The following is a 72089-nucleotide window of genomic DNA, read 5'->3' as shown; positions in this document are numbered from 1 at the left end:
CGTACGGCCCAGTGCATCACTGCTCTCAATGGTGCAGCTGTAGAACTTTTGGAGGAGCTGAGGGCCCATGAAAAATCCAGTACCTCTATACCAGGTGGTGTCAGAGGAAGGCCCAAAAATTGTCAAACACTTCAGCCACGTCATAGACTGTTCTCTATGCTACCACACGCCAAATGGTACCGATGCAAGTCTTGAATCAACAGGACCCTGAACAGCTTCTACCCCCAAGCCATTATACTGCTAAATAGTTAACCAAATAGCTACTATCTGCATTGATCCTTTTGGCACAAACTCTTTTGACACGTCACATACGCTGCTGCTGCTGTTTATTGTCTATCCTGTTGCCTAGTCACTTTACCCCTACCTACAGTGCCTTCAGAGAGTATTCATACCCCTTGACTTATTCCACATTTTGTTGTTTCAGACTGAATTCAAAATGTATTAAATATCGTTATTTCCTCACCTGTCACACACAATACCCCATACTGACAAAGTAAAAATATGTTTTTTGAAATGTTTGCAAATGTATTGAAAATTAAATACAAAAATATCTCAATGATATATTTAACATTTTCACAACCCTGAGTCAATGTTAGAATCCCATTTGGCAACGATTACAGCTGTGAGTCTCTAAGAGTTTTGCACACCTGGATTGTACAATCTTTGGACATTATTCTTTCAAAAATTCTTCAAGGTCTGTCAAGTTGGTTGTTGATCATTGCTAGACAGCCATTTTCAAGCCGATTTAAATCAAAACTGTAACTAGGCCACTCAGGAATGTCGTCTTACTTGGTAAGCAACTCCAATGTATATTTGGCCTTGTATTTTAGGTTATTGTCCTGCTGAAAGGTGAATTTGTCTCCCAGTGTCTATTGGAAAGCAGACTGAACAAGGTTTTCCTCTAGGATTTTGCCTGTGCTTAGTTCTATTCCATTTCTTTTTATCCCAAAAACTCCTTAGTATATGCCGATGACAAGCATGCACATAATATGATGCAGCCACCACCATGTGTGAAAATCTGAACAGTGGTACTCAGTGATGTGTTGCGTTGGATTTGCCCCAAACATAACGCTTTGTATTCAGGACATAAAGTTCCTTTCTTTGCCACATTTTTTGCAGTATTACTTTAGTGCCTTATTGCAAACAGGATGCATGTTTTGGAATATTGTTTATTCTGTACAAGCTTCTTTCTTTTCACTCTGTCATTCGGGTTAGTATTGTGGAGTAACTACAATGTTGTTGATCCATTCTCAGTTCTCTTATCACAGCCATTAAACACTGTAACTGTTTTAAAGTCACCATTGGCCTCATTGTGTAATCCTTGAGCGGTTTCCTACCTCTCCGGCAACTAAGTTAGGAAGGATACAACTAAGTTGTAATGACTCGGTGTATTGATACACCATCCAGTGTAATTAATAACTTCACCATGCTCAAAGGGATATTCAATGTCAGCTTTTTTATTTGTACCCATCTACTGATAGGTGCTTTTCTTTGCGAGGCATTGGAAAACCTCCCTGGACTTTGTAGTTGAATCTGTGTTTGAAATTCATTGCTTGACTGAGGGACCTTGCAGATAATTATATCTGTGGGGTACAAAGATTAGGTCATCATTAAAAAATCATGTTAACACTATTGTTAAACTATTGTTTAACACTTTTATTGAGTCCATGCAACTTATTATGTGACTTGTTAAGCAAAGTGTTAGTCCTGAACCTATTTAGGGTTGCCATAAAGGGGTTGAATACTTATTGACTGAAGACATTTCAGATTTAAATTTTTAAAGGGGAATTTCACCCTGGCTCTGCCACGGCATATAGTAATTTCTATATTAACAACATTACATTTTTGTCATAAACATCAACATTATCCAAACCACAAGCTAAAACAAGCGCATTTTCATTTTACTGGTAGAATCAGGAAGTTTTGACTTCCTGTCTATTTGTCTGCTCATAGTGAACCACAAAGTCCAGCATTCATAGCGAATACAGATACCGCCTAGCTAGGTAGATGGGGCATGCCCACAGACTTGGTTCATGGCGTTGTTTACTTCAAACGTCCAACACACAGTAATCTCAGAACTTCTCTAGGCAACTTTTTTTGAAAAAGCTTGTGTTTCACTAACATTTGTCATCAGGCCCATGTGGTGTTCTGTCTTGCTGTGCTAATTACAAACAAGTGCGAAAATAAGTTATTTTTCACTGTTCTACCTTCCAGAGAGTTACCCAAATTCTGCCAGTGTTTTCTAGCTATCAATAATGATGCTTACGGTGACCGAAGATGATCAGAGGGACTTTCAAGCTGAATCCATTTAGACGACAGCTTGATTTTATTTTATTAGGATTTTATTAGGATCTCTTTTAGTCCTCATTTGGACTAATCTTCCAAGAGCCCTAAAGATTAAAATTCAATTTATAATACGATCACATTTTCACATATGTGTTACAAACAAAAAACATAATACACTGCCAAATTGACCAGATAAATACTCTAGCAGTCTGAAAAGATAGATTGATTCCTTCATCTACCATAGTCCTGCACAACCTTCCAATTTATTTGTATTTATTTATTTTTTATTTAAACTTTATTTAACTCGGCAAGTCAGTTAAGAATGCATTCTTATTTACAATGACGGCCTACCCTGGCCAAACCCGGTTGACGCTGGGCCAATTGTGCGCCGCCCTATGGGGCTCCCGATTACAGCCGGTTGTGAAACAGCCCAGGATCGAACCCGGATCTGTATTGACGCCGCTGCGCCACCATTTATTTTTAAATGGTTCTCAAGTATTGTTTGAATTTATTTATTGAAAGGTTTCTGGTTTGCTCAGATAAATTATTACATTTCTTTATTACTCTGAATCTCAATGTTATTTAGCCTATTTCTCTTTTCTGTCGGGATAACACATAGGTTGTGGACAATCTGTTCTTAGTATTGACTGAACGTCTGTCTCTTACCAACTGAATACTGTTGTTAATGGATTTCGGCCATGTTAAATGGTGTACATTGTGAAATAAAATAAGCATGTTTTTTTTCTCAATTATCTTATTGATTAATGACCACCCAAGAGCATTGAGCATGACTACAACAGAAGGACCATGTCTCCACCTTAATTAAAACAATCCTTGCTGTATTGCTCTGTTCAATCTGCAGCCTCCTAATTTGACTTACTGATGCATCTCCCCAGACCACAGAACAGTAGTTCACCTGACGTCCAATTAATGCTTGTGTTGTTTGCTTAAGAATCTTTCCCGGGTAAATATTCTGATCATGCATGCAGTTAATATATATTTTTGTACATAGATCTGTTATTTGAGACAACTATGATAAGCAGTTGTCTAGCTGCACCCCTAGTAGTTTGGTTTCTCCCACCTCCTCAATTTGTACTTCCTCAATACTTATTTGCATCCTATATTGTGTTGGCCTTTTCCTGGTGGAACAGACCAACATAACCTTGGTTTTCTTGGCGTTCAAAACTAGTTTGTTATGGCAAACCCACTCCCTGATATTTCCCAGATCTACGTGTAGAGCTTGCTGTACTTGTTGAACCGATTGTCTTGCTGTATAAATTGTAGTATCATCAGCAAATATAGTAGCTTGAGTTTCAGATAACACATAAGGAAGGTCGCTGGAATATATGAAGTAAAGAAGTCGCCCAAGGCAGCTGCCCTGCGGTATTCCACAGTTTAACATGAGGGGAAGAAAACAACACATTGATATATATATTTTTTTTTATTTTTTTTTTATTTCACCTTTATTTAACCAGGTAGGCAAGTTGAGAACACGTTCTCATTTACAATTGTGACCTGGCCAAGATAAAGCAAAGCAGTTCTACACATACAACAACACATAATTACACATGGAGTAAAACAAACATACAGTCAATAATACAGTGAAAAATAAGTCTATATACAATGTGAGCAAGTGAGGTGAGATAAGGGAGGTGAAGGCAAACAAAATATATATATATAAATAAATAAAAATATAAAAAAGGCCATGGTGGCGAAGTAAATACAATATCGCAAGTAAAAACACTGGAATGGTTGGTTTGCAGTGGAAGAATGTGCAAAGTAGAGATAGAAATAATGGGGTGCAAAGGAACAAAATAAATAAATACAGTAGGTAAAGAGGTAGTTGTTTGGGCTAAATTATAGATGGGCTATGTACAGGTGCAGTAATCTATGAGCTGCTCTGACAGATGGTGCTTAAAGCTAGTGAGGGAGATAAGTGTTTCCAGTTTCATAGATTTTTGTAATTCATTCCAGTCATTGGCAGCAGAGAACTGGAAGGAGAGGCGGCCAAAGGAAGAATTGGTTTTGGGGGTGACCAGAGAGATATACCTGCTGGAGCGCGTACTACAGGTAGGTGCTGCTATGATGACCAGCGAGCTGAGATACGGGGGGACTTTACCTAGTAGGGTCTTGTAGATGACCTGGAGCCAGTGGGTTTGGCGACGAGTATGAAGCGAGGGCCAGCCAACGAGAGTGTACAGGTCGCAGTGGTGGGTAGTATATGGGGCTTTGGTGACAAAACGGATGTCACTGTGATAGACTGCATCCAATTTATTGAGTAGAGTTTGGGAGGCTATTTTGTAAATGACCTCACCGAAGTCGAGGATTGGTAGGATAGTCAGTTTTACAAGGGTATGTTTGGCAGCATGAGTGAAGGATGCTTTGTTGCGGAATAGGAAGCCAATTCTAGATTTAACTTTGGATTGGAGATGTTTGATGTGAGTCTGGAAGGAGAGTTTACAGTCTAACCAGACACCTAGGTATTTGTAGTTGTCCACATATTCTAAGTCAGAGCCGTCCAGAGTAGTGATGTTGGACAGGCGGGCAGGTGCAGGCAGCGATCGGTTGAAGAGCATGCATTTAGTTTTACTTGTATTTAAGAGCAATTGGAGGCCACAGAAGGAGAGTTGTATGGCATTGAAGCTCGCCTGGAGGGTTGTTAACACAGTGTCAAGAGAAGGGCCAGAAGTATACAGAATAGTGTCGTCTGCGTAGAGGTGGATCAGAGACTCACCAGCAGCAAGAGCAACATCATTGATGTATACAGAGAAGAGAGTTGGTCCAAGAATTGAACCCTGTGGCACCCTCATAGAGACTGCCAGAGGCCCGGACAACAGGCCCTCCGATTTGACACACTGAACTCGATCAGAGAAGTAGTTGTGGAACCAGGCGGGGCAATCATTAGAGAAACCAAGGCTGTCGAGTCTGCCGATGAGGATGTGGTGATTGACAGAGTCAAAAGTCTTGGCCAGGTCAATGAATACGGCTGCACAGTATTGTTTCTTATCGATGGCGGTTAAGATATCGTTTATGACCTTGAGCGTGGCTGAGGTGCACTCATGACCAGCTCTGAAACCAGATTGCATAGCGGAGAAGGTATGGTGGGATTCGAAATGGTCGGTAATCTGTTTGTTGACTTGGCTTTCGAAGACCTTAAAATGGCAGGGTAGGATAGATATAAGTCTGTAGCTGTTTGGGTCAAGAGTGTCCCCCCCCTTTGAAGAGGGGGATGACCGCAGTTGCTTTCCAATCTTTGGGAATCTCAGACAACACGAGAGAGGTTGAAAAGGCTAATAATAGGGGTGGCAACAATTTCAGCAGATAGTTTTAGAAAGAAAGGGTCCAGATTATCTAGCCCGGCTGATTTGTAAGGGTCCAGATTTTGCAGCTCTTTCAGAACATCAGCTGACTGTATTTGGGAAAAAGAAAATGGGGAAGGCTTGGGCGAGTAGCTGAGGGGAGGGCAGTGCTGTTGACCGGGGTAGGGGTAGCCAGGTGGAAAGCATGGCCAGCCGTAGAAAAATGCTTATTGAAATTTTCAATTATAGTGGATTTGTTGGTGGTGACAGTGTTTCCTATCTTCAGTGCAGTGGGCAGCTGAGAGGAAGTGTTCTTATTCTCCATGGACTTTACAGTGTCCCAGAACTTTTTTGAGTTTGTGTTGCAGGAAGCAAATTTCTGCTTGAAAAAGCTAGCTTTGGCTTTTCTAACTGCCTGTGTATATTGGTTTCTAGCTTCCCTGAAAAGTTGCATATCACGGGGGCTGTTCGATGCTAAGGCAGAACGCCATAGGATGTTTTTGTGTTGGTTAAGGGCAGTCAGGTCTGGAGAGAACCAAGGGCTATATCTGTTCCTGGTTCTAAATTTCTTGAATGGGGCATGCTTATTTAAGATGGTGAGGAAGGCATTTAAAAAAAAATAACCAGGCATCCTCTACTGACGGGATGAGATCAATATCCTTCCAGGATACCCCGGCCAGGTCGATTAGAAAGCCCTGCTCGCTGAAGTGTTTCAGGGAGCGTTTGACAGTGATGAGTGGAGGTCGTTTGACCGCTGACCCATTACGGATGCAGGCAATGTGGCAGTGATCGTTGAGATCTTGGTTGAAAACAGCAGAGGTGTATTTGGAGGGCAACGTGGTTCGGATGATATCTATGAGGGTACCCATGTTTACGGATTTGGGTTGGTAACTGGTAGGTTCATTGATAATTTTGTGAGATTGAGGGCATCAAGCTTAGATTGTAGGATAGCTGGGGTGTTAAGCATGTTCCAATTTAGGTCGCCTAGCAGCACGAGCTCTGAAGATAGATGGGGGGTAATCAGTTCACATATGGTGTCCAGAGCACAGCTGGGGGCAGAGGGTGGTCTATAGCCGGCGGCAACGGTGAGAGACTTTTTTTTAGAGAGGTGGATTTTTAAAAGTAGAAATTCAAATTGTTTGGGAACAGACCTGGATAGTAAAACAGAACTCTGCAGGCAATCTCTGCAGTAGATTGCAACACCGCCCCCTTTGGCCGTTCTATCTTGTCTGAAAATCTTGTAGTTAGGGATGAAAATGTCAGAATTTTTGGTGGTCTTCCTAAGCCAGGATTCAGACACGGCTAAAACATCCGGGTTGGCAGAGTGTGCTAAAGCAGTGAACAAAACAAACTTAGGGAGGAGGCTTCTAATGTTAACATGCATGAAACCAAGGCTATTACAGTTACAGAAGTCATCAAAAGAGAGTGCCTGGGGAATAGGAGTGGAGCTAGGTACTGCAGGACCTGGATTCACCTCTACATCACCAGAGGAACAGAGGAGGAGTAGGATAAGGGTACGGCTAAAAGCTATGAGAATTGGCCGTCTAGAGCATCTAGAACAGAGAGTAAAAGGACGTTTCTGGGGGCGATAAAATAGCTTCAAGGAATAATGTACAGACAAAGGTATGGTAGGATGTGAATACAGTGGAGGTAAACCTAGGTATTGAGTGATGATGAGAGAGATATTGTCTCTAGAAACATCATTGAAACCAGGTGATGTCATCGCATATGTGGGTGGTGGAACTGAAAGGTTGGATATGGTATAGTGAGCAGGGCTAGAGGCTCTACAGTGAAATAAGCCAATAAACACTAACCAGAACAGCAATGGACAAGGCATATTGACATTAAGGAGAGGCATGCTTAATCGAGTGATCATAAGGGTCCAGTGAGTAGAGGTTGGTTGGGGTCACGGCGATCCAGACAGCTGGCCGGGTAGCTGGCTATCGGTAGCAAGATAGCATAGGATGGAGGTCTATTTTTAGTCACCTCGTGCGTTTCCGTCGGTAGATTAGTGGGGTTCCGTGTGGTAGAGGGGATCAATCCAATTGGCAAAATAGATATAGTTATAGTGACCCAAGAAAGACAGATAACGATTAGCGGGCCCCAGATGAGCGTTCAGGTAACGTCGCGACGGAGGTGCCAGTTGGATAACTCCCTCGGGCAGATAACGTTGGTAGTCAGTCGTGAAGGCCCGGTGGGGCTCCGCATTTGTAGTAAAACGGGTCCGGATAGGTGATTGTAGGCCAGGAATGGCTGATGGAACTCTTCGGCTGGCTTGCTCCGGAATAATTTAAGTTTGCTCCGGGATCGATGTAAGCCAATAGGCACACGATTAGCAGCTAGCTAGCTGCAAAATCAAGGTGTAAATGTCCAGAGCTTGCGGTTAAAATCCGGAGATATTGAGAAAAATAGGTATGTTCTGGTCTGAGTCGCGTTGTACAAAGGTGCCGATAGATTATCGAGCTAAAGGAATAGCTGATGACCACAAAACGTGGTTAGCTGAAATACTAACGTTAGCCAGTAAACCGGCAAACTTCTGGGTAGCTTCTGGCTAGCTTCTGGTTAGCTTCTGGCTAGCTTCTGGCTAGTTTCTGGCTAGCTTCTGGCTAGCTTCCATTGTGGATCTTCAGATCTGAGGCAAACAATACCTTTTTTTTCTGTAATTGGTGAGGCGGGTTGCAGGAAAGCTCCTTGTAGCTGAGTTCTTGGATAATAAAATATATAAAAGATATGCGAAGAAAGGTGTAAATATATATATATATATATATATACAGAACACGACACATATAGGTGGACTTTTTCCTGTCAGTTAGATATGACTGTACCAAATTCAATGCTGCCTCTTTAAACCCATAATGCAATCATTTTATCAACATTATTTCATGATCCACTAAATCAAATGCTGCACTGAAATCTAAAAATATTACACCCACAAACCTGGCATTATCCATAGCATTGAGCCACTGGTCTGTCATGTCAACCAATGCAGTGGTAGTGGAATGTTTTTGTGATAAGCATGATGATTGGCTGTGATCAGATCATTATTTTCCGTGTACTCCCATATTTGTCTACTCACAATACCCTCCAATATCTTACTGAGTGAACGGAGTAGACTGATTGGTCAACTATTGGCAAGAGTAATGGGTTCTTTGCTGTCTTTTGGGATTGGACACAGTTTAGCATGCTTCCATACATTTCCCCTTTTCCAGTGACCAATTAAATATGTATTTCAGTGGAGTTGCAATCTGGGGAGCACCATAGCAAAGTAAAAAATAGTTCATAATATCATAACCTGCAGATTTACCATTGGGTAATGACTTCAATAGGTTTAACACCTTCTCCACCCGTACCAATGGTAGACTAAAAGAGCATTTTCTTTTGCTCATAACTTGATCATCAATCCATTGGACAATAGCTTGTTGGGAGGAATGGGTATTTACATTATCTCTCAATTCATTTGTTTTCTTTGTAAAATAAAAATCTATAAATGATTGGCAGGTTTTGTTATTGTTCTCTCGTCAACCTCCACACTGGATGGGCATGATGAGATAGATGTACCAAGTAAGCCATTAACTGTATTCCAAACCTATTTAAAATCATTTTTACAATCAATAAAAGCATTTTAGTAAAATAAAGTTTATTTTATTGCGATTTAATTTCACTGCATAATTACGTAGTGTTCAATACTTCTGTTCATCAATTAACGCTCATGATCTCCCTTCACAACAAGACGGAAGGTTCTCGATTAGAGATAACGTAACGTTAGCTGGACTAGCTATATTTGCTAAGTCAGCTGACATTACAGTCCTGTATTGAACTCTGAAAGCCATCAGCTAAATCATATAGATAGATATCTTTTGGCTACACACTGTCATTCAATTTAGCCTATGCCATTGTAGTCACTGCTAGACTGGTAGCTACTTCAGCAGAGTAAACATGTTTTTCTATTCGTTCTTTGACTAACGTTAGCTAATGTAAGCTAGCTAAGAGTAACTCAATCTGGTAGCCATCTATTCCAAAAACTCTGTTACTAAAAATAGAATTGTCGATATAGCTACAGTAACTCCCTCTCGGTGTGTTGGTAGTAATGATGAATGTGTGTAAATTGTCTATGGTTGGTTAGTTGGTTCTCAGCTGGATAGACATTTTGTCATGCTAATTAGCTAACAGCAAGCTGACAATATTCAAATGTCCATGTTAGGTCTGCTAAGCTAGCCAGTCTATCAGAGATCAATACAATTAGTGGGGTGGTAAAATTGTGTATTGTTGTGTGTTTTGTTATAGGTGGTTCATACTCTGATTCCACCAGCATGTGTTCCCAACCCCAAGCTCTACACAAGGTGAAGGTAAGTTGGCAAAAAAACGTACAAGCTGATGGCTAAGATACTACATTTACAGTAAGCATGGCATGAACATGAATTGGGTAGTGCTTACATAGGTTTGTGTGATAGGATAACTCAGGTCATCCTATCACAGGCCCTGCTGGAAAATACGCCATAGCAGCGGCTTTTCGGGTACTCGATCATGAGGGATGGGACACGCCTCGCTGTTAGGGAGCACAACAAGATTGTGCGACAAAAATGAGCAAGGGACACTGAAAGGTATCAAATCAAGACAACAGTAATGACACAACCACCTCAAGCAGCTCCCAATGTCACTCATTGCCCCTAAACAATACACTAGTCTGTGTCTAAACACTTAGGTCCCAAACGGTTGACAACTTTACCAACAAATGTGTGTTGCCCTAGGTCCCTTCCACAAAAAGTCTAAAATGGTAACACCAAAACCATGTCTTTCTAGGAGACGTCCAGTACCAGCCAATCTTCTCCAATTGTCCAAACAGTTGGTGGTTAAGGTCTACGAGCCCTACACCACTTCCGGCAGTCTTATCCAGCTGACCGTTCACCGCAGACGGGACAAGACCATTCGCCACAAACACTGTGCTTCCACAGCACACCATTGCCAGCGTACCGAAGCCGGATAAAGGGCCATAAAATAAATATGGATATTTTCGATCAAACCTCAAATCAATCCTCAAAATGTGTCTGCCTTTATATATTCACAGAATATTTACAGGGCATCAAACATATGTTAGATATTCTGATAATGCATATCCAAATAATGTTTATTTGTCTAAATCTCAAATACGGTGGAGTGTACAATATTTAACGCTAATTAAAAAATAACCGAATATTTAACAAGAATGTTTAATGGTTAAAAATATACAGTGTGTCTCAGGTGTAGTAAAGTGTGGAGAACTGTCGCTACAGATTGTTACAACAGATAATGTGATTTCAACAAAGATTTTTGGTATCCTTTACTGGAATTTACAGGATACTGTAGGTACTGTTTGGTGTAGCACAGAGAATTTTTGACCAACCTTAGCTTGGCGATCCTGCCTTGATTCATGGGAACGGGACTCTCAATGTCCATGTCCAGTTGCAGGGTGTACGTTTAAATTGAGAAAATGCTCCATTCTTAAAAGAAATACTTTATTTCTCCATGAAGTAATCCAACATGTGTACGCCGCCATCTTGTTTATTTCAAGTCTTCTCTCAGGCATCGACGTGGATGTCGATGCCTTAATCGACATCCACGTCTTCCCGCGCCCGGGGAACAGCGGGTACACAGTACATCAAGTGTGTGTCCCAAATGACAACCAAACTTTCGTTTACGTCTTCGGTGCCCGGAGAACAGAACTGCCTTGCTCAGGGGCAGAAATACAGATTTTTACCTCGTCAGCTCAGTGATTCGATCCAGCAAACTTTCGGTTACTGGCCCAACGCTAACCACAAGGCACTCTATATGTATATATCTACCTCAATTACTTCGGACCCCTGTACATCGACTCGGTTACCCTGTGTATATAGCCAAGTTATCGTTAGTCATTGTGTATTTATTCCTTGTGTTATAAATTTGTTTCTATTATTTTTCTATTTTTCTCTCTGCGTTGTTGGGAAGGGCCCGTAACTAAGCATTTCACTGTTAGTCTACACCTGTTGTTTACAAAGCATGTTACAAATACAATTTGATTTGATTGATTTGATAGTAGCTCCATGAATGGTGGTGCAATTAGCACAAGCTTGACTGCACAAATGTAATCAGCTGACAAGATTGTGCTAATGCAATGAGGCAAGTTAACCAGTCAAGGCGTTCAAGAGACAAATAGTTGCATGAACATGATTCTCCAGTCCAGCCTGACCAGCTCTGGGAGGGCCATGTTGTCACGAACAGTTTGATAGTCTAGCAGTTAGGAGAAACACACGATCCTCGTCACATTGCGAACATTGCAAACATCTGGCAATGGTAAAATTGTAAAAAATCTAAACACATCAGTCTGGAACCACACCACCACCCAAAAAACAAAAACAGGTCCTTGTGTTTCAGACTAAAATGTAGATTTTCCGTGAGAGGACGGTTATGTCAAGCAGAAGATTACATTAATCATGGTCTTGTCCTCAGTGAATAAAGGCACTATGTAGAGCCACATTCATATCAGTGAGCCTTGACTTGGGCTGCGTCCCAAATGGAATCTTATTACCTATATAGTGCACTACTTTCGACCAGGGCCCATAAGGCTCTGGTAAAAAGTAGTGCACTATAGTGAATAGGGTGTCAATTGGGACACAACCTTGATGTACTGGGTAACCATAGGAAGCTGAAGAAAGCACTCTAAAATAACCTGCAGATCAAGTGTTCATCTTTGTGCAACATATGGACTTTCGACATCCTCCGGGTGATCTGGCATGTGCATGCAATTCAATAGGGTGTCCAAACAAAACGTGTTTTGTCCAATGGTTAAAACAATATGTTAATTGTGTAGATACTCCTCTAAGAAATGTATCGATCATGATCTGTTCAAAAGTGATTGGAGTTTTTACCCTTGTAGGATGGTCAAAATTAGGGTGACTAAATCAATAGAGGCCAGAGGAAAAAAGTGGTCAAAAATCTGGAAAATAGCATTACGCCAGCTAGGCTGGAGGCTGTGCTAGAATTAAGACTAACTGTCATCTTTCGTTTCGATTCCTGAGGACATAAAACAATATAGAGGTAAGATGATATTTATTTTGAGACATGACATGTAGTATTTTCATATTTTAGTATAGGCTTTTCATATTAATGTGAAATTCGTGTTATTTTTTGAAGATATCTCACAAAAACAAGCTTATCTCTGTGAAATTTCTCACAAAAACAAACATATCTCTGTGAAATTACCTAAATATCCCTCTTTATGCCTTTTTGTTGTTGTTGCCCATAACAGAAGGGACATAATCGCAAACAAGAATCACATCAGCTATTAAATATGCATTATTCCACACCACAGCTATAAGGGGAAGATAAATAATTCTACAAATGCAATAAACCACTGAGGAATTGGCACATTAACACGTATAGAATGAAGGAATGAAAGAAGGAGAAAGAGAACGACAGAATAAATAGTGAAAATATTAACGGATAAAAAAATAAAAGGGGGAAAGGAGTGGGGAGGAGGAGGACTTAATCGGCTAGGATTATTTGAAATGTCACTAAAAGGCCACCATTAATGGTACAAGGGAAATACAACCATTTGTGTCCTTGTCCTGTGTGTAAACTGTGTTATTGCCATCTATACATATCTTATAAACTCATTACCAAAGGGACAAGGAGGATCATTTTATTCCATTTGGACACCAGACGGAACAAGGAACATGGAATGCTTCTTTTACTTTAGCCGCACTAACTGTACTATTTGTGACATGAATTGAGTATGTAGGAATGCTTATTGGTCATAGTATGGATATAGTTAGTATGCCAAAAGTTCACAGATGTCGTACTAAATTCGCCAAAATACAAAGTATACACGCAGAGGACAATATTTCCGTACTTTTAGGGCCCATAATGCAATTCTTCAAAAAATGGGAATGGCTTCAAGGTTTTCAGATTTGAAATAAATAGCGGAAAATAGTGAGCCGAGGCCCGATGAGAGCGAATACAAGTTCATTGAACTACTGTAACTAATGACAAATGTTAAGAAAATGTTGAGCAATGTAATAAAGTAATGACTTTTCAAATACGTTGCGTTACACTTGATGTTGGCTGCCAATTTGTTAGCTACGCTACCCTTACGAACCGCATAGCATTACAGCAGTATGTTAGCTAGTTAACTAACTAAGATGGCTACTAATACATTGAACTTGCCAGGCAGTGTATTAACTATCTGCTATCTAACTAACTACCCAATGTTTATTGACTTGATTATTCACATCCCTATTAGCGAAGTGGTATAGTCATTGTGCTTTTCAAAGGACATTGTTAATTCTGGCTATCTACTCCGATTTCAGAGCACTCTCGTGAGCACTCTGATTGAATTTACGAACACACCCGAAATCGTAAAATGTCTAGATAGTCATGTGTTATGCTAACAAGCTAGCAAGAGGTTGCATAGCAATAGCATCAACTTCCGGTAGACAGGTGAAGCGCTAGTACGGTCAACTGAAATGATACCGTTTGTTTACAGTATAATACAATGAACTAATAGTATATAGTACGTAGTATATACTCATTAAGTATGTAGTATACAGTATGTTAGTATGGGTATTTGAACACAGCTTATGTCTTTGTATTTTTCTAATAAATTCTCTACAGACCCGGAAATCCATTGAGCAAAACACAGCTAAACTCAAGGATACTAGCTAGACTCCAGGCAGCATCCCAAATGCCACTCTATTCCCTATATAGTGCACTACTTTTGAGCAGGGCCCATAGCGCTTTGGTCAAAAGTAGTGCACTATATAGGGGATAGGGTGGCATTTGGTACGTAACCTAGCTGCTAGAGCAACCTCCCAGCCAGCCTCTGAAGAACCCAATAACACAATGTGCCCTTTTTCAGCGATCATTAGGTTGTCAAGTTTTATTACACTCAAGCACCCGAAGGCCGGTCAATTTGCTGTGACCATTACCTGTACTGGTTAAGTGTTTGTTTAATGGTACACCAGAGGACTGCATGTGACATATGAGATAGAATACAGATGGAAGGCCTGTGGTGCTTGGCAATGGCATCCTTCATTCAACACAGCTCATGCGTCTCCTCAGTCCTCGCTCCGGCAGATCACATCTCCTCCGCTCTTTCTCTCTTCCCGACTTCCTCCGGTTCGGCTTTGTCATAATCCCATGTCTCCTCAGGGACATCCATACCATATTAAAAGTGGAAATGTATCCGCTTCCATTGCAATTAGAAACCCACTGGAGGCGCAGGCGCTTGATCTCGGCTGGATCTGAGCGCCCCTCGTTATTTACTTGCCTCGCTCATCCGAGGGGACAGAGAGAGAGGCAGAGGTATCGGTTCTGTTTTTCATCCACCTAAAAAAAATAAAAAAAAGTATTTGCATGTAATTTGCTTAAAAACACAATGGCTGGGAGGGGGGCGGGTGGGGGGGGGGTTAGGATATGAGTCAACGAAAGTGCATGTTTTAAATGAAAGACCATGGGAAAATACACAAACCTTGAAGGATGGAGGGATGGAGGCATGCTTTGTTTGCTAGGATCTGTCTGGCATAAACAGTTCTAGGCGTTGAGAAACCTCCAATGGGCCCAAAGCGGTGACTTGTCTTGTAGATGTTGCATGGCGGGGGAGGGACAAAAAACTAACAACCACTAAGAAAACATCCGGCCTGGTTTCCCGTAAAAACAGCCCAGTAAAAGAGTGTGTCTGCGTGGTGTGGGAGTTGGTTCGAGGACAAGCCAGCCTTTGATGTATCCAGGGCTCAGATGGAACTGAAACTGGTTAGCGGGGGACTGAGATCCACCAGCAGGGTGTGTCCAAGCATCCTACACAAACACTGAGGTCCACATGACGACCAGATGACTCTAGGGTGTGTCCGTTTCTTTGTGAATCAGGTCCAGAGTTGTATATACCAGATTCAGACACAGACAGTCACCACCCCTAGCCAGGTTCCAGAGCTGTTTGTCCTGTCTTGCCAACTTCTATGGTTATTGTCAGCAAGACAGCACAAGCAGATCTGGGACCAGGCTAAATGACCCCTGCTCTAGTCAATAGGAGACATTCCTCAGGGATATGGCTGGGGAACATGCTGTACTATACCAAAGCTATGTCACTCCGCACATAAACACAACTGACATGACCACATCCGTAACCAAAACCATTGCTTGTTTCATTCATTCATAAAGGAATGTTCATTTTTTATAGACAGGCTGGCTGACAACGTCACGACAATGATGAGTGTGCATTGATGTGGCCGGAAGCCGTGCTTTGCTATGATTGTGAACGGTTAGATAGCTAGTTGTATCTTGTTCTTGATACCATGTGTTGTTTTGAGGTCTTTTGAATTATTTCACATCAATGCTAATATGGCTGAAATTCGCTAGCTAGCTAACCGACAACAGTAATGATATATTTGGGAGACAGTGCTACAGTCATATTGGCAGCAGCATGTGTTGTTATTGTTAACACACTGAACTAAATCTAAGGTTCACCGAACCAGCATTTTATCAACACCGTGGTAACATCAGAGAATGGTATGCAACACGAAACAAAATGGAGACCGATGGTTATCACCTACTACGCTACAGTATGTTCAATCAGTCCTTCACTACTCACACGCAAGTACTTCAGGGGGGTCTCTCCATGTTGGTGAATACAGGGGGTCTGAGAGACGCATGGAAGGTGAGGGGAGTTTCAGAATGTTTGTTCGGGTTGGTGGGATTAGCCACATGTGTTGCCCACTACACGCTGTATGTCCGTGTGAGAACAGATAAACATTCATTTCCCATTGAAGCTACAGTTCAGTGCTGTAGGGGGAGGGAGGTAAAAGGGAGAGGGGGATAGAGTAGAAAGTAAAGAGAATGAGAGTGAGAGGCAGGAGTCTGACAGAGTGGGAAAGTGGAAGAGAGAGTGGAGAGAGGGAAAGGGAGACGTGAGAGGGCGACGGAGAGTGCAAAGTGAGCGTAGCTGTACAGTATGTCTTTGAGAGTACTCACTGCTGGCTGTCCCTGGCAGTAAGCGTAGCTGGTGTGGTGATGGAGGTGGGCCGGGTACTGCAGGCTGGCGCGGGGGTAGGAGACGGAGTGGCCACTACAGGCCCCCTGTACACCGCTGTTCCATTGGGAGCTAAAGCTTGCTGGGCTCCTGGCCGTCTTACTGCTGTGGTATCCTCTCACTGCTGCACTGGGCTGAGGGAGGAGGGGGGGAATGTTAATATAATAATAAGAACATAACATGATATATGCCATCTATCCAAAGGGAGTTATGCGTGTGCATACATTTTTGTATGGGTGGCCCCAGCAGGAGTTAAACCCACGATCATGGCATTGCAAGGGTCGTGATCTACCAACTGATACTCAGAGGGCCAATGCATCACTACAAGTTGCTCTCTCTCTCCATGCAAACCCTCACAACCCGGGAGCCCACACATTTACCTGAAACCACCACAGAAGGGGGGAGGAGGGGGCTGTTGATGAAAATTCTCCATTCGGGGGCTTCTGGAACGTTCTCACTTTCTATTTTCTCGCGCCCATTTGCTGCTGAGCAGCTGTTGACAAACACCCCTCCCAACCCACCAGTCACGGTCTAGATGTGTTCTTGCTAGAAATGTGCCGATGGGTTTGATACGATGCTTGGATTAGAGTCTGGCAACGTGCAGCCCGTTTGGCATGATGTGTGGGTATTAGCAGGGCACAGGAGCCACTGCGGTAAAACTTGCTGACAGGCAAAGTTTACACTGCTCTAAGAGGAATGCCTGCAGCCTGCTACGACTACTGGAGCAAGGAGAACTCTGGAACAACAGAGGCTGGTCTTTGACGTACACACTGAGAGAGATGAAATGACAAAAGGAGAGATGGAAAGAGTGATGAATAAAATAAAAGACTGACCGAGAGTTATGTGAGTTATGATGACGCCCCCCAACTATTCAATCCATTTACGACAGGCATTTTTATCCAAATTCCACTCTGCTGTCGTTTCTACAGATTATGTTTATGACAGAGGGAATTATTATTTGTGAAATAAGAGGATCAAACATGAAGAGCCATATTTTAGTTTTGTGTATCTGTGAGGCATGCGAAGTAAAAAAAAACTGCAGCTATACAGTCTGTGCCTACGGAAAGTATTCAGACCCCTTGACCACATTTTTTACCTTATGGCCTTATTCTAAAATAGATTAAATAAAACAAATCCTAATCAATCTACACACAATACCCCATAATGACAATGTGAAAACAGGTTTTTAGAAAGTTTTGTAAATTTATTTAAAAAACTAACAGAAATACCTTATTTCTATTCAGACCCTTTGCTATGAGACTCGAAATTAACCTCAGGTGCATCCTGTTTTCATTGATCATCCTTGAGATGTTTCTACAACTTGATTGGAGTCTAGCTGTGGTAAATTCAATTGATTGGACATGATTTGGAAAGGCACACCGCTGTCTATATAAGGTCCCACAGTTGACAGTGCATGTCAGAGCAAAAACCAAGCCATGAAGTCGAAGGAATTGTCCACAGAGCTCAGAGACTGGATTGTGTCAAGGTACAGATCTGGGGAAGGGTACCAAAACATTTCGGCAGCATTGAAGGTCCCAAGAACACAGTGGCCTCCATCATTGTTAAATGGAAGAAGTTTGGAACCACCAAGACTTTTCCTAGAGCTGGCCTCCCAGCCAAACTGAGCAATCGGGGGAGAAGGGCCTTGTTCAAGGAGGTGACCACTCTGACAGAGCTCTTGAGTTCCTCTGTGGGGATGGGAGAACCTTCCAGAAGGACAACCATCTCTGCAGCACTCCAACAATCAGGCCATTACGGTAGAGTGGCCAGACGGAAGCCACTCCTCAGTAAAAGACACTTGACAGCCCGTTTGGAGTTTGCCAAAAGGCCCCTGAAGACTCTCAGACCATGAGGAACAAGATTCCGTGGTCTGATGAAATCAAGATTGAACTCTTTGACCTGAATGCCAAGCGTCCCATCTGGAGGAAACCTGGCACCATCACTAGGGTGAAGCATGGTGTTAGCAGCATCATGCTGTGGGATGTTTTTCAGCGGCAGGGACTGGGAGACTAGTCAGGATCAAGGCAAAGATGGACGGAGCAAAGTACAGAGAGATCCTTGATGAAAACCTGCTCCAGAGCGTTCAGGACATCAGACTGGTGCAAAGGTTCACCTTCCAGCTGGACAACGACCCTAAGCACACAGCCAAGACAAGGCAGGAGTGGCTTCGGGACAAGTCTCTGAATGTCCTTGAGTGGCCCAGCCAGTGCCCGGATTTGAACCCGATCAGACATCTCTGGAGAGACCTGAAAATAGCTGTGCAGCAACGCTCCTCATCCAACCTGACAGAGTTTGAGAGGATCTGCAGAGAAGAATGGGAGAAACTCCCCGAATACAGCTGTGCCATGCTTGTAGCGTCATACCCAAGAAGACTCAATGCTGTAATCGCTGCCAAAAGTGTTTAAGCAAAGTACTGATTAATGGGTCTGAATACTTATGTGAATGTGATGTTTCAGTTTTAACTTTTTTATAAATTAGCAAAAAATTCTAAAACCCTATTTTTGCTTTTTTCATTATGGGTATTGCGTGTAGATTGATGAGATTTTTTTTATACATGTTTAAATAAGGCTGAAAAGGTCAAGGGGTCTGAATACTTTCCGAAGGCAATGTACATCACGGCCAAACATTAACAGTCTTGTTTATGTATATGTTAGATTTTCACAGGGGTCAGGGGTCGCCTCACTGGGGGGAGACTCTAGGGAGAGCGATGGATGCAATCTGGCCACACAGGTGTGCTCCCAAACCCATCTAGTTTGCTGGATGGCAGAGGTGACCGGTGGGAAAAAGGTCAGAGTTCACCTAAATAAATAGGATCCGAAGCGACAGGTTTACGGTGTGCGTTAAGAGCCGGTTCCCCCCGAAAGCAGGACAAATGCATTTCTACTGTGTCGGTCTATGAAGCGGCCTTATTGCTTTATGAAAACACATAGAAATACTGTCGAGGGGGTGTTCGTCAATGAGTCAATACTAGCTGTGTGGGCAAGAGATAGCATTGAACACACATTTATTGCTGCAGTGAAGTATGCATCAATGGCGAGAACTAAAGTACAGTATCAAGAGCAGCCATGACTATTATACAGACATTCCAACAGCCACAATCAGAAGAGTAGCATTCGTACATTAATCGCAATGGCCGACACCTTTAAGGGCAGTATTCACTAATTCGTAGAGTTTATGTTCTGCCTAGAGCTAAGCTAAGCTAAGCCATGTTCATTAGGTGTATAAATGAGGACAATTGAGGCAGAGCTCATGTTCCAATGCAGAGGTATTTGTCCAGGCCAATAACTCTCTGGGGAGAGATATGTTTTATATATACTGAACAAAAATATAAAACGTAACATGTAAAGTCCCATGTTTCATGAGCTGAAATAAAAGATCCCAGAAATGTTACATACGCACAAAAAACGTATTTCTTTCAAATTTTGTGCCCAAATTTGTTTACATCTCTGTTAGTGAGCATTTCTCCTTTGCCAAGACAATCCATCCACCTGACAGTTGTGGCATATCAAGAAGCTGATTAAACAGCATGATCATTACACAGGTGCACTTTGTTCTGGGGACAATAAAAGGCCACTCTAAAATGTGCAGATTTTGTTACACAACAGAATGCCACAGATGTCTCAAGTTTTGAGGGAGCGTGCAATTGGCATGCTGACTGCAGGAATGTCCACCAGAGCCGATGCCAGAGAATTGAATGTTCAATTCTCTACCAATGTCCTTTTAGAGAATTTGGCAGTACGTCCAACCGGCCTCACACACCACCTGGACCGCCACATCAAGCTTCTTCACCATCGTCTGAGACCGGCCACCTGGACAGCTGATGAAACTGAGGAGGGCTTCTGTCTGTAATAAAGCCCTTTTGTGGGGAACTGCCCTCCCAAGCCCACCCATGGCTGAGCCCCTGCCGAGTCATTTGAAGTCCATAGATTTGGTCCTTGTCGTTGTTGTTGTTCAGTATATGTTTTATTCACGAGTTATACAGGACTACAGAGTCGTTGCCATGCGGCTGAAGCTCCTACGGGCACAGAGATACTCAGCCACATCATATGGGTAAGGGGGCTGTTTCTTAAACAAGAAGGGGGGAGATCTGAGGGTCTTGACACTCCGAGACTGGAATGTGTGTTTGTTCCCGAGACTCTGGCTTCGTGTCACAGGCTTTCAGCAGCCCGTCGGAGCCTTCCACGCTGTTCACATGTCTCCATTTTATATCAGGGCCAATCGGCTCTGATTACACAAGTCTTTTCCTGTTCTGGTGGGCATGTTATACATGCGCATGAACAGATGTCCGTGCACTCAGATATGTAAACGTGCACTTTAAACACAATACTTCCACTGTAAGCTGCTTCATGCCATTTAAACAATACAATAGAAGGTTTATAAAAATGGAGCTTGGATTAATATTTATTCCAGAAAGTCCCTCTTTATATCATAATGTATGTGGTATGTGTGTTATCTTTTTTGGTACAATATGTTTATTCAGTCTGAGGGAAAAGGAAAAGGATAATGTAATGATTCATATTCAGCTTACTGGGGTGTTATCTGTACCATTTGTTCCGACGAAAATACAAGTCCCATAAATTAGGGGGGATAAATGCCTCAGTTTCAATGATGAGGAAGTGAGTAGGAGGTCGTCACTACATGCATACGTTTAGGAGGAGTTAAGGAACCAGAGCACAGTGTCTGCATCCCAAATGGAACCATATTGCCTTTAGGGCTTTAGCACCTAGGGCTCTGGTCAAAAGTAATGGATTATAGGGAAGAGGGTACCATTTGGGACAGATATCAGGCTACCATTTAGTTTTTTTTCCACTCTTCCCATTAATGAAACTGTGTGAGGAAGGAAGGGCGCCCCAGGACAGACGTATGGAATACAGAGCTCATTTGTCCTCCCTCTCACATGAAAAATGCCTCTTCATGTAGTATATAGTTGATAGGGCTATGGACTATAAAAGTACCAAATGTCTTTTGAGAGTGGTGGGAGTCCACTGAAGCCACTAATCAGCTTTCAAAATGAAAATAAACTCCAGAACTTTTGGGTTAATCTCACCATGTGGTTCCCCCTCAGAAGGATACGATCTGACAAAACGATTCCTTGCGTTCGAAGGAAATATATGGGAACATCAAATCCCCGACACAAACCGAAAACAGTGGTGTGAAAACCAACTACATCAAATCGTAGACACGTCCGATTGCCTTTTATATTGGGGTGATTTAACAGAAACACAACTCTGTGAAATCCTCAAGTTGCACGGTATCCCTGTGCAATATCGACTTTCTCGTAGGATGAGTCTAATAGGATGAAGCTACAGCCTTTTTTCCCACAAGTTATCTAAGAGCATGTTTCTTTTTTCCTAGGGATGTCAGGATGCAGGACAAAAAATTATGTTGTACCCGATTGTGTTTTCAGATAAATCTGCCTATGCCCATTCCTTGGGGCTGTGTCGATGTTGGGCCATTCTGGCCTGCGTGGAAAGCTGAGTCTCCAGCCTTCATTTGTATTCAGGTCGGTGTGTCTGGAAGGGGGGGTAGAGTAGGGTTTGTGACTTCCAGATCGCAGACAGCAATGCCCGAGCTAAGCTTCCTGTTGGCCTTGCTTTGCTCGGGCTAAGCCCTCCACCGAAGGAGCAGGGGTCCCACCTCAAAGGATTGTTCCCTCCCCTTCTCCATTGCGCTGTCTCCTGTACAGTCGAGACTTAAGACAGAGGTTATCGAAAAATGACAGAGAAACCACCATTACACGGATGTAAACATTACATCACTTGTGGGGTCTCATTTGAAACCCCTGAGGCGCCGATGGAAACTTGGCTCCCCGTGCTGAAAGTTCCAAAGCTCGATCCCCAACGAGTAAATAACAAAGTGCAAAAGTACTTTCATTAGGGAGAAATGAGCGGTTTCAGGGTGAAAGACCAACCGACACAAAAGTCATCCCAGATGGTATTAGCTAGGCTTAGGATATTGTCTTCCAGAGCGATCGTCCACGCCTCGTTGCCCCATTTGGCTGGGTGTGAAAGAGATACAGCCTCACTGGCATCCCCCTGATAACTGGCTTCCTGAAACTTGCGTTGCGTGAAATAGGCCCCTCGGTCCCAGATGTTCTCCATCGCGTACCATCCCTACGCAGTCACCAAGACGCAAGACGCCGCCTTTCTGTAAATATCTCTGTCAGAACTCAGGTGGGAAAGGAAATGCTACTGGTTCCGTGAGTTACTGCCCCCCCCCCCCCCCCCCAACCGAGGCAGAGGATTGCATGGGTTCAAGTGTAACCAAGGCAACAGGGTTGCCAAACCCCTCCAGTTGAGAAGCGTGTGGGAAGTCTGACAGGTTCACACTTCTCTCTGGATTGTTTCTCTACGGAGGATTGAGAGTGAGAACTTACCCAAGGGCTTCCTACGGTAGCTATAGCTATCGCAGGGGGCTGAAGAGGGCCACAATTCTCTCTCTTTCCCTGCTTCGTTTCATGCTCCAAACACTTGACGATCTGAGACGGTGGCTGGTGGAGGGGTGTAACCAAGGCAACCGGGTCAGAATGCAACATTATACATGGGGTAGCTGCCTGAGAACATCTCAAACAGGCTGCATAACCTTGGACTTGGGGCAGCAGCTTTGAGTATAGAGGCAGACTGCTGCCCAACTGTTCTCAAAATCCCTACTGACCCATATTCACCACATGCATTACACAACTATAAACCTACCTGTTTTGCAGTGTGCCGCTACCTTCAAGAATTTGACAGAGACACATATTTGACAGATAGAACACCATTCATGTTTTATTCCAGTTTGAAGAGACAACAATAACGTCTTCTGCAAACAGAGCTCTGATACTGGACAGTGGTGTGAGGCCCTCTGGGGTGTTGATAAGGTGATTTACTGGGTTGTCTCTAACCTGAGAAACTCCCTGTTGAACCAAGATGTCCATTCTACAAAGTAGCCCCTGAACCCCACGTCTGAGTCTTATCCATCCTCTCCAAATATTATTCCTGGCCCTGACACATGTTTATGCACTGATGAACCTGGGGCCAGGGGGTTGGGTACTGCTGTGAATCCGGAGTGTTGAGTACCGCTGTGAAGCCGGAGTGTTGAGTACCGCTGTGAAGTTGGATGTGAAGCCGGAGTGTTGAGTACCGCTGTGAAGTTGGATGTGAAGCCGGAGTGTTGAGTAATGCTGGGAAGCCGGAGTGTTGATTACCGCTGTGAAGCCGGAGTGTTGAGTACCGCTGTGAAGTTGGAGTGTTGGGTACTGCTGTGAAGCCGGAGTGTTGAGTACCGCTGGGAAGCCGGAGTGTTGGGTACCGCTGTGAAGCCGGCGTGTTGAGTACCGCTGTGAAGCTGGAGTGTTGAGTACCACTGTGAAGCCGGAGTGTTGAGTACCGCTGTGAAGCCGGAGTGTTGGATACTGCTGTAAAGTTGGAGTGTTGAGTACCGCTGTGAAGCCGGAGTGTTGAGTACCGCTGTGAAGCCGGAGTGTTGAGTACCGCTGTGAAGCCGGAGTGTTGAGTACCGCTGTGAAGCCGGAGTGTTGGGTACCGCTGTGAAGTTGGAGTGTTGAGTACCGCTGTGAAGTTGGAGTGTTGGGTACTGCTGTGAAGCCGGAGTGTTGAGTACTGCTGGGAAGCCGGAGTGTTGAGTACCGCTGTGAAGCCGGAGTGTTGAGTACCGCTGTGAAGCCGGAGTGTTGGGTACCGCTGTGAAGCCGGAGTGTTGAGTACCGCTGTGAAGCCGGAGTGTTGAGTACCGCTGTGAAGCCAGAGTGTTGGGTACCGCTGTGAAGCCGGAGTGTTGGGTACCGCTGTGAAGTTGGATGTGAAGCCGGAGTGTTGAGTACCGCTGTGAAGTTGGATGTGAAGCCGGAGTGTTGAGTACCGCTGTGAAGCCGGAGTGTTGCGTACCGCTGTGAACCCGGAGTGTTGGGTACCGCTGTGAAGCCGGAGTGTTGGGTACCGCTGTGAAGCCAAAGTGTTGGGTACCGCTGTGAAGCCGGAGTGTTGGGTACCGCTGTGAAGCCGGAGTGTTGGGTACTGCTGTGAAGTTGGATGTGAAGCCGGAGTGTTGAGTACCGCTGTGAAGCCAGAGTGTTGGATACCGCTGTGAAGCCGGAGTGTTGGGTACCGCTGTGAAGCCGGAGTGTTGGGTACCGCTGTGAAGCCAGAGTGTTGAGTACCGCTGTGAAGCCGGAGTGTTGGATACTGCTGTGAAGTTGGAGTGTTGAGTACCGCTGTGAAGCCGGAGTGTTGAGTACTGCTGTGAAGTTGGATGTGAAGCCGGAGTGTTGAGTACCGCTGTGAAGCCGGAGTGTTGCGTACCGCTGTGAAGCCGGAGTGTTGGGTACCACTGTGAAGCCGGAGTGTTGGGTACTGCTGTGAAGCCGGAGTGTTGGATACTGCTGTAAAGTTGGAGTGTTGAGTACCGCTGTGAAGCCGGAGTGTTGGGTACCGCTGTGAAGCCGGAGTGTTGGGTACCGCTGTGAAGTTGGATGTGAAGCCGGAGTGTTGAGTACCGCTGTGAAGCCGGAGTGTTGGATACTGCTGTGAAGTTGGAGTGTTGAGTACCGCTGTGAAGCCGGAGTGTTGAGTACCGCTGTGAAGTTGGATGTGAAGCCGCATCCTGGAGCTCTTCTTTTCTGGGAGGTGACTGACTGACTCATCTACAGTTGTTAATAAAGCAGCCTCCTAGGCGGTGTCCCAAATGACACCCCATGCCCCATATAGTGCATTACTATGGGCCCCGGTCAAAAGAAAGACACTATATAGGGAATAGGGTGCCATTCGGGACACATCTCAAGTACCAAGGGCTGCTCTGCTCCGCCTTCTGATACCTAGCCCTCTCCAGAAAAATCCGAGAGCTCTCTTCAAGGACCCATGTTTGGATACGTTGAGAAAAGAAGCAGTGGTTCGCCCCCCAAAGGAGATAAGACAAAAACATTTACAAAAAGGTACTTCAGCAAAAGGGCAGACTGAGGCCATGACCATATACAGTCATTGGATGAGGAACGGGAGCAAGCAAAATAACTGACTGCTTTCTTACTGTACAGTATGTAAAACCAATGCAAGAACGCAAAAGTATGCAAATCTACCCAGCGACAAGGTTCATTATGACATACTGGAAGTACACCCCTCTGACACTTCACACCAGAGAACAGGAAGCCCTGTCTGAAAGCCGAAATGCCACGCACAGTAATGCACTGTGCTGTAACCGGTTAGCAACGGTGCTGAACACCTGAATGCTATATAGAGTGCCTGTTAATGCTTACAACAGTTATCCACAATGATTACAGCAGTTAACCACTGTTTCACCCACACTGTGTCTAAGTGACTCACACCTACACAGGAATGTTCTGACTCTGACACGAGACCCAGCTCTCTCTCTTTCCCTCTGCATCTCTCTCTTTCCTCGCTTTGTCTATCAATCTCTCCTTCTCTTGATCTCCCTCTCGCTCTCTCCCTCTCTTTTTATTCTCTCTCCTTCTCTGTCTCTTACTTTGTCCCCCCCCTCTCTTCATCTCCCTGTCCCCCTCTCTCTCTTCATCTCCCTGTCCCCCTCTCTCTCTTCATCTCCCTCTCTCTCTCTCTCTCTCTCTCTCTCTCTCAGTCAGGAGATGATGGATGCCTGTGAAATGCCCCTCAGTAGGAGGGGGGTAAATCCCTGGTGACACACAGAGGGGCATCCCATTAGAACAACACCTGTGCACTGGCAGGTACAGTGTCATGTGTCCACTAAGTGATGCAGCATGCTCAGTAGTCTGTACTCATAGTGCTGGGGATGGGGACCATATAGACTGGCTTGAATTACATCAAAGGAATTACACCTGTGCCTATAACCTGTGGAAAGGAACCAGTCAATCTGTAGGGTTAGCTTTGATTCCAAAAAGTACCTCAATGAATGCATCATGACATGTTTGGTGGAAACATTAACATACAGTAACTATATATCACATTTTCCTGTAAGTTTTCTGTTTGATGACAAAAAATGATCAATATATATATATAACTTTTGGGTGGAATTAAAAGTCCCTGTAGTGCGGCAGTGGAATCTTGCGTCTGTTAGTCCAGGCGTGAAACAGCTGTCCCTCTCCCAGTGTAGTGAGGTGACGTAGCATGGCAGCGTCTGTCAGAGCCTGTTTAAATCTGCGAAGGCCGAGTCACAAATGGCCCCTTATTCTCTCTGTAGTGCACTACTTTTGACTAGAGCCCTATGGGCCCTGGTCAAACGTAGGGTGTTATATAGGGAACAGGGTGCCATTTGGGATGCACCTTGAGAGAGTGAGCCGGTCGCCCTGCAGTGTCCTTGGGTCTGTTGCCTGCGTTCCCTAGCTCCAGATGGGCCGGGGTGCAGCGGGTGCTGCAGCACGTCTCTGAATGACGTGCACTCGGACTCCAGATGCCTTGCTGCTCTTTCTGGGGCCAGATACCCTGCACTGTACCTTCGAAACTCACACATCTGTGTGCATCAGGGCACATTCCATACTATGCATCGGGGTACAACCTGTGTATGAGAAAACACACACGTGGTTTCCTACAAATGTGACAGTGATGGCATTATTTTAGTATGTGGGTTTTGACCATCCACATATGTACGCACGCACATAAGCACAAGGACAAAACACACACAGTCTCTCTCCAAAATCCTACGTAAAGCCTGCAGTTTCCCCTCAGCCTGTAAATCCTCTCTCTCTCTCTCTGTGTTGTGTTTTCTCCATCAGATCCCCATGGAGGCTGGGAAATGAAGAAATAAGACAAGGGCAAGAGAAAACAAAAGACGGAACGAAGTTTGAGAAATACTGCAGTCCTCGATTAAAGTCTATTTTCTCGACACTTCGTCTCCACAGAATATGATCATTTTCCTTAAAATTCAATAATGTTTTTGTGCTCAAATGAAAACTGTAATGTATGGCTTAGAGTTGTAGTTATGAGTTTCTCATATGAGGCTTGTCTCCAGAATGACTAATTGAATGCTTGTAAGAATTGTTGTATGCAACCATCAAGACCAGGGTTCCTTGAGGGACTCTTTGCTTGTCTTTCATAGATGTTAGCCTTGTCTGAATACAGCCCTTGTAAGTGTTTGACCATGCTTGCATTATTTCTCATTCTACTAATTGTAAATTTTTTTTGCTAAACAACTATTCACAATTTCACTTCACTGAATTAATGTCACGTCCGTCGAAAGGATTGGACCAAGGTGCAGCGTGGTAGGCGTACATTTTCTTTTATTTAAATGAACACCGAACAAAAAAATACTGAACGAACGAAACGTGCCGCTACTTGTGTGCACACAGGCAACTATCTGTAGACAAGATCCCACAAAGCACAATGAGGAAATGGCTGCCTAAATATGATCCCCAATCAGAGACAACGATAAACAGCTGTCTCTGATTGGGAAACATACCAGGCCAACATAAACAGCTGTCTCTGATTGGGAAACATACCAGGCTGTCACGTTCCTGACCTATTTATGTTAGTTTTGTGTGTTAGTTGGTCAGGACGTGAGGTTGGGTGGGCATTCTATGTTATCTGTTTCTATGTTGGTTTTGGTTTGCCTGGTATGGCTCTTGATTAGAGGCAGGTGGTTTGCGTTTGCCTCTAATTAAGAGTCATATTTAGGTAGGGCATTCTCACTGTTTGTTTGTGGGTGATTGTCTCCTGTGTCCGTATGTATGTTCGTACCACATGGGACTGTAGCGTTTGTTTGTTTGTTTTCGTTTTCGTTTCGATGTCGTCTGTTTCCTGTACGTAAGTTTATGTTTAGTTATGTAAGTTTATGTTCAGGTCTCGTCAACGTCGTTTTCTTGTTTTGTAGTTTGGAAGTGTTTTGTTTCGTTTCGTGTTTGCCATCATCGTTGTTTAATAAAGATGGCTTATTTCCCAAAGCCTGCGTTTTGGTCTGAGGTTCCTTCTCTCCTCACCTCATCTGAGGATGAGGAGAGCACAAGTCGTTACAGAATCACCCACCACGCTAAGACCAAGCGGCAAGGGAAAAATAAACGGAGTAAGGGACAAAACAAGGATTTCTGGACATGGGAACAGATAATGAATGGAGAAGGTCCCTGGGCTAAGGCACGAGAAAATCGCCGTTCTCAGGAAGAGAGGGAGGCAGCTAAAGCCCAGGAACGGTGGTTTGAGGAGGCAGCAAGGAGACGTGGCTGGAAGCCCGAAAAGCCATGGGAACAGGTGGAGGCACTGAGGAGAGCAGAGGCTACCGGGGAGAGGAACCGGAGCTATGAGGGAACGCGTCTGGCACGGAAGCCCGAAAAGCCCGTAAGTAATTCCCAAAAATTTCTTGGGGGGGGGCTAGGAGATAGTGGGCCAAGGGCAGGTAGGAGACCTGCGCCCACTTCCCAGGCTTACCGTGGAGAGCGGGAGTACGGGCAGGCGCCGTGTTACGCAGTAGAGCGCACGGTGTCTCCTGTACGAATGCATAGCCCAGTGCGGGTTATTCCACCTCCCCGCACTGGTAGGGCTAGATTGAGTATTGAGCCAGGTGTCATGAGGCCGGCTCAACGCGTCTGGTCTCCAGTGCGTCTCCTCGGGCCGGCATACATGGCACCTGCCTTACGCATGGTTTCCCCGGTTCGCCTACATAGCCCGGTGCGGGTTATTCCACCTCCCCGCACTGGTCGGGCAACCGGGAGTATTCAACCGGGTAAGGTTGGGCAAGCTCAATGCTCAAGAGTGCCAGTACGCCTCCACGGTCCGGTATTTCCGGCACCACCTCCCCGCCCCAGCCTAGTACCTACAGTGTATACACTACGCACTAGGCTACCAGTGCGTATCCTGAGCCCTGTTCCTCCTCCACGCACTCTCCCTGTAGTGCGTGTATCTAGCCCGGTGCCTCCAGTTCCGGCACCACGCACTAAGCTACCAGTGCGTCTCCAGAGCCCTGTACAAACTGTATCTTCTCCCCCTACTAATCCTGATGTGCTTGTCCTCAGCCCGGCGTCACCAGTGCCGGTACCACGCATCAGGGATAGAGTAGGCTTTGAGAATACAGTGTGCCCTGTCCCTGCTCTCCGCACTAGTAGGAAGGTGCTTGTCATTAGCACGGTGCCTCCAGTTCCGGCACCACGCACCAGGTCTACAGTGTACCGTATCCGGCCAGAGCCATCCGTCTCCCCAGCGCCATCTGAGCCATCCGTCTCCCCAGCGCCATCTGAGCCATCCGTCTCCCCAGCGCCATCTGAGCCATCCGTCTCCCCAGCGCCATCTGAGCCATCCGTCTCCCCAGCGCCATCTGAGCCATCCGTCTCCCCAGCGCCATCTGAGCCATCCGTCTGCCAGGAGCCTGCAAAGCCGCCCGTCTGCCATGAGCCTGCAAAGCCGCCCGTCTGCCATGAGCCTACAGAGCCGTCAGCCAGACAGGAGCCGCTAGAGCCGTCAGCCAGACAGGAGCCGCTAGAGCCGTCAGCCAGACAGGATCTGCCAGAGCCGCCAACCAGACAGGATCTGCCAGAGCCGCCAACCAGACAGGATCTGCCAGAGCCGCCAACCAGACAGGATCTGCCAGAGCCGCAAACCAGACAGGATCTGCCAGAGCCGCCAGCGAGCCATGAGCAGCCAGAGCCGTCAGAGCGCCATGAGCAGCCAGAGCCGTCAGAGCGCCATGAGCAGCCAGAGCCGTCAGAGCGCCATGAGCAGCCAGAGCCGTCAGAGCGCCATGAGCAGCCAGAGCCGTCAGAGCGCCATGAGCAGCCAGAGCCGTCAGAGCGCCATGAGCGTCGAGAGCCGTCAGCCTGCCATGAGCGTCGAGAGCCGTCAGCCTGCCATGAGCGTCGAGAGCCGTCCGCCTGCCATGAGCGTCGAGAGCCGTCAGCCTGCCATGAGCGTCAAGAGCCGTCAGCCTGCCATGAGCGTCGAGAGTCGTCAGTCAGCCATGAGCTGCCCTTCAGCCTGAAAAGGCTAGATACCCAGAACTGCCCATCAGTCCAGAGCTGTCTCTCTGTCCGGAGCTGCCTTTCAGTCCGGAGTTGCCCCTCTATCCTGATCTCCCTCTCTATCTTTATCTACCTCTATAGTCTTATCTATCCCTCTGTCTTGGTTTATCTCTCTGTCCCGGTGTTGTCATTCTTAGATATGTTATTAAGAGGATTTTGTGGGGGAAGAAAGAGGGTGGACATTCTTGGAGGGAGGAGGCTAGGATGGATTATGGTGGGGTGGGAACCGCGCCCGGAGCCTGAGCCACCACCGTGGTTAGATGCCCACCCAGACCCTCCCCTAGACTTTGTGCTGGTGCGTCCGGAGTTCGCACCTTGTGGGGGGGGTACTGTCACGTTCCTGACCTATTTATGTTAGTTTTGTGTGTTAGTTGGTCAGGACGTGAGGTTGGGTGGGCATTCTATGTTATCTGTTTCTATGTTGGTTTTGGTTTGCCTGGTATGGCTCTTGATTAGAGGCAGGTGGTTTGCGTTTGCCTCTAATTAAGAGTCATATTTAGGTAGGGCATTCTCACTGTTTGTTTGTGGGTGATTGTCTCCTGTGTCCGTATGTATGTTCGTACCACATGGGACTGTAGCGTTTGTTTGTTTTCGTTTTCGTTTCGATGTCGTCTGTTTCCTGTACGTAAGTTTATGTTTAGTTATGTAAGTTTATGTTCAGGTCTCGTCAACGTCGTTTTCTTGTTTTGTAGTTTGGAAGTGTTTTGTTTCGTTTCGTGTTTGCCATCATCGTTGTTTAATAAAGATGGCTTATTTCCCAAAGCCTGCGTTTTGGTCTGAGGATCCTTCTCTCCTCACCTCATCTGAGGATGAGGAGAGCACAAGTCGTTACACAGGCCAACATAAACCATTAAACATACCAGGCCACATTAACCATTAATAAACCTATCACCTAGATGACCCACCCTAGTCACTATCACGCCCCAACCAACATAGAGAATAAACAGTTCTCTATGGCCAGGGCGTGACAATTAAGAAACAACTCAAACAGTTGTAAAGCCCGACCAATATGTGATTTCTGGATACAATAACGATTCCGATTTTAGTGGAAACATAAAAAATATATACAACGATTTAACCATGGCAAGGTGACCATAGTTATTCCCCCCGTAAGGCAATCAAACAGGCAAAATGTCAGTACAGAGACAAAGTGGAGTTGCAATTCAACAGCTCAGACATGAGACGTATGTGTAACAGTCCTGACCTGTTTTATGTTGTTTTTATGTGTTTATGGTCAGGGCGTTAGTTTTGGGTGGGCAGTCTATGTTATTTGTTTCTATGTTGTTTTTGGTTTGCCTGGTATGGCTCTTGATTAGAGGCAGGTGGTTTGCGTTTTCCTCTAATCAAGAGTCATATTTAGGTAGGGCATTCTCACTGTTTGTTTGTGGGTGATTGTCTCCTGTGATGTCTCTCGTGTTGTCGATGTATATTCACATTCGGGACTGTTTGGCTGTTCGTGCGTTTAGATGTAACGTTCCTGTCCGTGAGTTAACGTTTAGTGATGTGAGTTTATGTTCAGGTTTCGTTCTACGTCGTTTTCTTATTTTGTAAGTTTGAAAGTGTTTTGTTTTGTTTCGTGTGTTCATCGTTGTTATATAATAAAGATGGCATATTTCCCTGAACCCGCATTTTGGTCAGAAGATCCTTCTCTCCTCACCTCATCTGAGGATGAGGAAAGCGACAGCCTTAACAGAATCACCCACCTACAAACAGAGACCAAGCGGTATGGGAATGCTCGACGGAGCAACAAGAACTTCTGGACTTGGGAGGAGATCTTGGACGGTAGAGGACCTTGGGCTCAAACAGGGGAATATCGCCGTCCAAAGGAGGAATTGGAAGCAGCGAAGGCTGAGCGGCGCTGGTATGAGGAGGCAGCGCGACGACGCGGTTGGGAGCCTGTGAGTCAGACCAAAAAATTTCTTGGGGGGGGGCACACGAGGAGTGTGGCAAAGCCGGGTAAGATACCCGAGCAAACTCCCCGTGCTTACCGTGGAGGTAGAAGGCGTCGTACTGGTAAGACACCGTGTTATGCGGTAAAGCGCACGGTGTCCCCAGTACGCGTGCTTAGCCCAGTGCGGGCTATTCCACCTTGCCGCACTGGGAGGGCTAGGTTGGGCATCGAGCCGGGTGCCATGAAGCCGGCCCAACGTAGCTGGTCTCCAGTACGTCTCCTCGGGCCGGTGTACATGGCACCAGCCTTACAGGTGGTGTCCCCGGTTCGCCTGCATAGCCCAGTGCGGGCTATTCCACCTCGCCGCACTGGCAGGGCTACGGGGTTCATTCAACCTGGTAGGGTTGGGGAGGCTCGGTGCTCAAGAGCACGTGTCCTCCTTCACGGTCCGGTAGACCCGGTGCCACCTCCATGTACCAGTCCTCCGGTGGCAGCCCCCCGTACCAGGCTGTCTCTCCGGGTTCTCTCTCCTGCTGTTTCCTCCTCTCCAGCGCAGCCGGTGCCTAGACCACGCACCAGGCTGTCTCTCCTTCTCCTCCCTACAGAGCTATCTGTCTCCCCAGCGCCATCTGAGCCATCCGTCTCCCCAGCGCCATCTGAGCCATCCGTCTCCCCAGCGCCATCTGAGCCATCCGTCTCCCCAGCGCCATCTGAGCCATCCGTCTCTCCAGCGCCATCTGAGCCATCCGTCTCCCCAGCGCCGTCTGAGCCATCCGTCTGCCATGAGCCTGCAAAGCCGCCCGTCTGCCATGAGCCTGCAAAGCCGCCCGTCTGCCATGAGCCTACAGAGCCATCCGCCAGACAGGAGCCGCTAGAGCCGTCAGCCAGACAGGAGCCGCTAGAGCCGTCAGCCAGACAGGATCTGCCAGAGCCGCCAACCAGACAGGATCTGCCAGAGCCGCCAACCAGACAGGATCTGCCAGAGCCGCCAACCAGACAGGATCTGCCAGAGCCGCCAACCAGACAGGATCTGCCAGAGCCGCCAACCAGACAGGATCTGCCAGAGCCGCCAGCGAGCCATGAGCAGCCAGAGCCGTCAGAGAGCCATGAGCAGCCAGAGCCGTCAGAGAGCCATGAGCAGCCAGAGCCGTCAGAGAGCCATGAGCAGCCAGAGCCGTCAGAGAGCCATGAGCAGCCAGAGCCGTCAGCCTGCCATGAGCGTAGAGAGCCGTCAGTCTGCCATGAGCGTCGAGAGCCGTCAGCCTGCATGGACCTGCCAGAGCCGTCCAGCCAGGACCTGCCAGAGCCGTCCAAACAGGACCTGCCAGAGTCCTTCAGCCGGGATCTGCCCTACAGTCCGGTGCTGCCCTACAGTCCGGACCTGCCGGAGTCCCTCAGCCAGGGCCTGCCGGAGTCCCTCAGCCAGGACCTGCCGGAGTCCCTCAGCCAGGACCTGCCGGAGTCCCTCAGCCAGGACCTGCCGGAGTCCCTCAGCCAGGACCTGCCGGAGTCCCTCAGCCAGGACCTGCCGGAGTCCCTCAGCCAGGACCTGCCGGAGTCCCTCAGCCAGGACCTGCCGCCCCTTATCCCGGTGCTGGTCCTTATCCCGGTGCTGGTCCTTATCCCGGTGCTGCCCCTTGTCCCGGTGCTGCCCCTTGTCCCGGTGCTGCCCCTTGTCCCGGTGCTGCCCCTTGTCCCGGTGCTGCCCCTTGTCCCGGTGCTGCCCCTTGTCCCGGTGCTGCCCCTTGTCCCGGTGCTGCCCCTTGTCCCGGTGCTGCCCCTTGTCCCGGTGCTGCCCCTTGTCCCGGTGCTGCCCCTTATTCCGGTGCTGCCCCTTGTTCCGGTGCTGCCCCTTGTTCCGGTGCTGCCCCTTGTCCCGGTGCTACCCCTTGTCCCGGTGCTGCCCCTTGTCCCGGTGCTGGCTGTTTATTTTGGGGAAAGTAGTTTTAGGGTGGTCAGTGGAAGGGGTAGACAGAAGAGGGGAGTGACTATGGTGGTGTGGGGACAGCGTCCTGAGCCGGAACCACCACCGTGGTCAACTGCCCACCCGGACCCTCCCCTGGACTTTGTGCTGGTGCGCCCGGCGTTCGCACCTTGAGGGGGGGGGTACTGTAACAGTCCTGACCTGTTTTATGTTGTTTTTATGTGTTTATGGTCAGGGCGTTAGTTTTGGGTGGGCAGTCTATGTTATTTGTTTCTATGTTGTTTTTGGTTTGCCTGGTATGGCTCTTGATTAGAGGCAGGTGGTTTGCGTTTTCCTCTAATCAAGAGTCATATTTAGGTAGGGCATTCTCACTGTTTGTTTGTGGGTGATTGTCTCCTGTGATGTCTCTCGTGTTGTCGATGTATATTCACATTCGGGACTGTTTGGCTGTTCGTGCGTTTAGATGTAACGTTCCTGTCCGTGAGTTAACGTTTAGTGATGTGAGTTTATGTTCAGGTTTCGTTCTACGTCGTTTTCTTATTTTGTAAGTTTGAAAGTGTTTTGTTTTGTTTCGTGTGTTCATCGTTGTTATATAATAAAGATGGCATATTTCCCTGAACCCGCATTTTGGTCAGAAGATCCTTCTCTCCTCACCTCATCTGAGGATGAGGAAAGCGACAGCCTTAACAGTATGTGGCAGGGTCTACAGACAATCATGGATTACAAAGGGAAAACCAGCCACGTCAGCCACGTCTTGCTCCCAGACAAGCTAAACACCTTCTTCGACCACTGTGAGCATAACACAGTTATACTGTACCAACGCGGCCTGTTCCAAAGGACTGTGGGCTCTCGCTCTCCGTGGCCAACGTGAGTAAGACATTTAAACATGTTAACCTTCGCAGGGACGACAACAGTAGTAAGCCTGATTATCAACAATGATGAGACAGCCTACAGTGAGGAGGTGAGGGCCCTGGCAGAGTGGTGCCAGGAAAAGAACCTTTCCCTCAACGTCAACAAAATGAAGGAGCTGATCGTGGACTTCAGGAAACAGCAGAGGGAGCACGCCCCTATCCACATCGACGGGACCGCAGTGGAGAAGGTGGAAAGTTTCAAGTTCCTCGGCGTACACATCACTGACAATTTGAAATGGTCCACCCACACAGACTGTGTGGTGAAGAAGGCGCAACAGACCCTCAGCAGCTTTTACAGATACACGATTGAGAGCATCCTGTCGGGCTGTATCACCAACTGCTGTGCTTCCAGCCAAAAATGGGCCTAGATTCTGAAGAATGAGATGCCTCATGCTAGACATAGGACACCTTTTCAATGTATTACAATTTAGGTAGGTTTTCATCGATTGTAGGGCTGTAGCCACTGATTTTTGGTAGTTGCCACTTGAAAGGAAAAACAATAAATTGCCGCTGGCACAGTGCTGCTTCTCGCACCAAGCGTTGCCTCAACACTATCTGGGACCCTTGGGACGTCCCTACATATGGTTACGGTAAGGGTTAAGGTTAGGTTTTTACATAGGGATGTCTGAAGGACCCCAGATAGGACTAACTCTCAGTGAACGATGTCAAGTACTCTCACACAGCAAGTTAGCTGACTAGCTAGCTAGCACTAGTCATGGGAATGGGGGTGGCGATTGGCAAAATGTGAATTTGGACCACTCCCTACCAAGTGACAAGGAACCCATACATCAAAACGGAGCTACAAAGTGCTATTTTGTAACCTTTTTTTAGTGTCTCTGAAAACATTTGAATGAAAGAGTTTCAGGAATACCCATCGCAAAGAACAATAACACACCCGATTTCGCTGGCTTCACTTCAAAGGGCTGTAACGTTAATGTTACAGCAGAGTTGAACGTTTTTAGCACGGCACTTACTTAACATTTGGACAAAACATTAACTGTTTGTCCTGACACCCTACCATGACACTTCACGTAACAGTATATGGTCAGTGCACATTTTTGGCACTTCATTGAGCTGGCAAGCTTCCAACTACTCAGCACTCACCATAGAAGTAGTAAACGAAGAGTTTGTTCACAGTAGTTCACTCTCCTCTCCAACTGGTGTAGTTGCGTTGGCCCAGTGGTAGTGTCCAGTGTCTTAGTGTAGCGCCACGATGCAAGATAGGCTAATAGCCATTTTCTCTACATCTTATATTGGTCCGTTTCAATTGATTAATCGCCAATACAAATACATCGGTCAAAGGTTAATATCGGCTGATAATATCAGTCAACCGATAAATCGGTCGGGCTCTAAACAGTTGTCCTTTTCTCCATGAGGATGACAAAGATGGCGCCGACGGAGAAGGGCGACATCTTACGAGTTCCAACCAAACTTTGCTATATAGTGACTTTTATTGTGTTTATCGTTACTTTTTTTGTACAGAAAGTTCATACTATTATCGCATATGACCACCAAGCACTTCTGGACATCAGATCGACAGTAACTAACCTCGATTTTGACATCAATGCTGACTTAGCTGTTCCACTGTTCATACGGAACCCTATACCTTTGTTCCATATGCTACCAAAATGCCGTAGAGGTAGACGAGGTGGAGTTCTGGTGAAATTGAGGTGAAGAGAAAACCGAACAGCACTTCCCTCCCTTCTAACGTTAACTGCTGAAAGGTAAATTCAAACAGGCAGACTCAAACAGGTTTTCCTCTAGGATTTTGCCTATCCTGAAAAACTCCCCAGTCATTAACGATCACAAGCATACCCATAACACGATGCAGCCACCACTATGCTTGAAAGTATTGAGAGTTGTCATGTCTACCCCCGCTCCTCCCCTCCAGCGTTCGATGTCGCCGGTTTACTAACCACCGGTCCTGGGAACCATCATTACCATCATTACATTTTCTCTTGTGTTACTATTTTATATTAATCTTTAAACTTTGCATTGTTGGAAAGGGCTCGTAAGGAAGCATTTCACAGTAAAGTCTACACCAGTTGTGTTCGGCACGTGACAAATACGATTTGATTTGAGTACCTTCAAAAGCTTTTGTAGCTTGTTGAAAGACACAGCTAACCATGAAACATCTTTTCTATTTTTAAACATCTGTGTTTGTACTGTAGGGCTCACTCTATGGAATGTTCAAGAAGCACAATCAACTAACTATGTCAGGGACAGCTCATTTGGTCCTGCACTAGATTTACCATGAAGCTTGATAGCTTAGAAATGTTACACAGGATTTAACCTTTAACAAACGCACCTATTATGTAAATCATTTACAACTATAGCGGAGCAAGCCACTTAAACATGCTCTTGATTGCCCCCATTACATTCAGTCACTGGACTGCTTGTCCATTGTGATTGAAAAATCTCTACATTCAATTCTCCGCTTATCTAATTCTGGTATGGCAGGGAGCATATTCACAGTATACAGGGTGTCACGCTGAATTCACAGAACAAACTGTTCTATCCACCTCTCTCTTTCTCCCCGCCTCTTCCCTCTCTCTCTCACGCTCTCTTGCTGCCTCTTGCTCCCCCATTTTCTCTCCATCTCACCCTCTCTCGTTCTCTCGTTCCGTGAGAGACAGGGAGTGGGGGTCGCCAAGGGAAGGGAACAGAGTGATCTTGTTTTGGCCAGTATATTTTCGACAGCCACTCTTCATCCAAGTGGAGCAGAACAAGCCACGCATGCATAGTCACGAACACATTGACAATACTGGAAAATCTGAAAATACTGTCTGATTCCCAAATGGCACCCTATGTTCTACATAGTGCCTATGGGCCACGGTAATGCATTATGTTGGGAATTGAGTGCCATTTGGGAAGCAGTCACTGGAGAGAGACCGCAGTGGTATCGCCATCACCATCAAAGCACCACCTGAGGGTGTTGACTTGACCTGACAATGATCTCAATGGGGAACGAAACGCTGCATTTTGGTGTGTCTTCACAGATCACAGTGGGAGCGGAGCATATCAGAGTTTTATGCGCTCCAAACATCCTACCATTTCTTTACATTTGTTTTTCTGTCCAACAGCTGGACCCATGGGAAATGTGTCCTTCCCTTTTTCATACCACAGAGTCTCTGCTGTATTTCATGAGCGGTACATTGTATGTGAAGGTACCTGTAAGAGCACCAGGGATATGTGAGGAATCTGTATTTTATATCAAAAGCCATGGCTGGGTTTGTTTGCGTTAACGGAGAGAGACTATCAATTGATCTGATCCGGCTAATTCCGAGGAGACACTTAAATGCCCAATGAAGTTCGAGCGTAAAATTGATATTTACCACATCTAATGTGTTGACACATTTCTCAGCATTTGTCATCTAAGAGCTTCGATTTAAGTACCCTCTTGCCACATGCACGGCAAACTACAGATAAACGAGGACAAACTCGCATGCTTCAGGTGAAAGCGCACTGAGTGGATCGGAAACAGTCAGAGAAGTAGAAGTCACAGTAAATGGATAAATGAGAAGCAAATGTCAAGAGAACTCACAACAATGTACAATATTTTGAGTGGAATGCAATCAGATTTTAGATGAAGCCATCACACTGTTATTGCAACATTGAAGGTTTTGGATGATATTCACTATGCTCTGGTTAAAAAGTTGTGTTCATAGATTTGTCAAAGGGATTTGAAACTGTGGACCATACTGTCTTGGTGCAGAGACTGAAGTGTATTGAGATTGCTGGTAATGCCTTAGAGTGGTTTGTGAACTACCTGTCAAATAGAACTCAGTGTGTTAAGGCAATTAAGGCCGATGGTTGTCTGACATCATAAAGCTGCACTCAGGTGTGCCTCAAGGGTTCATTTTAGGTCCACTGTTGTTTATTTTGTAGATCAACAAAATTGGGAGACAGATTGAGACAGCTGATGTACATTTTTCTATTTGACACTGTTCTCTATTCAAGTGGCAGCAGCTTGATTTTGACCTATGAAAAAGCTCAAATAGCTTTTAACATTATTCAACAGAATCTGTACTATTTGAAGCTTGTTCTGAATTCCTCCAAAACAAAATACATGGTATTTTCCAATACTAAACTACGAAAACCAGGCACATGCCCTTCCGGTCTCCAAAGTGCCCTTTTGGGTGGTGGTATAATTCCCCCCCCCCCCTCAAAAAAAATGTTTGTATACTTTTTTTGTCGTTGTTCTGAACCCACTTGCTGCAAGGCGTCATTAAATTGACACAAGATAATGAATGTAGCTAGCTACCGACATTTGTAATCCATTTGCCCCATTCATAGTTTGTCATCAAAGCATCCATATGATGTATTCTTCACCATCATTTTTGCCTTAGCCAAAATAACTTTAATATTGTGGAGAATATTTGTTGGTTCATGATGATGTCACTGAATATGCATCCAAAGTCAAGGCAAAGGCATACAGCTAAGTGGTTATGAAACTGCCCTTCTATCCCGGGTTTCACAACAGATACCAACGGAGGAGGTCTTCTAGCATCACAAGAGGAGGACTGGGTTAGGCAAACAGCAATGACTGTTATTGTTCTGTGCTACATGAGTTATTATGAAATATGAAATTACTTCGACATGACATAATAAAATCATACAATGAAGTTAGAAGATTATGGTTATTAGATTATGAAGTTATTATTTAAGAGCACTGATGCTTAACCCTGATTGCTCCTGTAAGTGACAAACATTTAATGTAAACGATACACACACACACACACACACACACACACACACACACACACACACACACACACACACACACACACACACACACACACACACACACACACACACACACACACACACACACACACACACACACCCTGTGGCTCTGGCAGGTGTGTGCTCTGTGAGTAATCAATTTTACTCTGGCATCACCCTGCTCCCCCTTCTCCCAGCTTGAGAGGCAGTATAACATAGGGTGTTGCGAATTAGGTTTAGGTTAGGAAAAGGGTTAGCTAAAAGAAAAAAATCTACATTTGACATTAGTTTGACAAAAGCTAGATCCCTTCTAGCCATGACCGGGCTGTCCCACCCCACTCCTCATTCCCATTGCGATTCTGCACCACAGCAGCGGCAAGAGGACACTAGGTGGCCACAAAATGAAGAAATTCCAAAACTGATGTTGAACAATCAAATTCGATATGTAAATAAAACACATTTGGCTAATCATTGAGAGAAAGCTTATTTTATTTATTAGTCTATGAAGTATATTTGCCTTTGAAGTTGGAGCACATCGACTGGTATCTCCATCAATGAATAAAACACATTATTTTACAATGGTTTTTATTTCATTTTTCTCCCGTACAATTTGACCGGCAACAATTTTTCTTATCTGCTTTTCATTTTTTTTATCGGCCAAAAGCCAGCATTTACCGGCTAATGGAAACCCTGGTGTGTGTCACATAAAAATTGCATGGAGGCTTCGGACTCTGAAGTCTGAACCCTTCTGAGTTTCCTTGGTCTTTTTCCATCTCTCTTATCGTTTGTGTCAGAATACACTGTACACGCAGACCCTTTTCCTACATGCTGACTTTCAGCCTGGGAAAATTTGTGGGATTTTTTGGGGACAGCCTGAGCATGAAAATGGAGGCAAAAAGCTAGTTGTAGTAGGGCTGGGCAATATATCGAATTAATTCGATTCATTCCAATTTTATGTTTTTGCGCGATATTCCAAATGCCTGTATTGCAAGAATCACGTTTTTAAGTCGTTTTTGATTTTATGAACGTTTGTCCACTTGTTCTCATGTTGTCTCGTCTCCTTCGCTCCTGTGCTGTGTGCACCTTTCCATTTACACCAGAGATCTGTATAAAATGAGGAAATGCACGTCGCCGCCCAAACAATGGGAGTTGTTGTCCCAAAGGAGGGAAGGCAGGGGACAAGCTTAGGTCCAAAACAAGCCCATAGCAATGCATTGGGCTTATTTTGGACGGAATTTTGTGAGAGTGAAACTTCTTACTTTGCCTCTTCCTCTGGTTTGCACGCACGCACGCACGCACGCACGCACGCACGCACGCACACACACACACACACACACACACACACACACACACACACACACACACACACACTAAGCCCCTCTCACTAACAACAACAAAGATAAGAGATCACTTCTTCATCTCCCAGGTAGCACAAACGTCGGGCCCACATCTGGCCTGACTCTGACATGCCAGATCTAAAACTGCTGGCCTGGGTCTGTCAGCTGGATCTGGCCCGAGTCCGAAATGAATGACGGCAGTCTAGGCCAGAGTAATTTGGCCCAGATCTGGCAGCCTGAACTAAGCCAAAGCTGACATTTTAGGGCCAGAATTGGCCCAGATCTGCTCGATTCAACCCCCCCACCCCCCGCCACACACACTCTCAAAAAAGAAGCATGATATTAAATGGAGGAAGTAATATTGCAGCTATCAACCGAACTACGAACAACATAAGCATAAAAAAAGACATGACATTTTCTAATTTTACCTTTTTTATTTAAATATATGAAATTTACTTTGTGTGCGTGTCATCCATCAACAAGTACTACGTAAGTACAGTAGCATGGACATATCCAAATAAATGTCACTAGAAAACAGCTTAAACAAACGCAAATGCAGCTACTTTGATGTTATTCTATGTGCATAGTTGATGCGATTGTGTTAGACATAGTTGGCTAACTAGCAAGTAAGGGATAAGAACATTGCCAGCCTGCATAGTAATCAAACAAATAGAATGAACAACAAGTCCGCTTCTCTATCAACCTAACCGATAGCACAACTGGAAGGATGAAATAGCACGAATTTACTTATCAAAATTCTAATCTCAAAGAAAACATGTAATTTTTAACAGTAAATGTGTGCTTGTTTTCTTTGGCAACCGTGGAATAAGCGGGATAAAAGCCTCCGCTCTGTACATTACTTGGAACTAATAAACTCGGGCAGTACCAAGTCGTCCATTATTTCCAGATAATGTACAAAGCGTCAGTGTTCATCCCTTTATCCCGTGTATGTATGCATGTATGTCAATGTATCTATTTCTCTCTGGGTCTATCTGCCCTTTCCTTGCTGTGTTCGGTCCTCTCCTTCCTGCGTCCGTCTCTGTCTGGTGCAAGCGGCAGCCACCTTATGACGAACTTCTCCGTCTCTCCATCTGTAGCCTTGGATGTGAAAGTGTTTCTCCTGACAGCCCCTTTGAATAACAGAAAAAAAAGAGCAACAAAATGATGTGTAGTTACAACAATTAGTTCGATTTTGACACCACACGAAAATCGTAGGAATCACAATCCAGACCTCAAATGGGAAGTTTTCAATTTCAACACGGAGTCAAACAGATCAAGAGATATAAACATGTGCCTGTTGTCGCTTCGCCGTGTGGTCAATCTGAATGTGCCTGTTGTCGCTCCGCCGTGTGGTCAATCTGAATGTGCCTGTTGTCGCTCCGCCGTGTGGTCAATCTGAATGTGCCTGTTGTCGCTCCGCCGTGTGGTCAATCTGAATGTGCCTGTTGTCGCTCCGCCGTGTGGTCAATCTGAATGTGCCTGTTGTCGCTCCGCCGTGTGGTCAATCTGAATGTGCCTGTTGTCGCTCCGCCGTGTGGTCAATCTGAATGTGCCTGTTGTCGCTCCGCCGTGTGGTCAATCTGAATGTGCCTGTTGTCGCTCCGCCGTGTGGTCAATCTGAATGTGCCTGTTGTCGCTCCGCCGTGTGGTCAATCTGAATGTGCCTGTTGTCGCTCCGCCGTGTGGTCAATCTGAATGTGCCTGTTGTCGCTCCGCCGTGTGGTCAATCTGAATGTGCCTGTTGTCGCTCCGCCGTGTGGTCAATCTGAATGTGCCTGTTGTCGCTCCGCCGTGTGGTCAATCTGAATGTGCCTGTTGTCGCTCCGCCGTGTGGTCAATCTGAATGTGCCTGTTGTCGCTCCGCCGTGTGGTCAATCTGAATGTGCCTGTTGTCGCTCCGCCGTGTGGTCAATCTGAATGTGCCTGTTGTCGCTCCGCCGTGTGGTCAATCTGAATGTGCCTGTTGTCGCTCCGCCGTGTGGTCAATCTGAATGTGCCTGTTGTCGCTCCGCCGTGTGGTCAATCTGAATGTGCCTGTTGTCGCTTCGCCGTGTGGTCAATCTGAATGTGCCTGTTGTCGCTCCGCCGTGTGGTCAATCTGAATGTGCCTGTTGTCGCTCCGCCGTGTGGTCAATCTGAATGTGCCTGTTGTCGCTCCGCCGTGTGGTCAATCTGAATGTGCCTGTTGTCGCTTCGCCGTGTGGTCAATCTGAATGTGCTTGCGAATGTTCAGTCTTGACAGGGTTTGGAACATGTTTGCCAAGTTTGGTTACAATACAAATATCCGTGTCTGATTTTATGCATTTATATACTATTCTGTAAAGTATTTCCTTGAAGGACCTTGGTACATAGATGCCATATATCAAGTTTCATCCCGATCGGCCCTGTGGTTCCGGAGGAAATGTCATTTAAGTGTTTAATTTTTTTCTCTAAATGGTGGAAAATCCATCATGGCAGACCTTGTGGGTCCTTGAGGCAAATGTGTTCCTTGTGAAAAGAGGGACCTATGCACAGAAAATTAGGACTCTAGGTCAGGGATGGGCAACTGGCGGTCCACAAAGGCCTCGGATCAATTTCCCAAGGAAAATAACTATTTTCTGTGATCTATTGCCAGGTAGTATTTTCTGTGATCTATTGCCATAATAGTATTTTCATTCCTAATTCAATGGTCAGGCCACTGTCTGTCCCTCACAACAGTCTCTCTTATCTTGTGTCCCCTGCCCAGTAATCATGGATACAGCTCTCAGATGATAAACATATGGTCCGTGCTATTCAGCATCCTTTGGATGTCCCTACCCCATTGAAGTTGACATTTAAAATGGTTAAGGTTAGGTAAGGGCTTTGGTTATGTGTAATGTTAGGGTAAGGTTTAAGATTAGGGTTATGGTTTAGGGTATAGATATACTCATCATTCAACCTATAGAATGTTGTTTTACATTATAACTTCTAGGTATTATTAGCGGAAAGTTAAAATGTATTGTAAACCAGAATGGATGGACTGTAATTGTTGTTCAACAAATAATGCGTTATTGTGAGTGATGACTGTTTTGTCACACATTCGTCTCTCGCTGTGAACAGTCTGAGTATTTGATGCATGGAGGTGGAACGAGGAGACAGTCCGTCAGAGAGGCTGAGGGTGGAGACACAGAGTATGCTGGCAGGAAGACAAACAAGAAGGCTATTGTCGAGCACATCCCTTTAAACAGGGTTCAAGTGAGGAATGGTATCAGCTGGAAATACTAATAATTCAACCAATAGAATGTTTAACATTATACTTATAGTTTTTTTAATAGATTTGCTTTTTAATGAAAGAAGACGGCAGCTGATTGACCCAACGTTACACATAACCACCGGGACCATATAAGAATATATATATAGTATGTGTATACTGTAATTCAGCGTTTAGCTGCCATAGTACACATGAAGCTAAATAAATCATTTTCATCATCACTGAATCTTGGAGCGCTCTTTGCCATCTCCGCTCGAGACCAGTTGGGATCACGTGAGTCCTTTGTGACTCAATGGACATAGCTAGCTAGCTAATGTAGCAGTGACTGTTAGCTAGCTAGCTATGTTACTACCGATGTTTTACATTAGGCCACTCATATGGTGTATTTTGGCAGGATGTATCGGCGTTTACAGATAGGCCTACCATAGAAAAATAGGCTATAGCCTATGCCACTGAGATGTGCTGTCGGTCGTGGATCATGTATCCCAAGTCGTCCTATAATTAACGTGGCCACCAGCATGTGCCTACAATCGCTAACGTCATTATATTGAGCCAGGATTGGCTAAAGGATTGAAATGAATAGAATTAGCGTGAGTGGGATTAAAAATAAAAATCGGTAAAATCTCATTATGTAACGGCATTCCTGATTCGACCAACGTGCAGCGGGTTGTGCATACATAATGATTTATTAACAAAGACGAAACACGAAAACAAACACTTGGAAGGATACAAAATAACAAACCGACCTAAACAGACTTAAACTAAAGAACTTACATGTAACACGAAGAACGCACGGACAGGGAAAACAGACTACACAAAAACCGAACAAACATACCGAAACAGTCCCGTGTGGCGCAACATACACAGACACGGAAGACAACCACCCACAACGAACACTGTGAAACAACCTACCTTAATATGACTCTCAATTAGAGGAAACGCCAAACACCTGCCTCTAATTGAGAGCCATACCAGGCAACCCTTAAACCAACATAGAAACAGAAAACATAGACTACCTGTAAAGGCAGTCAATGTTGTTCTCCTCCTCAAACGAGGAGGAGCATGGATAGGACCAAGATGCGGATTGGTGATTAATCATACTTTTAATGAAAACAGCAAACACGACACTACAAAACTACAAAACAACAAACTAACAAACCTTCAACCGTCCTGTGTGGCCCAAACACTGACACAGGAACAAACACCCACAAAAGCCTACTGCCTATGGCTACCTTAAATCTGGCTCCCAATCAGAGACAAATGAATGACAGCTGTCTCTGATTGAGACCCAATCTAGGCAGCCATAGACATAACTAGACAACCTAACAAACACTATCCCATACACATACAACACCCATGGACTAACCAAACACACACAACATACAATGCCCACCCCAACTCACGCCCTGACCAACTAAACATAATCAAAATAACATAAAAATAAGGTCAGGAACGTTACAGAACCCCCCCCTCAAGGTGCGAACGCCGGGCGCACCAGCACAAAGTCCAGGGGAGGGTCTGGGTGGGCAGTTGACCACGGTGGTGGCTCAGGCTGAGGGCGAGGTCCCCACCCCACCATAATCAATCCCCGCTTCTTTATCCCCCTCCCAATGACCACCCTCCCACTAACACCACCTAAATGAGCGACCAGCACCGGGAGAAGGGGCAGCACCGGGACAAGGGGCAGCACCGGGACAAGGGGCAGCACCGGGACAAGGGGCAGCACCGGGACAAGGGGCAGCACCGGGACAAGGGGCAGCACCGGGACAAGGGGCAGCACCGGGACAAGGGGCAGCACCGGGACAAGGGGCAGCACCGGGACAAGGGGCAGCACCGGGACAAGGGGCAGCACCGGGACAAGGGGCAGCACCGGGATAAGGACCAGCACCGGGATAAGGACCAGCACCGGGATAAGGGGCGGCAGGTCCTGGCTGAGGGACTCCGGCAGGTCCTGGCTGAGGGACTCCGGCAGGTCCTGGCTGAGGGACTCCGGCAGGTCCTGGCTGAGGGACTCCGGCAGGTCCTGGCTGAGGGACTCCGGCAGGTCCTGGCTGAGGGACTCCGGCAGGTCCTGGCTGAGGGACTCCGGCAGGCCCTGGCTGAGGGACTCCGGCAGGTCCGGACTGTAGGGCAGCACCGGACTGTAGGGCAGCTCCGGACTGTAGGGCAGCTCCGGACTGTAGGGCAGCTCCGGACTGTAGGGCAGCTCCGGACTGTCGGACGTCTCTGGCAGCTCCTGACTGGCGGGCGTCTCTGGCAGCTCCTGACTGGCGGGCGTCTCTGGCAGCTCCTGACTGGCGGGCGTCTCTGGCAGCTCCTGACTGGCGGGCGTCTCTGGCAGCTCCTGACTGGCGGGCGTCTCTGGCAGCTCCTGACTGGCGGGCGTCTCTGGCAGCTCCTGACTGGCGGGCGTCTCTGGCAGCTCCTGACTGGCGGGCGTCTCTGGCAGCTCCTGACTGGCGGGCGTCTCTGGCAGCTCCTGACTGGCGGGCGTCTCTGGCGGCTCCTGACTGGCGGGCGTCTCTGGCGGCTCCTGACTGGCGGGCGTCTCTGGCGGCTCCTGACTGGCGGGCGTCTCTGGCAGCTCCTGACTGGCGGGCGTCTCTGGCGGCTCCTGACTGGCGGGCGTCTCTGGCGGCTCCTGACTGGCGGGCGTCTCTGGCGGCTCCTGACTGACGGACGGCTCTACTGGCTCGGGACAGACGGGCGGCTCTAATGGCTCGTGGCAGACGGATGGCTCAGACGGCGCTGGGCAGACAGATGGCTCAGACGGCGCTGGGCAGACAGATGGCTCAGACGGCGCTGGGCAGACAGATGGCTCAGACGGCGCTGGGCAGACAGATGGCTCAGACGGCGCTGGGCAGACAGATGGCTCAGACGGCGCTGGGCAGACAGATGGCTCAGACGGCGCTGGGCAGACAGATGGCTCAGACGGCGCTGGGCAGACGGGCCGTTCAGGCACCGCTGGGCAGACGGCAGACTCTGGCCGGCTGAGACGCACTATAGGCCTGGTGCGTGGTACCGGAACTGGAGGTACCGGGCTGAGGGCACGCACCTCAGGGCGAGTGCGGGGAACAGGAACAGGGCACACTGGACTCTCGTGGCGCACTCTAGGCCTGGTGCGTGGTACCGGAACTGGAGGTACCGGGCTGAGGGCACGCACCTCAGGGCGAGTGCGGGGAGAAGGAACAGTGCGTCCAGGGCTCTGGAGACGCACAGGAGGCTTGGTGCGTGGTGCCGGAACTGGAGGCACTGGGCTGGAGACACGCACCATAGGGAGAGTACGTGGAGGAGGAACAGGGCTCTGGAGATGCACTGGAAGCCTGGTGCGTGGTGTAGGCACTGGTGGTACTGAGCTGGGGTGGGAAGGTGGCGCCGGATATACCGGACCGTGAAGGAGGACACGTGCTCTTGAGCACCGAGCCTCCCCAACCTTACCAGGTTGAATGGTCCCCGTAGCCCTGCCAGTGCGGCGAGGTGGAATAGCCCGCACTGGGCTATGCAGGCGAACCGGGGACACCACCTGTAAGGCTGGTGCCATGTACGCCGGCCCGAGGAGACGTACTGGAGACCAGATACGTTGGGCCGGCTTCCTGGCACTCGGCTCGATGCCCAACCTAGCCCTCCCAGTGCGGCAAGGTGGAATAGCCCGCACTGGGCTAAGCACGCGTACTGGGGACACCGTGCGCTTTACCGCATAACACGGTGTCTGACCAGTACGACGCCCTCTTACTCCACGGCAAGCCCGGGGAGTTGGCTCAGGTATCCAACCCGGCTTCACCACACTCCCCTTTAGCCCCCCCCAAGAAATTTTTGGGTGAGCCTCTCAGGCTTCCAGCCGCTCTGCCTTGCTTTTGCCTCATAAAACCTCCTCTCCGCCTTTGCTGCCTCCAGCTCCGCTTTGGGGCGGCGACACTCCTCTGGTTCTGCCCAGGGTCCTTCTCCGTCCAGAATCTCCTCCCAAGTCCATTCCTCTTTTCCCCATTGCTGTAGTTCCTTCTCTCTCTCCTCAATCCGCTTGGTCCTGTTGTGGTGGGTGTTTCTGTAAAGGCAGTCAATGTTGTTCTCCTCCTCAAACGAGGAGGAGCATGGATAGGACCAAGATGCGGATTGGTGATTAATCATACTTTTAATGAAAACAGCAAACACGACACTACAAAACTACAAAACAACAAACTAACAAACCTTCAACCGTCCTGTGTGGCCCAAACACTGACACAGGAACAAACACCCACAAAAGCCTACTGCCTATGGCTACCTTAAATCTGGCTCCCAATCAGAGACAAATGAATGACAGCTGTCTCTGATTGAGACCCAATCTAGGCAGCCATAGACATAACTAGACAACCTAACAAACACTATCCCATACACATACAACACCCATGGACTAACCAAACACACACAACATACAATGCCCACCCCAACTCACGCCCTGACCAACTAAACATAATCAAAATAACATAAAAATAGGTCAGGAACGTTACACTACCCACCCAAATTCACGCCCTGACCAATTAAACACATTCCAAAACAATGTGTTCATAACAAAGTGGACAGGCGTACATGCTGTTCAGACAGTTGGTGACGGGTGTGTTCATAACAAAGTGGACAGGCGTACATGCTGTTCAGACAGTTGGTGACGGACAGACGGGTGTGTTCATAACAATTCAACTGTTCTACCTTGTTAGCCAACAAATAGATCCAAGTTGGCTAAACTTGAAATATAAAGATTAGCTGGCTACTCACTAGTACATAGGCTTGTGCTTGAGAGATTGTTTACGAGACGTGTGTTAATTGTCTATAGCATAATGCCGGCTACAAGAAGTTAGTCATTATTAGTGAATATGCATTATGCATGGTTCTGGTTAAAGTTGTAACAAAAAAGGGCATTTTCATAGACAGACTTGTTCAGTAACTTGTTCAGCCAGTTCAGTGATTATTGCAAACTGTTCTGATAAAATAAGACAATTACTAGTGGATTTTATGGTTGTGGAAGGCTTATATTTAGACTAGGTATAACTTCACAGGCCCTGAATTCATTTGATTATTGCTGACTGTTTGAACTTCAGTGTATATGACCGTTAATTGTACAATAAAGCTCATGTAGAGAAAACATTGTGAAAACTGGAGATATACTGTATATCAAGAATCGCACATAAGTTTGAAAAAATGTAGATTCGATTTTTTTGCCATATAGCCCAGCCCTAAATTGTAGTTAGCCTGATGAATCACACTAAATTCTTCTGGTGCTCTGTTGTTCGTTACATACTTTAGTCTGAGACTGCCATCATTTAAATAGTTTGTGGTGACGAGGGGCACCACAAAGTAATAAGACTGAGACTGCCACCACAATATTAATAAGACTGAGACTGCCACCACAAAGTAATAAGACGGAGACTGCCACCACAAAGTAATAAGACCGAGACTGCCACCACAAAGTACTAAGACTGAGACTGCCACCACAAAGTAATACGACCGAGACTGCCACCACAAAGTAATAAGACCGAGACTGCCACCACAAAGTACTAAGACTGAGACTGCCACCACAACGTAATAAGACTGAGACTGCCACCACAACGTAATAAGACTGAGACTGCCACCACAAAGTAATAAGACTGAGACTGCCACCACAAAGTAATACGACCGAGACTGCCACCACAAAGTAATAAGACCGAGACTGCCACCACAAAGTACTAAGACTGAGACTGCCACCACAACGTAATAAGACTGAGACTGCCACCACAAAGTACTAAGACTGAGACTGCCACCACAACGTAATAAGACTGAGACTGCCACCACAACGTAATAAGACTGAGACTGCCACCACAACGTAATAAGACTGAGACTGCCACCACAACGTAATAAGACTGAGACTGCCACCACAACGTAATAAGACTGAGACTGCCACCACAAAGTACTAAGACTGAGACTGCCACCACAACGTAATAAGACTGAGACTGCCACCACAAAGTACTAAGACTGAGACTGCCACCACAACGTAATAAGACTGAGACTGCCACCACAAAGTAATAAGACTGAGACTGCCACCACAAAGTAATACGACTGAGACTGCCACCACAAAGTAATAAGACTGAGACTGCCACCACAACGTAATAAGACTGAGACTGCCACCACACCGTAATAAGACTGAGACTGCCACCACAAAGTACTAAGACTGAGACTGCCACCACAACGTAATAAGACTGAGACTGCCACCACAAAGTAATAAGACTGAGACTGCCACCACAAAGTAATACGACTGAGACTGCCACCACAAAGTAATAAGACTGAGACTGCCACCACAAAGTAATAAGACTGAGACTGCCACCACAAAGTAATAAGACTGAGACTGCCACCACAAAGTAATAAGACTGAGACTGCCACCACAAAGTAATACGACTGAGACTGCCACCACAAAGTAATACGACTGAGACTGCCACCACAAAGTAATACGACTGAGACTGCCACCACAAAGTAATAAGACTGAGACTGCCACCACAAAGTAATAAGACTGAGACTGCCACCACAAAGTAATAAGACTGAGACTGCCACCACAAAGTAATAAGACTGAGACTGCCACCACAAAGTAATACGACTGAGACTGCCACCACAAAGTAATACGACTGAGACTGCCACCACAAAGTAATAAGAGATTTGATCGTCTCTAATCAATCAGAATATCAAACTGCCGCTTTACCAACGTGTGTTCTGGCTCTGGCCCAACTCATTGGTTTCTGGACCAATCAAATGGCCCTGAATGTTTTCGCATTTGGTGAAAGGTCGGGGATGTAGTCAGATCCAGACTCATTGCAGTGAAGAAACTAAGCAAGGAGTCTGGATAGCCAGGCAAAGTTGTAGGGATATACCATTTGAAACAGACAACATACTTGAACCCAAAGTTGGGTTCTTGAACCCAAAGTAAAAATGGACAAAAAGATATTCAACATAAGAGTCATATGGGCTATGTGAATCTGTTACATGTCTGAAATGAAGAGGACACACACACTTCTGAAGTTAAAGTATGTGTCATCATATGCCCTTGATGAGATATCTGGGGGACTGTGGAGAATGACCCTAAAGACATGACACATACTTTTACTGTGAGACCATTCGTCAAACCCAAGATGTAAAAATTAGGCAACATAAGCGTTCCTTGCAGGAGATCATGCAGTATTGGACTCCTCTTGGTCTTTTCACACCAGCTAGAGATCAAAGGTCTGAGAGACCACAGGCCTGGCTGGGAGTAGGTTGCGTCCCAAATGAAACACTATTACCCATTTGGTGCACTACTTCTGACCAGAGACCCTGGTCAAAACTAGTGCACTAAATAGAAAATAGGGTGCCATTTGGGGTGCAAGCTAGAGTGGTGTTGAGACACTATCACGGGTCACAGTGTGAGGAAATCTAACACATCCATCTCGTTTGGTATGACCCAGGCTTGGAGAGACTGCTGTGACCTCCTTATAACATATCCCTCTGAGGGGAAGGGAACAGCCAAAACATTATGAATCATTAAGAACGATTGCGTTCAAAGGTTTCGGAGGTGAGGAGGTGATGTCTTGCAGAAAATTCAACCATCAACCGTCACCATGTTGCAAAATAATCAAACATAAATGAGTACAATGTGTTATTCAGACAAAATGAATGAACACTAGTCAATGTGCTGAATGCACCATTCCACAGAATTGACCGTATTTACACCGCCCCACATCACAATTCCAAGCCTCCCAAACGGAATGCCTCCACTTGACCAAAGGGAGTTTTATCCACAACAGATATACAGTAGCTGAGCATGAATTTTCAAAATAACAGGAGACGTTCTCCTTTGCAATACCCACATGCACTGAGAGGGAGCTGAGAGAGCGACCTCCTGCCGCCTTAGAATGGAAGAGGGGAACATCCCTGCAGGATATGGCTAAGAACATTAACCCCCCCCCCCTCCCCCCCCCCCCAGCGCAGCTATGAAAACCACTATTGAATGGCTGAGGCTAATGTGACTTTCATTAGCGCTATGCTAGCAGGCAGGCCAAACCCAAATAGAAAAGAGCTACAGCATAACTGTGTCGGATGCCCAACCTTCTACTACCCCTAGCCAAGCTGATTGACTTCCTGCCTCACCCAATGGAATAATCCCTAAGCTCCAGTTGCTCGCATATTAAGCATTGGGTTTCGTTCGGTTGGGTTCTTAACTCACCCAACAGGTTACCGCTGCAATTGTTTGAATATCTAAAGTCCAAAGATGCCAACCCATGGGAACAAGATATGACAAAAACATTCAGATTCAAAATACCCATTAAACACGAGCTGAAGCGTTTCTCGAACATAACCTATAAATATTCCACGAAATTACCACATGGTAAACAAACGAATGTTGAGGAGACATTCCTCAGTACGGTCTACTCGGCTACCTGGAGGAGTTGCCATTCCAAAGCCAATGGGGGAACTTTTCCCCCCCGTCGTTTGAACCTGGCAACAGTGTGGTACACCCCGCTTCTCACTCCTTTCTTTTTTCTCTCTTTCTCCCACTCCCTTTCCTCCCATTACCTCCATCTCGCCAGATCTGCCCCATGCACCTGGGACTCTTAATGCCAGTATAGAAAAACAGAAATCTTCCGTTTCAGGTCGGTATGGGAGCAACAAAGTTTGTGAATGGGTCGTTTGAGAGAAACGCCGGGAAATGCTGGTATTTTTAGCAGCAGAATGCAGCACAATTACCAGTCGAGTCCCAGGTGCAGCTTGGAGGGCTGCTTTCTGCTGAGCCCTGGAGTGCCATTGAAACCGGCTCTAGAATCATTCATTTTCATAGCCTCATCGTCGGCTCCCACAGACAGCAGATGTGCACTGCTGCGATCACCGCATGGCTGGCTGCCACGACGCAGGTCAAACACTCCAAGTGAGAAGAAGTTGGAGACAAGGAAGTGTGGCGAAACAATGTCCAAACAGCATGAAAGAACACTGGAGTGGTGCATGAGGAAGTCGAATGCATGCATGGGTGATTTTGAACATTAGGCTGTAGGTGATGAACTGTGGGGTTTCCTCATTCGAGAGAGGTCCCAATGTGGGGCTCCCCAGTCTTCATTGGTGTGGCAGGCCTTGTTATAGCCGAAAGACAGTCAGACCTGAGTGGTGCTGCTGTGGAGCTGTCCTCCTATCCCCGACATCGATATAGGGGCTTTGCAAGTGGGAAAACAATAGTTTTGACAAGCGCTATCAGGCCTAGCAGTGTGAAGGCAGGCCAAACGATTTCATTTCGCAGCCAATTTCATTATCAGGACAGACAGAGTGTACTAATGCCTGAAAACCAACAATAGCAAAGCATCCTTCTAATTAAGCCCTTGAGTAGCATTGCTTAGTGGACCAGCCTATCTGTTTTGGATGCCTGCGAAGCGCCTGATTGGATTCAAGAATGCTCCTAATAGCCTCCCTATTTTTCCCATAGGCCACAGAGGAATCTGCTGAATTCAATGAACCAACCACGGGGCTTTGTCTCAAGCTTTTAGAGACTGATTGAGGCATATGACTACCATTAATTTTTTAACGTAAATTCCACATTCATTCTGTCAACATTCCATGTCAATGACAGTGAGCACGATATAGCTACAGAGGACAAGAACAACAAAAAAACATAGACACACAGTAATTTGTTCTTCATTTGTAGAGGACCTATGGCGAGCTGGTTCAAGCTAGGCCATACCATTCAATGCTACGTTGTAACGATGGAAATTCCTCACCAAGACAGGCCAGCACCAGGCCAAGACAAACAGAGCAGAGTACTGGCAGGCACGCATCACGGCTCCAATTTGACCGTAGAAAAGTACTGAACACAATAGGAGTACTTGACTCCTCTGACACTTAACAGTCTAGCTGAACCCATAACTTCTCCCCTTACTGCTCTCTCCTTTCAGGGGGTGGAAACGGATCGGTCTACGAGTACAAAGCCGACCGTGCGTTTTACACAAAGGAGTTGTTCAGAATAAGTCTAAGTGATCTCTGTCTATAAACACACTGTTTTCACACAATGGAGAATGGAATATTTTATAGCTAGGAGAGTGGGTCTAAAAATGGACATCTCAGCTAGGAAGCGAACAAGAAGTGGACTCACTCTATCCCCCCTGAGGTGACGGAAATTAATTAAATCCGGCACGGCAGATGCTGCCTTTTTATCAAACGCTCCTTTTCGAGATGGCCCTCAAATTAGCCAAGTTGGAGCGATGTGACAACCTAAGAACGTTGTCTGCTTTTGTTTTGAAGCTGGCTGTCCCCTCCAATGACTGTCAGCTAATGTCAGGCCTGTCACGCCATGACCATAGTTTGCTTTGTATTGTTTATATGTTTTGTTTGGTCAGGGTGTGATCTGAGTGGGCATTCATGTTGTATGTCTAGTTCGTCTGTTTCTGTGTTTGGCCAGATATGGTTCTCAATCAGAGGCAGGTGTTAGTCGTTGTCTCTGATTGGGAACCATATTTAGGTAGCCTGTTTTGTCTTTTGGTTTGTGGGTGTTTGTCTTCCGTGTCAGTGTTTGTCGCCACACGGTACTGTTTCGTTTGTTCATATCCTTTATTGTTTTGTTTAGTGTTCTGAGTTTAATTAAAAACATCATCATGAACACTTACCACGCTTCGCTTTGGTCCTCCTCTCTTTCTCCCGAAGACGATCGTTACAAGACCAAACAGAGTGGATACTTACAGTACGGGCTCTATCTGACTCCATTGTAATTCATTCTTATTGGCTTAATGAATTGTACTTTTTTATTGAACCCTTATTTTACCAGGTAGGTTGACTGAGAAAACATTTCCGTTTACAGCAACAACAAAACCGAGGGAACAGTTGCATGGGAGAATGATCTAATTGGAAGCTGGGGATGATTAGGTGGTTGTGATGGAATGAGGGTCAGATTGAGAATTTAGCCAGGACACCGGGGTTAACTCCCCTACACATACGATAAGTGGCATGGGGTCTTTAGTGACCACAGAGAGTCAGGACACACGTTTAACGTCCCATCCAAAAGACAGCAACCTACTCAGAGCAATGTTCCCAATCACTGCCCTGGGGTATTGGGATATTTTTCAGACCAGAGGAAAGAGTGCCTCCTATTGGCCCCCCAATACCACCTCCAGCAGCATCTGGTCTCCCATCCAGGGACCAACCAAGACCAACCCTGCTTCAGAGGTAAGCCAGCAGTGGGATGCAGGGTGGTATGCTGCTGGCAAAAGCCATGCAAAAGCATGCATGCGTCAATGTGCTTAAATTAATAGAATGACTTTCTACTTGAAGGGCATAATTACGGCCCAAAACAGGCTTATCTCTGGATTAAATAATTCACAACCCGTCCCCTTTATAGCGTGTGATCTAATGCGTTCAATAAAACCGAAAACATTTAAGGGCTAATTCTCCTGAGGATAGATGGTCAAGACGGATTCTAAAATGGCTTCCTTGTCTCAACAAACCGATGATACCATAGATAGTAAGTGATGAAATGACTCGCAATAACATGCGGAACATTTAATAATGAGCCTAGAGTACGATATCTTTGATTAATATTTGATAAAGGCCTTTATAAAGCATAGGTAGAGATCTATGGATCTGTTTATGACAACCAACCTAATGACAACCGGCACACGTTGCTATGGCATCAAAGGTAGATGTCATAAACGGGTTGCACGTGTATCTTTAATCATGTCAATTTTTTATACTGACCTCAATGTCTCAAGAGGGTCAATCGTTAGAAACGTACTTGTTTATAAAGTCGTGTTGACCCTGACACGGCACTGACACTGCGCCAGAGTTCACAGCTTCTTCTACAGAACTGGAGGATGCAGACTTGAAAACCCCCAACACCCACACTCCAAACAGTCGCGCTTTGCTCCGCAGATCAATGCCCCTCTCATGTGCTTCTCAGCAGGGCTGACTGAGTATCAGAGCACTCGCTGCTTAGTTTGACAGTGTCCCAGATTGCACCCTATTCTCAACGTAGTGCACTACTATGGACCAGAGCCCTGGCGTCTGGTCAAAGTAGGGCACTACATAGAGAATAGTGTGCCATTTGGGATGTAGCCTATGACTCGCATATCTCGAATAAGACTGTTGCGGAAATATGTTACATCCTCAACAATAGAGGCTTCTCTGATGTGAACCTGAACCTGCGGCAATGCATAGAAATCTCAATCAAGCCAACACTCACACGTTGAACACAGGCAAGTAAATACAGCTGGCAACATTGTAGGAGAGTACAACCTTTTCCAACAGTCTTTTAAGTTAAATATACCATACAGTAAAAAAAAATCAGGGCCAGCAATTAAGAGCAAAAATCCACCACAGACAAACATCATCTGTTGCAATTGATGCCGTGTTCCATACAGGCAAAAAGTTCTCCCCAAAAACACGAGGTTAGGCGGGGAAAAAAGAATGAGACTGCAAAACCATTGCAACAGGAGTTGCTGTTAGAGAGGATGAAGGTAACCACACAAGCAGGGCCAGGGGAGCAGAAGTCTCTCCATTTACAGTAATCCAGAGGTCCTTGTCCCACTGCAGGAAATCTGTCCAAACTCAAAAACCACATAGCTTAGGCCTTTCACCCAAGAACACGTGGTCACTTTCCTGCCAAGCCTACCCTGGCCATCATGATCACGGTTCAATTAAAGTTCCCGGTTCTGAGGGGCATCTGAAAAGGTCCCCGTGCGCACACTGGAATGGGAGTGAAGGCTGCCAATTTCCTTTCCCCAGAAATTGCCAAGGAAAACAACAACCTTTCCAGTAATGGAGTTGCCTGCTGCCGGTCGTGATGTGATTGGATTCAACGTTGTGTTCTCTCTCGGCGAGGGAGCAGCGACTCGACGGGTACGGCATCTCAAGTGTAACGTACATATTCAATCCGGCGGCTTTAATAACTTTTATTATGTCTATTGACTCTCCCTGGGCAGAGACACAGGAAGAGTCCCAAATGGCACTCTATTCCCTGGGACAAATTCAATAGGGAATAGGGTGCAATGTGGGAAGCAGTACTAGAGACCTGCTGCTGGGGAAAGGGATAGGGAGCTGCTTGTAATGTGCCTGATATTGGAGGTTAGTATGATTATGTTAAAGGTCAGAGGCTTGTTGCCCCTTGGTGTACAGCCGAGGTGAGATGTGATAACAAACTCCATGCCGTGTACAGTTGAAGTCGGAAGTTTACATACACCTTAGCCAAATACATTTAAACTCAGTTTATCACAATTCCTGACATTTAACCCGAGTAAAAACTCCCTGTCTTAGGTCAGTTAGGATCATCACTTAAGTTTAAGAATGTGAAATGTCAGAATAATAGTAGAGAGAATGGTTTATTTCAGCTTTTATTTCTTCCATCACATTCCCAGTGGGTCAGAAGTTTACATACACTCAATTAGCATTTGGTAGCATTGCCTTTAAAATGTTTAACTTGGGTCAAACGTTTCGGGTAGCCTTCCACAAGCGTCCCACAATACATTGGGTGAATTTTGGCCCATTCCCCATGACAGACTTGGTGTAACTTGGTCAGGTTTGTAGGCCTCCTACGTGCTCGCACACACTTTTTCAGTTCTGCCCACAAATCTTCTATAGGATTGAGGTCAGGGCTTTGTGATGGCCACTCCAATACCTTGACTTTGTTGTCCTTAAGCCATTTTGCCACAACTTTGGAAGTATGCTTGGGGTCATTGTCCATTTGGAAGACCTATTTGTGACCAAGATTTAACTTCCTGACTGATGTCTTGAGATATTGCGTCAATACATCCACATATTTTTCTCCCTCATGATGCCATCTATTTTGTGAAGTGCACCAGCCCCTCCTGCAGCAAAGCACCCCCACAACATGATGCTGCCACCCCCGTGCTTCAGGGTTGGGATGGTATTCTTCGGCTTGCAAGCCTCGCCCTTTTTCCTCCAAACATAACGATGGTCATTATGGCCAAACAGTTCTATTTTTGTTTCATCAGACCAGAGGACATTTATCCAAAAAGTATGATCTTTGACCCCATGTGCAGCTGCAAACCGTAGGCTGGCTTTTTTACGGCGGTTTTGGAGCAGTGGCTTCTTCCTTGCTGGGCGGACTTTCAGGTTATGTCAATATAGGACTCTTTTTACTGTGGATATAGATACTTTTGTACCTGTTTCCTCCAGCATCTTCACAAGGTCCTTTGCTGTTGTTCTGGGATTGATTTGCACTTTTCGCACCAAAGTACGTTCATCTCTAGGAGACAGAACGGGTCTCCTTCCTGTGCGGTATGACGGCTGCGTGGTCCCATGGTGTTTATACTTGCGTACTATTGTTTGTACAAAATTAACGTGGTACCTTCAGGCGTTTGGAAATTGCTCCCAAGGATGAACCAGACTAGTGGAGGTCTCCAATTTTTTTTCTGAGGTCTTGGCTGATTTATTTTGATTTTCCCATGATGTCAAGCAAAGAGGCACTGAGTTTGAAGGTAGGCCTTGAAATACATCCACAGGTACACCTCCAATTGACTCAAATTATGTCAATTAGCCTATCAGAAGCTTCTGAAGCCATGACATCATTTTCTGAAATGTTCCAAGTTGTTTAAAGGCACAGTCAACTTAGTGTATGTAAACGTCTGACCTACTGGAATTGTGATACAGTGAATTATAAGTGAAATAATCTGTCTGTAAAAAAAATAGTTGGACAAATGACTTGTCATGCACAAAGTAGATGTCCTAACCGACTTGCCAAAACTATAGTTTGTTAACAAGAAATTTGTGGAGTGGTTGAAAAACGAGTTTTAATGACGACTTCAACTGTATATGAGTAACACAATGCAATGCTGTTGGAAAGGGAGATAAATGACAATGAGGAGGCAAAAGAGGAGGTGGAGGATAAAGAATATCCTTGTGAATGTTGTCCTTTACATTATTTATGGCTGCCAACTCTTACAAGCTGTAAGCATGTCAGAAGCATTACAAAGAGGAACGTAAGAGATACTACAAAGCACGACATACAGAAGCAGGATAATGCAGGGTCCTGCGGCAAGGCCTTCCTCCTCACACAACATAGTAAGCTACACAGGTAGCCTAGTGGTTAGAGCGTTGGACTAGTAACCGAAAGGTAGCAAGATTGAATCCCCGAGCTAAAAATCTGTCGTTCTGCCCTGACCAACTCAGTTAACCCACTGTTCCTAGACCAGTTAACCCACTGTTCCTAGGCTGTCATTGAAAATAAGAATTTATTCAGAAGCATTACAAAGAGGAACGTAAGAGATACTACAAAGCACGACATACAGAAGCAGGATAATGCAGGGTCCTGCGGCAAGGCCTTCTTCCTCACACAACATAGTAAGCTACACAGGTAGCCTAGTGGTTAGAGCGTTGGACTAGTAACCGAAAGGTAGCAAGATTGAATCCCCGAGCTTGAATCCCCGAGGTTAATTGACTTGCCTAGTTAAATAATACATAATAAGCCCTCCCTCTCCCTCACTTCAGCAGAGGGAGATAGCGTGGATAAAAAGAGGTGTTTAAGCTGCGCCACTTGAAGAGGGGTCTCATCTGCAGCCGCAGGTGTTGTTCCATCGCACAGCTATGGCGGGTAGACATCACAGCCACCGCTCTAGGCCACACGTCTACAGCTGCTGCGATAGTCCTCCTCACAGACACGCAGAGGAGGAGGAGGAGGAGGGGGAGGAGGAGGGGTGGCCCACAGCTTTAGCTAACATTACAAGGACAACAACACTCAGGCTGTATACAGTGCCTTCAGAAACTAGTCACACACCTTGACTTTTTCCACTTTTTGTTGTGTTACAGCCTGAATTTAAAATGGATAACCTTTGTATTTTTTTTGGTCACTGGCCTACACACAATGCCCCATAAGGTCAAAGTGGATTTATGTTCATTGAACATTTTACAAATGTATTACAAATTAAAAGCTGAAATGTCTTGAGTCAGTATGTATTCAACCCCTTTTGTTATGGAAGACTAAATAAGTTCAGGAGTAAACATGTGCTTAACATGTTACATAATAAGTTGCAATAAGGGTGTTTAACATGATTTTTGAATGACTACATCATCTCTGTACCCTACACATACAATTATCTGTAAGGTCCCTCAGTCGAGCAACACATTTCAAACACAGATTCAACCACAAAGACCAGGGAGGTTTTCCAATGCCTCGCGAAAAAGGGCACCTAACATTGAATATCCCTCTGAGGATGGTGAAGTTATTAATTACACTTTGGATGGTGTATCAATACACCCAGTCATTACAAAGATACAGCTTCCTTCCTAATTCAGTTGCCGAAGAGGAAGGAAACCGCTCATGGATTTTCAACATGAGGCCAATGGTGACTTTAAAACAGTTACAGAGTTTAATGGCTGTGATAGGAGAAATCTGACGTGACCAACAGTTACAGAGTTTAATGGCTGTGATGGGAGAAATCTGACGTGACCAAAAGTATGTGAACACCAGTTCATCAAACATCTCATTCTAAAATCCTGGGTATTAATATGAAGTTGGTCCCCTCTTTGCAGCTATAACAGCCTCCACTCTTCCGGGAAGGGTTTCCACTAGGCTTTGGAACATTGCTGCGGGAAATTGTTATTATTCTGCCACAAGAGCATTAGTGAGGTTGGGCACTGCTGTTGGAAGATTAGGCCTGGCTCACATTCGGCGTTCCAATTCATCCCAAAGGTGTTTGATGGTGTTGAGGTCAGGCCAGTAAGTTCTTCCACACCTTTCTCAACAAACCATTTCTGTATGGACCTCGCTTTGTGCAAGGGGGCATTGTCATGCTGAAACAGGAAAGGAACTCCCCCAAACTCTTGCTACAAAGTTGGAAGCACAGAATTGTCTAGAATGTCATTGTATGCTGTAGAATTAAGATTCCCCTTCACTGGAACTAAGGGGCCTAGCCCAAACCATGAAAAACAGCCCCAGACCATTATTCCTCCTCTGCCAAACCCATATTTGTCCGTCGGACTGCCAGATGACGGTGCCACGGTGAATGTCACTGAACTCTTCAGAAAGGCCATTCTGCTGCCAATGTTTGTCTATGGAGATAGCATGGCTGTGTGCTCGATTTTATACACCTGTCAACAACGGGTGTGGCTGAAATAGCCAAATCCACTGACTTGAAGGGGTGTCCATATACTTTTGTATACATAGTGTAGATCTCTCTCCCTTGCTTCACCTTCATTTTTAAACGAATTAATTAGTTAACTGTTCAACTACTGTTTATTTCTCTTTGAGTCAACTACTCACCACATTTTATGCACTGCACTGTGAGCTAGCTGTAGCGTATGCTTTCAATACTAGATTCATTCTCTGATCCTTTGATTGGGTGGACAACATGTCAGTTCATGCTGCAAGAGCTCTGATAGATCTCTGGATGTTGTTATAATTACAGTGTAAGTCTATGGAAGGGGGTGAGAACCATGAACCTCCTAGGTTTTGTATTGAAGTCAATGTACCCAGAGGAGGACGGAAGCAAGCTGTCCTCTGGCCAAACCGTGTTTCTACCCTACAGAGTATTGTTGAGGCTACTGTAGTTTTTTTATCAATTATTTGTTGACATGTGAATATATTTAGTGTAGTTGAAACTTTTTAAATGTTTCACTATTTTTATTTTTATGAAAATCACTGAGGAGAATGATCTCCCCTTCCTCCTCTGAGGAGCCTCCACTGCTAAACAACCATTTTCAAGTCTTGCCATATATTTTCAAGCAGATTTAAGTCAAAACTGTAACTCAGCCACTTCTTGTTAAGCAATTCCAGTGTAGATGTGTGTTTTAGGTTATTGTCCTGCTGAAAGTTCAATTAATCTCCCAGTATCTGGTGGAAAGCAGACTGAATCAGGTTTTCATCTAGGATTTTGCCTGTGCTTAGATCCATTTTGAAAACATTTTTATCCTGAAAAACTCCCCAGTCATTAACGATAACAAGCATATCCATAAAATGAGGCAGCCACCACTATGCTTGAAAATATGAAGAGTGGTACTCAGTAATGTGTTGTATTGGATTTACCCCAAACATACTGTAGCTAGCTATATTTCGTTGTATTTTTTTCACTTTCACTTAGGTAGCGAATGCATCTAGCTAGTTTAGCCTACTCAAACACCCGGCTCAAACAGATAGGGATGCTATGTTAGCTGGCTGGTTATGGCTATCCAACACTGGAACTCTTCCATGTCAAGGTAAGCTTTTGGTTTTACTAATTTATTGCCACCGGGGCACGGCGGTGTAACTGCTAAACTGCTTGCTGACTGTACACTTTATTGCATGAACGTAGCGGGTTTACTAACGCGTTAGTTCTAGTAGCTATGTTGACTATGATGTTAGCTAATATTGTGACAACGATGTAGGCTGTGTGTAGAGATTAGCAGTTATGATATGAAGGTTTGGCTTGGAAGTGTTTTTTGCCTGGTCACAGACAGCTGATTGTGCACTGAAATCCACAAACAAAGGGAAAAGGTGAGAGGAGGAAAGCGTGTAGATGCAAGAAGGAATTATGCAATGAGCAAAATGATCATGCTGTTTGTATGTGGCTGCTATGAAAATGAAATGTGTTTGCGTGTGATCAGGGGTGTATTCATTCCGCCGATTCTGTTGAAAACATTTCTTAAACGGAAGCAAATGGAACCGGGATAAACATACCTGAATTCTTCCATTAGAAATTCCCGTTTACAACTATTGGACTAATGATTACACCCTAGATCAGCTAGATGCAGGCAAGAGTGGAATTGAATTTGTCACTGTCTGTCACATTGGTATAAAGGGATCGGGAGACAGGCTCAGAAATGCGTAATAGGGTTTTTTATTGATCCAAATTACAGTGTGCCGTGTAAAAGCACGGGGACGAAGACCAAACAAACACGTATACAAAACACAGGGTTGTAACCCAAACCAAGAGGAGTTCCTGGAATAAATAGACCGGGGCGAGACCCGTAACATACAAGTGCACAATGATATCGCACGGGACGAGGCCCGAAATCATCTGCGCAATCCACAATGGCACGAAAGCCAAAACACACAGCACAGGTACTCACACGACCAACGGATATTGGAACAATACTCGACAGGACAATGGTGAACAATGGTCACACTTACACAATTACTAATCAATGGGAATAGGGACCAGGTGTGCGTAATGACACAGTTCTGGAGGGATCCGTGACATTGTGTGTCACCTTGATTCCTCAAATTTTTCTCTCGACCTGTGCACCTACGTTGTAAACGTTCATTCATAGGCTAGGTTGTAGCAACCTCATGACGGTTACAGGGAAAATGTGAGTATCATGTAGTAGCCTAAACCTATCGATGTTACATTGATCTGGGTGAATAGAATATGAACGACAGTCATTCAATATGCTGTAATAGAAATACGGCCATGCTCATAAAAAAATTGCATCCTCCGTCATCTGAAACTGTTGTCTACCGACGATCTGACTGAGCTTGAAGAATTTTGAAAAGAATAACGGGCAAATTTTGCACAATCAAGGTGTGGAAATCTCTTCGAGACTCACCCAGAAAGACTCACAGGCGTAAACACTGCCAAAGGTGATTCTAAACATGCATTGACTCAGGGGTGTGCACACTAATTTATGTTTCATTTTCAATTACATTTGCAAAAATGTCTAAAAACATGTTTTCACTTTGTCATTACAGGGTATTGTGTGAAGATGGGTGAGGGGAAAAAAATGGAATTCATTTTGAATTCAGGCTGTAACACAATATGAAAGAAGTCAAGGGGTATGAATACTTTCGTGCCTCACAAGGTGTCTGACGGCATGCAATGCCCCGCGAGCATTGAGCAAAGCCTCGACAAGAATAACATACAAACCCCGAGATCTGATTCCTCCATGTAACACAAGGCTCTGATTTCCCGACGTCATTCCATTTGAACCCAAAGCCCCGCAGTTGAACTCTCCCGACAGAACACGTCCCAGGCTCTCTCTTCATTCACAGACTCGGCCCCCTCTGCCCTCTGCTTTCGAACAAAATCCAGCTGACAAAAGTGCCAGCGGTAATCCCATCCCTCATTATTCTTCATTACAGTGGAGAAAAGCACCCAGGGCCAGATCATATTGGCTGTTAACTAAAGTTTGGGAGACAATTAGCTCAGGTTGTTCAAATTAATCATTGTTACAGCTGGGATCTCCGAGGCTAGCAGAAGCTCTGTTTTTATGTTTTGTTTATTCGAGCGCTCCGTGGACATCGATTGAAGGCTCGCTGTAAACAGGGGGATAAGGCATTCGACAATTGTTTGCCGGATTTACTCTCTCCGCACAGAGACCAGCCGTCCAATCGTTACTGAGATTAGAGCTGATGCACAGGGAAACACGGACCATCTCTACACTTTACACCCCTTGATCAGGATGAACTTGATGTGGTCGAAATCATGCAATCGTGCCATTCTGTCTGTTCCCAGAATTGGGAAAATAGTTGATCATTCGGCAGTTCAAATAATTGGTCATGAACACCCCTTCTAGGAATCAGTGGGTTTTAAACCGAATATTTCATTTAATTAGCAGGTCTTTGAACGCCTTATATTACCGCAGCCGTATTGGGCTGGATTGTTGTCATTCCATAGATGATTGGCTGTAAACACCAGAGGCTGATTTGATCTGACAGGAAGAGCTATTATGCTAAACTAGGACAGTCTCCTTTTCCCAGTCTCTGGTTGCCTCAAAAATGTGAACCGTTTCCCTATATAGTGCACTACTTTTGACCAGAGCCCTATGAAGTCGTGCACTATATAGGGAATAGGGTGCCATTTGGGAGACATCCTCTGTGAACCAGACGCTCCAGCTGAATAAAACATACTAACACTTTGAAAGGAAATGGAGACGACGTGGCTTCCATGAAGCGTGGCTTCCTCAATTAATTGTGCGAGTTTCTCTTCCCCCCTGCGGGCAGCCCCTGAACACCAGCAAGGGCTTAATGACCCGGTCACGCAGCATGAAACCATATAAACATATCTGCCATCTGCCCCCACCCCAAAAAGAGACTGCATTCCATATTTAGTTTTTCTGAAGCTCTCCAGTCATGATAATGGGGCGCGCACATCTTCCATAGTGGAAGTAACGTAACGTTGGATCAGGATCTATTTTTTTTTATAGCTTATCGCCCACGCCTGAGTGACTGTTCATGGCTTGCGATTTGCATTGATCCCCTGCAGGATTGCGTCCGAGAGGAAGGACACCTGAGAGACATATGGTGGGGAACGAAGGTATGAATATCCCAAACCAGAGACACACACGTCGTCCCCGGGACCGAGGTGAGGCCGCAGAGGGGTTTGGTAATACCCTGTATAATACCTGCACAGTTACTGAGAGCATCTGCTGTAGGGAGGGGAGGGGAGGGGGGAGAAGGAGGGAGGCTCATTTGGAATGGGTGTGCTTCTGGCGGTTATAAGGAATTCTATTATTGCTCACAAAAAGCAAGTATCTATATGGTAATTTACCCGTAATGTGTGTGCTGTGGGTAGATACATGATAATCCCAGTGTAATTAATGGTTCCTCTGGTGAGCGCCTGATTAATGCATGTGCAGCCATTGAACACATGGATTTTGTCGCAATCTATTGGAATATTTAACGGACAATGAGGTAAACATGCCCTCTTACAGCCATCTAGAGACCTCCCTAGTAGAAAAACTCCCATAGCCTCATCTTTCCCTGAGCTGCCCTAAAGTACCACGGCTGCATCCCAACTGGCACCCTATGCCATATGTAGTGCACGACTGTTGACCAGAGCCCTATGGGTAGTGCATTACAAAAGGTAATAGGGCGCCATTTGGAATGCATCCCACATACACAGCCCAGCCAACATGTTGTCCCTCGGGTTCATATGTAAGTGGGGGAAGGACCAAAAAACAAAAGACCCTGAGCAAGGTCCTTTGTCTTTCCTTAAGTGCCGCATCATTCTCAATATCCTGGCAGTTTCTGTCCCCGGGGCCACACTCCTGCCGGCGTTATTAGCTCAGCTTAATAATGAACCCACCAGGCATCATCTTCATTAGGAAGGACGGAGGAGTGGGGGGCCAGGGAGCCGGGCTGACCCTGCTACAATCTCTTCACTGTGGATCTGGCACAGGAATTTTAATAGGAGAGCAAAGGAGGTAGGTGGGTCAGTGCTGGAGACACGCCGTGCATGCCAGTCTGGTCCCTGCCTCCATGGAACAAACTGAAGGAGACAGGAAAGGTGCTGGTGGCAGGGGGATCAGGACAGCGATGCAGCATCCATTCGGGTGAGAGGGAGCGTCGTTCGGTAACAGCCCGTGAGCCACGCTGCCTTCTCCATATTAACGAGGTTGGTAGAGCGGCGAGGATTCCTGTTAATTGCTTTTGCTGGATTGTCAGCTGGACCGCTATTGGTGTGAGCAAAAAATAAATAAACGAAGAGCAGTAAAGTTAGGTCTATTGTGGCTCTTTAGATCTATAGCCTCGTCTCGCCTTAGGCTCGTACAGACCTGATCCCATTCATAAACCATTCACTCTCCCTACCTACTTAAATGTTCCGCCTCGGAGCCACGCTTTATTTCACCCATTTTAGAATGTCCCTGCCCCAAAACAGCGCAGGTGATTTGTTGTATATTTAAGGTTGTTTTCCACGCCGCGGTAATTGCCACGGCGACCTTGATGCAGATAGGACAAAAGACATATCTGCTGTCAAGAATTTGCCATTAGTACCGTTACGAGAATTGCCACATTCTCTCACTGATCCCTGTAAGCATTTCTGATTCCGATCACGTCCACTCATTCTGCCATGCCCGCCGCTCGTCTCAGAGAGAAAGATTTCTTATTCCCAAATATGTGTGTGCATAAGACAATACTTCAATAAAATGTTACGATCAAAGAACATCTACAATTCCTAAAGCCCACTCCAAAACTGCTTCTCAGGGAAGGTTGAGAGGACAGTTGCAGATCACCTGAAATGCTCTTTGAGATCTAGAAATGAAGTCCCACACATCCGGGAGCTAGATAAGGTGGGAATATAATGGAAATATAACTAGAGGGTGGAAGTACAATATTGGAGGGGATGCAATCTCTTTCTCACTCTGATAGAGACTGATAGCCAACCAGGTGATATCCTGGCACTATAGGCTCTTGACAATTATATTTCTTCATCTCATGGTTGAGAAGACATTAGACCGACCCAATTCCCTGGTAGACCTTATGATGGACATGCTTTGAATCTGGAAAGGCGGGTAAAGGTGTGAAAGCAATTGTACAGCAGAAAATAATATACTGTAACATATCTTTATTAGTCTGTGTATTGGTCGACCAAAAACTTAATCTAGATGTTAAATTTGACATTATGTTGAGTTTGGTTTCCCGTACCAGGCCAAGACGACAGCAACAAACCACATTGGCAAGTAACTGAACCAGAAGAATCATTCATCTACCCTGATGACAGCAAAACCAAACTTTGGTAAATATTCAGAGATAAATCTGCAGGCCTAACAATAACACTACACAAAACCAGAAACAACATAAAAACAAAGTACCAATCTTGTATAAATGAAATAACTCAATACTATTCTTTCACTTAAACTGTAGCCTATCGGCTCACAGTAACTGGATGTCTGAATTGTTCTCTTTACATTCAGCAGACATCTACTGTATGCTGTTCAATCTAAGGTTCAATAACGGGTGAAAAGGGTGGTATTTCACAGACCTGGGGTCGTATGCGTCAAGCATCTCAGCATAGGAGTGCCAGTCTAGGATCAAGTCCCCCATGTCAATGTAATCTTATTCATTATGATCTAAAAGGCTACACTGAACCCTAGAAACAGCACTCCTACTCTAAGAAGCTTTATGAATACGGCCCGGGATCCTATTAAAATCCATAAATACATCACTTCTAATCCTACACGCTGTGTCAGTCCAACAATCACACTCTGTTTTGTTGTGTGAGCGGAGGACAGCAAACCTAATGAAGAACGCTGTACTAGGTCTCAGCACCGCTCTCGTTTCTTGCCTTGTCAGCTCTCCAAATGAAGAATGATGTTCTTAATTTTCCTTTGTGTTTATTTGCTGTACAATGGTTGAGTTAGTTTGGTACACATTGGCCTAGCCTACACCACACCCCCGTGGCTTCAAGGCCGTGAAATAACGACAGTTAAAGCCACATAAAATGACTGAAAATGAAAAGGAGGCTATAACAAGAGACACAGCAGTGCAACATGTTCAAACTGAGAGGTAAATGTGCCAAGACCTTGCCTGACGACTCATTCGGAATTGAATTCCGCTGCTCTATCAATCACTCCGTACATCAGTCTGAACCGGTTCTCCTAGAAATCGTTTGTGCTGTACGTCAAAATGAAGTGATTCATGATTCGTATAGGCCCGGCTCTGGTCCAACCCATCGGTTTCTGGGACCAATCATAACAGTTTACATGTGTTCGCATTCGAGAAGTAGTCGGGGGAGGAAGCAAATCCAGACTCATCGTGGCACTGGAAAATAAACGACCATGGGAGTGGCGTTTGGCCGGAGCGATGTGGATGGGTAGCCAGGCCATCCAAGATCCAGAGGTAGAGAGGCCCATAGGACATAGGCCAGTGAACCACCCAACAGTGAGAGGTCAAACACTCGAAAACATATGAATCATCTACAGCAGTGGTTCCCAAACTTTTTACAGTCCCATACCCCTTCAAACATTCAACCTCCAGCTGCATACCCCCTCTAGCACCAGGGTCAGCGCACCTCTCAAATGTTGTATTTTTTGTGAATAACTCACTACAGGTTTATGAGCAGGGTGTGCTTGAAAGGATGCACATAACTCTGCAATGTTGGGTTGTATAGGAAAGGCTCAGTCTTAAATCATTTTCCACACACAGTCGTTTTCATGCTAGTGAGGGCTGAGAATCCACTCTCACATAGGTGCGTGATTGCAAAGGGCATCAGTGTCTTAACAGTGCGATTTGCCATGGCAGGATACTCTGAGCGCAGCCCTAAATAGAAATCTGGCAGTGGCTTCTGATTAAATAACATTTTCACGGAACCACTTGATGCCATTTCAATGAGGCTCTCTTGTTCAGATATTGGTAAGTGGACTGGAGGCAAGGAATGAAAGGGATAACGAATCCAGTGGCATGGGTCGTCCGTTTCGGGAAAGTACCTGGGTAATTGCGCACCTAACTCACTCAGGTGCGTCACTATACCACATTTGACATTGTCCGTAAGCTTGAGTCCTGTTTTTCCCTAGCCTGACGCTGCTTTTCTCTCCGCTACAGTTCTGTCCGTGCTGACTCTGGTCCGTCTCCAGTCCCTCGTCTCGTCAGTCATGCTTCCCTGCCCTGGACCCCCGCTATACTGCTTCCTTGGATTCCACTCCGGACCTGCTCACCCTGCCCCTACTCCCCTTGCCCCAGCTTCAGTTCCTGGTTCCCCGCTACTCGCCCAAGCTTCCCCTGGCCTGCACTCCATCTTCCCCCGGGCTTTTCAAGAAATACCTTAGTTACCTCCTCCCTGTCTCCTCATCTGAGTCTGCACTTGGGTTCACCTGCTCCGCCACAACTAACATGTATAGTTCTTGGGCCCTTCCCCCAGAATCGTCCCAGACATATCTGCGGCAGCAGGAAGAATTAAGTCCTCCACAATAGTATGGGGCTTGCCTGTCCTAGCCACTCGGTAGCTCACCATATGAGACACTTCTAGCCCCTTCTTATTAATGGTATCTGTTGCTTTTATACGTCTTACTACTTGAAAGTAATCTTAATTCTCGCTAAAAACTCCTGTGGCTTATTTTTCAAATTGGCATGTTTCATCGAGTTGTGAGATATAACACACAGTGGCTGAGGAAAGGCACTACTCCCAATATAAGTGAAACCCCAAATGTAGTTCTCATATAGGGATACTCAGAGTCATCTTATACTGTACGTTGCTGACACTCTCTGTTTATAATCTATGCATAGTCACTTTAACTCTACATACATGTACATATTACCTCAATTACCTGGACTAACCGGTGCCCGCACATTGACTCTGTACCGGTACCCCCCTGTGTATAGTCGAGCTATTGTTATTTTACTGCTGCTTTTTAATTACTTGTTCCTTTTATGTCTTATTTGGATAATTTAAACTATATTTTTGTTAGGGGCTTGTAAGTAAGCATTTCACTGTAAGTAAGCATACACCGGTATTTGGCGCATGTGACTAACATTTGATTTGATGTGTCTATGGACGCAAGAAGTACTTTTTAAAAAACTATTTATCAATTTTCGATCAAACTGAATGAGCAGCAGCTACATTTGGCTACATACGGACCGTTAGTGGAATTCCCGCGAGAGAGTAACGCTTAACGTGATTGGATGTTCATTATTTGACTAGGCTATCTGTATTTGACATTGTGTTGTTATTTCGCTGAACACTAGATGGTTTGAAACGAGGCTATTCGGGCGACAAAACCTCACCCAAATGTATAGCCCCGTTGGAAAATCTAAATGGACTGCTTGAAAACGTGAGTCACATTTTTATTTAGCGTACCCCCGACGGCGCCTCAGTTTGGGAATAGCCAATAGATAGTACCTTTATGTAATTACAGTTTGGGAATGACTAATTCATATAAAGATGCTTTGAAAAACGAACATTGATTTGGCTTGCCAGGTGACGCAATTGAAAGTGGTCCATGGAAAATTGTATTCACATCAATATAGGATTAGCTAATAGGAGCCTGGTGAGAAGACATGCAGTGCCTTTAGAAAGTATTCAGACCCCTTGACTTTTTCCACATTTTGTTACATTACAGCCTTATTCTAAAATGGATTCAATTGTTTTGTCCTACATCAATCTACACACAATACCCCATAATGACAAAGCAGAAACATCTCAAGAATGATCAATGGAAACAGGATGCACCTGAGCTCAATTTCAAGTCTCATAGCAAAGGGTCTGAATACTTATGTAAATATTGTTTTTGAAAAATGGCTAAAAACCTGTTTTCGCTTTGTCATTATGGGGTATTGTGTGTAGATTGATGATTTTTTTTGTTATATAATCCATTTTAATATAAGGGTGTAACATAAAACATTTTGGATAAAGTTAAGGGGTCTGAATACTTTCCAAAGGCACAGTACATACTTAATGTTGAGGATACGTCTGAGGTCAACATTACAAAACTCAGCAAGATTTTAATATATAAATAATTATGTTTTTTACCAAACAGCATTAAGTAGGCCAGGGGAAGGGAGATAATTATGTCCAAATATCTAATGATATTGACCCCAGTGAGACCCGAGAAGTAAAACCTGTCATTGAATAAGCCTCAAGTCCTGGGGAAAGATGGCGGTTGAGGTGTGTGGGGCAGCTAGGGCCACCAGAGTCCCCTCGGCACGGCCCGTCACTCCTGGGCTTGCGTCCCAAACGGCACCCTATTCCCTACACAGTGCACTACTTTTGACCAGACAATAGGGAATAGCGTGCCATTTTGGGCAGTTCGGATGCAGAGCGATTACCCCGTCAGTCCGGCCTCCTCTTCCTGCCGAGGCCACGAGTTGGACACTAATCCCCCTTTGATGAGTCCAGCTTCAGAGGCAAAACGCTGACATTTCGCACTAAGGCCGTCTCCCTGTACTCC

The sequence above is a fragment of the Salvelinus fontinalis genome, chromosome 22, assembly GCF_029448725.1.
Source record: "Salvelinus fontinalis isolate EN_2023a chromosome 22, ASM2944872v1, whole genome shotgun sequence".
Lineage (NCBI taxonomy): Eukaryota > Metazoa > Chordata > Actinopteri > Salmoniformes > Salmonidae > Salvelinus > Salvelinus fontinalis.
The sequence above is the reverse complement of the archived record's forward strand: the minus strand, read 5'-3'. Positions refer to the sequence as shown.